Raw genomic sequence first — 72,089 nt, forward strand, 5'->3', positions numbered from 1 at the left:
TGCCGTAAAAAAAATCGTGTCCGTGAATTATAAAGTGTGCGTGCGTGAGAAATAAAATAGCAGCGTGTGTTGAGAAAAAAATCTCATCGTTCTTTTGTGTCTTTGTGTTCTTTGTGGTTGTTCGATCCTGGTGAAAAAACCAACAGCAATGGCCAACCGCCCTGCCGAGCGCGTCACATCCTGAAGTAGCCTGCCACCCGGTAGCACCAAGCCCGACGCCACCTTCCATGCCTTAATGAGCATTGTGTCGATGGGCAGTGCGGGCCTCAGCCGACTGCTCCAATGACCTCGTGGAGCATCCGACATACCGAGCAAACCAAGCACGAAGAACTCCTTTCTAGATCTAAAGGAAATTAGATCTATACTACTGCTATATAATAGATAGGTCTCTCATCCTGCACGTCGCCAGAAGCGAGCCGGAGACGGAGAGGAGGGGTCGAATCCGGCCCGCAACAGAATCTTGTAGAGAACTCTTTTGGGGAGCAAAACTCAACTTGGCTTCTCTTCTAGTATTTAGTTAGTTAGAAGAGGGGAAGGGGTTTCAATACATGCATTGTAGCTAGAATTAATGTCTTCGTTGACCAAAGCCCAACGTGTCAAATTAAACCTCGGATTCAGAGAAAATCTAATGTCCCGAATGGAGCCCGGCCCTAAATGGACAGGAAAAAGAGACGACGGACAGAACGATGATGGAAATTATAGGATCAACGATATGATGCCAGCTAGCTTTGCGCTGCTTCCAACATAATTTCCCCTTTCTTTATTCTTGCTGTATAATTTATTAAGCAACTCAATTTCAAATGCCCTACTTTGTCCGTACGATTGGAAGTTGCATTGACCTTTAGCGTATAGGAGTATTTCCTCATTCTAAAAATAGATAATATTTTATACTTAAATATAAGTATCAAGCTAAACGATAAAATGATCATGTTGCCTTCTTTTAATATCATTTATTGTGTGTGAAATAAGATTTGTATTGGGACAGAAATTACTTAATAAAGAGGATAAGATTAAAAAACTTAAACTAAAGTTACTTAAAATCATAAAATATTATATATTTTAAATATTATAAAGACGTTAAAACGGTATCTATTTTAAAATCCAGTGATATGAATGTACATACGTGCATACATGGAAGACAGTGATGGGACAGATGTGTCCAACTACTGATGTTTATGTCCCTTGCGTTACGTGTCAGTTACTCATGGGAGGACATGGTGCCTGTAGATGGATCCCTATGGTGCATCAACAAGCATTGGCAGGAGAACTAGCTTGTAGCTCGATGGTGCTCGTCCCACCCACCCGGTGATGCCCGGGTGTATCACTGTGATCATATGTAATAGCTCATATTTAAGATATTTAAAGAAATTATTTATATAAATAAAATCTATTATATATATATATATTAAAAAGGTTCTTAAATTGTTTTAAAATTGTTTGAATATATGCTTGTATGATTGTGGTGTATGATAAATAGTAATAAGTGTATATATACATATGTATATGGAAATCCAGGAAATAAATACAGGAAAGAAATAGAAAAGGGAAAAGAAAAGAAAACCTCTTTACCTCAGGCCAGAATTCCTCCCGCAGCCTAGCCCATCTTTCTCCTTTCCTCTTTTCCCGGCAAGCCGCCCACACTACTATAAAATTAGGCTTATATGCCAGCCCATCACTACTGATTCCTAATGAGTCGGTAGTAACGTAGCATCACTGCCGGTTCGTAAGTCGCACAATAAGAATCAGTCATCATAGCTCATGAACCAGCAGTTATAAGTGTCATCACTGCTGGTCGATGGATTGAGCCAGCAGTGATACTCTGCTCCCTCATCGTTGCCGGCTTAATCCACCAACCGGGAGTGATAGCATAACATTACTGCTAGCTGGTTAAATGAGTCGACAGTGATGCGTCTCTTCCCCACCTTTTCCAAGCTCGAGCTAACAGATAATTCAATCAGAACTTTCTCTCTCCCTCACAAACTCTCATATGACAACACCCACTTCATTCCTTCTCCCTTTTGATTTTCCCACCACTCAAGCTAATTTTTGGTAAAGAAGAAGGTCTAGATGAGCTCTCTCTAGCTATCCAAACAAAATCTCTTCCTTCCTCTCAAATTTCATTTCTTTATTTTTTTGGCAAGTGAACTTTGGATTTTTCCCAAACAGCAAGAAAACTTCTAGGAGCCTCTTGAGCTCAAGTAAGTTGAAATTCCTAAGTTAAATCCTATATTTAGCATTTTAACTCAAAATGTTGCCTTAAAAAACCAAAGTTGATCTGATCCCTTATTTTGATTTTTAATGAATTAGAAATATTCGCCATGATATTTAGGTATGTAGCAACATCCAACTGTATATTTGATATTTTATTTAATTAGCAAGCTTCAATATAGAAACTTTATGTATGAGCGTATTTATTTTTCATGTTTCCTTAATGAGTCATAGATAAGGGGTTGAATAATAAAGAAAATTTCTAGGGATGACACCAATAAATACTCATCGAAAGTGAACACAAAAGCATGCAAAAGGCGGCTCCTCCAACCCAAGCCAATTGCCGGTAGGAGATGATAAGGTAATTTATTTGTTGGTAGAGGACACTAAAACACCGTTGCTCTAGCATATGGTAGAGGAATCTAAAACACTGTTGTTCCCGAGCTACGAGAAGGAGCACAGAAAATTGCGTATCGTGCTTTCACTGCTACAATTGAAGGCAAGCAACGGGTGGTGTGATACAAGCTTCACAGATTTGTTACTGTTCTTGCAGCGATTACTTCCAAAGGGAAATGTGCTACCAAAAACACGTATCAGGCCAAGCAGGTTATGTGCCCATTAGGGTTAGAAGTGCAGAAAATACATGCATGTCCAAATGATTGCATATTGTACCGCTGAGAGCATGCAGACTTGGAAGTGTCTCGTCTATGGTGCATCACGGTACAAGTGTGACCGTGATGATATCGATGGTGAAGGAAAGGATAAAATGCCTCCCGTCAAGGTGATGTGGTATTTTCCTATAGTCTCCCGTTTGGAGCATTTATTTGTGAACAAAAGGTATGCTGAACTAATGTAATTGCATGCCGAGGAGTGCTAGGATGATGGAATGTTGAGACACCCTATTGATTCTATGCAGTGGAGAAACATCGATAGGAAATGCAATAGCTATTTGCAGAAGATGTGAGGAATATAAGATTTGAGTTGAGTATGGATGGGATGAATCCATTTGGTAACATGAGCAGTAGTCATAGCACTTAGCCTGTGACTATATGTATCTACAACCTTCCTCCTTTGTTGTGTATGAATTGAAAGTACATTATAATGTTGGTGTCGATACCAGGGCCGAGGCAACCTGTCAACGATATCGATGTCTACAGTCAGTGACACAGGAACCAGGGGTCCCTGAGTCCCAAGGCCAGATCAGCAGGTTGCCACGTGGCACCCTCCCGCAGGGATTATCTCCCCAAAGTGCGAGAGGACTAAGTCCCGGGAGAGGGTGCTCGGGGCCATGAACAATGGTCCCCGAGTACCCGAGTTCCCCGATGACCCGAGAAGACCAAGTCCCAGGAAGAGAGTGCTCGGGGCCGCGAACACTCAAGTCCCCCGATGACCAGAAAAGCCAAGTACCGGGAAGGGGTGCTCGGGGCTGCGAACAGTGGCCCCCGAGCACCTGAGTCCCCCGAGGACCCAAGGGAAGTCAGTTCCGGGAGAGAGTGCTCGGGGCCATGAACAGTGGCCCCCGAGCACTCGGTTCCCCCAGGACCTGAACAGCCAATTCCGGGAGAGAGTGCTCGGGGCCGTGAACAGTGGCCCCCGAGCACTCAGTTCCCCGAGGACCAAGAAAGGGCAAATCCGGGAGAGAGTGCTCGGGGCCGTGAACAGTGGCCCCCGAGCACTCGGTTCCCCGAAGGCCTAAGAAGTCCTTCACTGGTGGCCCCCACAGAGGTCCAACGGTGAGGTGTCAACCAGTGAAAGGCCCAATGCTGCATTTAAGAGAGCGCGTGGCCTGTCACCTCCAACTCCTCCTCCACGCTTGCTGTCAGTCCCTGCCACGGCCTGGCAGGGAGGCGTGGGGACATTTAATGCACAGGTCCCATCGCGGGACATTCGGCGCACCTCAGGATAACATCGCGAAGCCCAAGGCGCCCCGCCTACCGCCCTGCTGTGTCAGACTCGCTCTGACTGGGCGGGCACGCCGGGTTGCTCAGTCGCTGCCTGGTGGGCCCTCCCCGCGGCGGCCGTTGAAGAACGGCATGATGACCTACAAGACCGGACGGGGGCGCGTTTTCAACCCTCCCATTCACTTCGCGCAGCATCCCATGATGGTTGCTTTCCATTTATAGCGCCTTGGAACTCGCGCCATCCCTTTCTGGGCACGCTACCGCCCCGGTGGGTACTTAAGGTGGGGTGGGCTCCCAGGAGAGGACATGGAACAACAGCCAGGGCAAGTCGAAGACAGCAGCAAAGACAAGCACAGAAGCTCAGATCACCGAAGAACAAGGAGCACGAAGCTTTAGACTAGACAAATATTCTTGTAACCCAGCAACACCCAGAGAGACATTCTTAGAGCATTTATAGCATACACATAGGAGTAGGGTGTTGCGCTCAGTGTAGCTCGAACCTGTCTAAAAACCTCCTGAGCATTTACTACTTCTGCAGCCGACCATTCCATTCCACTTGCATCGCATTTACGTCCATTTATTTCACCCGCAAAACAGATTTAGAATCATCCCCCCGGCCGAATCTTAAAGGGGGTCCCTCTGGATCCCTGCTTGAGGAGTTCACCCTCCGGTAGCTGGCGCGCCAGGTAGGGGGTTGCATCCCTGAATTTGTTATGTTTTCCTGCAGAAAAAATGGCAGGTGGACATCGTCTTCGACGCACCCGCTCTAGCTCCAGTGAAGAAATGGAGCCCCTTGCGCAGGATGCCCCAGTCTCTGCTGCTCCTCAGCAGCAGCCTCGGTCTGCTTGCACGGCGCTCCCCTCTCCTGGGGACCATGGCGCTGGACCCAGCAGGGCCACCGCCGCCGTTGCAAACGCACCGTCTAACCCTCACCAAGTGGCAGAAACTCCTGCCACGAGGTCCACGTTTGGGCAGCGCCAGGCGCCGCCACGGTGCAGGCTCACCTTCGGCCACGCCAGTCCTGGGAGTGCGCTGCTTGCGGCGCAAGCTCTCCTCAGGCACCCGCTTGTCCAAGCGGCGGGGGGACCCCAGAAGGCCGCTGGCTCCAGGAGGTGGCCGCTTTGGTGGGCACAGCTCACCGTCAGGTGCTGGCCGAAAGCTCCCAGGCCACTTCCCACCGTGGCGCACCCAAGGACGGTCCATCCTCAGGTGGTGGCCGAACTGGCCGGGGGGCCTCCAAGCGGAGTGCCGCCCCCTGGCCACTACCGGATCTCAAGACCTCCGCTCGCATCTCAACGAGCGGAGAGCCGTCGAAGATGCGCGCATTACCCTCGAGCGCCAACGGGAGTCCCGGCACGAGGCCTAGGCAGAGGACGAAGCCTCCTCTATGCCGGCCCATGACCGCCGGGGTTCCCTGGCTCACTGGCGTTCACCGCCCAAGGACGCTGCCCGCGCAGCAGGGTACAGCACAGGCTACCGCGCCTTCACCAGCGAGCTCCACCGGGTCAACTGGCCCACGAAGTTTAGGCCAGAGCTACCGGAGAAGTACGACGGGTCCATCGACCCCGTCGAGTTTCTCCAGATCTACACCACCGCTGTCCAAGCGGTGGGCGGCAGTGAAAAGGTGATGGCCAATTATTTCCATGTAGCCTTGGGGGGCTCTGCCCATTCTTGACTTATGAACTTACCCCCAGGATCCATCGGCTCCTAGGATGACCTTTGCCACCAGTTTGTGGCTAACTTTCAGGGCACATTCACACGCCCTGGCCTGGAGTGCGACCTCCACGCCGTAAAACAACAGGAGGGGGAGACGCTGTAGCGCTTTATACAATGCTTCAGCCAGGTCCGCAACACCATCCCACAGATAACCCCCCACGCCATTATCGTCGCGTTCCGGCAGGGCGTCCGCGACGAGCGGATGCTCGAAAAGCTGGGCACGCACGAATTCGAGACCACAGCGAAACTCTTCGCGTTGGCCAATAAGTGCGCCAAGGCGGCGAAGGCTTAGGCGTGGCACGTTCCGCGCCCTGAACAACCCGCTGCCGATCAACCAGATCCTTCCCGCTTTGATAGGCGGGAAAAGAAAAAGAGAAGAAGGCACGAGATTGTCCCTGTCGTGCCGGCTCAGGGCCCTGCCCGTAGGCCGGTGTAAGAGCCTGACCGCCGGCTGGTGCGCCGGGCGGTCGCTGACAGAAGGCCCACTCTCGCAAGGGCTCCAGCTCCTGCGAGGGCTCCGGCTCCTGCGAGGGCTCCGGCTCCCACGAGAGCTCCTGCTCCCGCAAGGGCCCCTGCTCTTGCGACGCCCGAGCCGAGGAAGTGGTGCCAGATCCACTAGACTGAGTGGCATGACCTCACGGAGTGCCGCTCAGTCAAAGGCCTCATCGAGCGGTGCCAGAAGGACCGCGAAGAGCGTCGAAGGGACGACGGCGATAGAGCCACCCCCGACAACCAAGAGCTCATCTTTCAGGAGCCTGAGCACACCGTCGCGTTCATCGATGGAGGCGCATACACGCCCTCCTCCCGCTGCTGTGTCAAGACCATGCAGCGCGAGGTGTGCTCGGTCACCCCGAGCACGGAGGCCACAAGGCCCCTGAAGTGGTCGGACTCCCCGATCAAGTTCAGCCTGGCCGACCACCCCGCAAGTACTGCAGGCGTGGGGCGACTACCCCTGGTAGTGTCCCCCACCATCTGCAACATAAAGGTCAGCAGAGTGTTGATCAACGGGGGTGCCGGCATAAACCTCCTCTTCCGGGAGGACTTCGAGAAGCTGCATGTTCCTTCTAGGCGCCTAAAGCCATTGCTCCCATTCTATGGGGTAACACCCGGGCACACCCTGCCCCTCGGGCAGGTCGAGCTACTCATGACATTCGTGAGCCGGGACAACTTCCGGACGGAGAACGTCATCTTTGATGTCGCGGAAGTCCCCCTCCCCTACAACACCATCCTCAGGCGCCCGACGCTCGCTCAGTTCATGGTGGTCACACACTATGCATACCTCATGGTCAAGATGCCGGGCCCTACAGGCCCCATCTCCGTGCCCGCTGAGACTGGCAGCGCCGTCTCTTGCGCCGAGCAGCTTTACGTGGCCTTGGTCTCTGCTCGGGCCGAGGTCGAAGGACACCCAGGGGGCCTGGGACCCTCTTCATCCAAACCCCGACTCGTTGCCGACACCTCCGTTCCTACAAAGCAGGTCGTGGTGGGCGAAGACGCTTCCCAGGTCATCCGAATCGGCGGTGACCTAGGCAGCAAATAGGAAAGCGCGCTCGTCGCCTTCCTCCAGACTAACGTCGACGTGTTTGCATGGCAGCCGTCCAATATGCCCGGGATCCCTAGGGAGGTGATCGAGCACCACCTTGTTGTGCGCCTGGATGCACGGCCGGTGAGACAGAAAGTCCGGCGGCAGGCGCCCGAGCTCCAGGAGTTCATCCGGGAGCAAGTAAGCAAGCTCCTTGACGCCGGCTTCATCCGAGAAGTCCTCCACCCCGAGTGGCTGGCAAACCCAGTCATCGTCTCGAAGGCCAATGACAAGCTACACATGTGTGTCGACTACACCTACTTAAACAAGGCTTGCCCAAAAGATCCTTTTTCTTTACCCCGTATAGATCAAATTGTAGATGCCACCGCAGAATGCGATCTTTTATGTTTTTTAGATGCAAATTCTGGTTATCACCAAATCCGCATGGTCGTAGAGGACGAAGAAAAAACTTCTTTTACCACTCCGGTGTGGACTTATTGTTATGTGTCAATGCCATTTGGTTTGCGCAACGCTGGGTCATCTTTCCAGCGCGCCGTGCGCATTACCCTTGATTCGCAGGTTGGCAGCAACGTCGAGGCTTACATCGACGATCTCGTGGTCAAATCCCGAGACCGCGCCGCCTTGCTGGAAGATTTGGCTGAGACTTTTAACAGTCTCCGCACCACCCGCTTGAAGCTCAACCCCGAGAAGTGTGTCTTCGGGGTGCTTGCGGGCAAGCTCCTCGGTTTTTTGGTCTCTAGCCGAGGAATCGAGGCCAACCCAGAGAAGATCCAGGCCATCGAGCAGATGCGACCCCTGAGTCGACTCAAGGAAGTTCAGCGTCTCGCCGGCTGCATGGTGGCCCTCGGGCGCTTTATCTCCAAGCTTGGGGAGCGAGGACTCCTCCTCTTCAAACTCTTGAAGAAGACCGGTCACTTCGACTGGAGGCTGAGCAGGCCTTCCATGACTTGAAGAAATACCTCACCTCACCGCCCGTACTGGTGGCCCCCTCCGAGGCGAGCCTTTACTGCTCTACGTCACGGTCACTCCTCAGGTCGTGAGCATGGTACTGGTGGTGGAGCGTGATAAGTGCTCGGGGCAAGGTGCTGGGTCCCAGCTCCCGGCCATCCCCGAGTAATCTCCAGCACTCGCGACTCCTCCTGACCAGGGAGTCAAGCCCGAGCACTCGGTTCCTCCCGACCAGGGAGTCGAGCCCGAGCACTCGGCTAGCCCCGACCACGCCTTTGAGCTCGGGGGCTGTGACAAGCCCTCGGGTAAAGCCGCAGTCCGGGCCCGCCGTGCACAGCGATCGGTGTACTTCGTCAGTGAAGTCCTCCGAGACGCCAAGACAAGGTATCCCCAAGCTCAGAAGCTACTCTATGATGTGCTTGTTGCTTCTCGGAAACTGCGCCACTACTTCCAGGTGCACAAGGTCTCGGTGGTTACAACGTATCCACTAGGGCTGATCCTCCAAAACCGAGAAGGCATTGGGCGCATCGTCAAGTGGGCGGTGGAGCTGGCGGAGTTCAATTTGCACTTCGTCAGTCGCCAGGCAATCAAAAGCCAGGCACTCTCTGACTTTGTGGCGGAGTGGACGCCCGTCCCCGAGATCGACCATGAAGAAATTTCCGCATATCCCGGGCACGATGCGCCCGGGTACTGGGTTATGCACTTCGACGACTCCCTCACGCTGAAAGGCGTGGGGGCTGGAGTGGTTCTCACCTCCCCAATGGGTGAAGTACTCCGGTACATCGTGGAGATGCATTTTCGAGCAACTAACAACATGGCAAAATATGAGGGCCTCATCGCTGGCCTCCGAGCCACGGTGGGCCTTGGGATTCATCTCCTGCTGTTCAAGGGAGACTCCCAGCTAGTGGTCAACCAAGTGTCCAAGGAATACCAGTGCACGGATCCTTAGATGGTGACGTACATGGCGAAAGTCAGGAGGCTGGAGAGGCACTTCAATGGCCTGGAGCTGCGGTACATATCTCACCGCGACAACGCTTTGGCTGATGAACTCTCTCGCCTGGCCTCTTCCCATGCGTGCGTCCCTGCCGGAGCCTTTGAAGAAAGGCTCACACGACCTTCCGTCCTGCCAGCCGACCAGGACGATGGGGAACCCTTGAGCCTAGTTGAGGGAACCCAGGCGGCGCCCTTAGTGGGGAATCCCGTCAGGATGCCGTCACCCTGTGAATGCGCTGCACTTGCTGGCGGTTCTCAAGATGCCTCGAGGATCGACGAGATCCGAGGGTACTTGAAAGAAAATATCCTCCCCAGGGATGATGCCTCTGCCGAGAGGATTGCACGGCAGTCCAAACGCTATGCCATAGTAGACGGGGGTCTCTACTGGCGCGGCGCGGACGGTGTCCTCCTGAAATGCATCACCCGGGCAGAAGGCAGTGAGCTTCTCACTGAGATCCACGAGGAAAAGTGCGGTGGCCATGCATCGTTCCGCACGTTGGTAGGGAAGGCCTTCCGGTAAGGTTTCGACTGGCCTACAGCTCTCCTAGACGCTTTCGAGTTGGTTCGGCGCTCAGGGCGTGCCAGTTTCACGTAAAGCAGATTCACCAGCCAGCTCAGGCTCTTCATACCATCCCCCTGTCATGGCCCTTCGCGGTCTGGGGGCTGGACATCCTGGGTCCATTCCCCCGAGCGATCGAGGGCTATGAGTACCTCTACGTTGCCATCGACAAGTTCACCAAGTGGCTGGAGGCGGTTCCAGTCATCAAGGTTACCAAGAACACGACGCTTCAGTTCATCCGCGGTATCACAAGTCGCTTCGGCGTCCCGAACAGAATCATCACCGATAATGGCACTCAGTTCATGAGTGCCCTGTTCGGGGACTACTGAGAGGACCTCGGCATCAAGCTTTGCTTCGCCTCTGTCGCTCATCCTAGGAGCAATGGGCAGGTCGAGCGTGCAAATACTGAGATACTGAAGGGGCTCAAAACCTGGACCTACGACGTGCTCGCAAAGCACGAGAAAGGGTGGATCGACAAGCTACCTGTTGTGCCATGGGCCAACCGGACCACGCCAAGCCACGCCACCGGGGAGATGCCATTCTTCCTCGTGTACGACGCTCAGGCGGTCCTCCCCTTCGAGCTCACTCTTGGCTCCCCTCGGGTGTATGCCTACTCCGAAGGCGAACAGGAACAGCAAAGGCGCGACGACATCGACTACTTGGAGGAGCGCCTGTGACGTGCCGCCGTCCGAGCAGCCAGATACCAGCAGACCTTGCGGCGCTATCATAAGCGTCACATCCAGGCCCAGTCACTTGAGGTTGGGGATCTAGTTCTCGGACGCGTTCAGTCGCGTGAAGAAAGGAATAAACTGTCCCCTATGTGGGAAGGCCCCTTTACCGTGATCGGTGTCCCGCGGCAAGGCTTGGTCCGGCTGGCTGCGGAGGATGGGCAGCCGCTCCCAAATGTGTGGAATATCGAGCATCTACGCAAGTTCTATCCCTAGGTGGACATGTTTGTGCTCGGGCCAATCAGGCCGGGGGTTCCCCCCGCCCAAGTTGGCCGGGGGCTACCACCAACCATGTAAGTCACCCAATCTTGTACAAAATTGTCAATATATACTCTCATTTTCCAGTTTTTATTTCAAATTTTATTTTCTCTCTGGAATCCATATGTTTAATCTGTTCGGTGAGATGCTCGATTGTGCGAGAAAGACACGCTCTCTCATTTTTCCCGTTGATAAAAGAATCCTGATCGGTATGCGCGCATGCAGTTACCGCTGACCTAAGTCTGTTGTGGTAGGCTGTGGTGTCCGGTGCAATGGCAGTACCCCGAGCATCACCGAGCCTCTGGGGTTCTTGGGTAATCTTACCGCTTGAGCAAAGAGTGGTCGAGACCGCCTAGACCCCAGGAGCGGGCTGTCGGTGCTTGGTTTGGTCAGTCCTTCCCGGGCGCCACCGAACCATAGGACCTCTTGGTTATGCCTCTGTCTGTATACTTCGCCGGTCCGGGTATTCGAGAGGTCTGGGGTCAAAAACGAGCGCAGTCTATAATGAGTACCGCACTAACAGAGTGTACCAAACAAATAATCTTTTCCTATTTCCTAAAGCTTACAGATCAACAATCAAGAATAAAAGCAGCCCGACCGCAAGGGCCTCAGTGCCCAGGGCGCTGCTCGAGCCTATGGGGTCCTCGGGCAGTCCTACCGCTCAGGCATGAGTGGTCGGGACCACCTAGCCCGTGGCTCCCTCTCATTCTTCCCAGTGCTCGGGCGCTCCGAATGTGGGAACCAAGTTCCCGGGCATCCCAAGCTCAGAGCGCGTGCCCCTCCAGGATCAGTCGGCCGAAAGGCTGACAGCTGTCCGGTGAGTGGCTACAGTCATATGAATTTACATCTTTTACTTACTCATATTGTTCCCGAGTTATCCTCGGAACCCTCACATTCTAATCTGTTCGGCGAGATGGTCTCCTCGCACACAAAACCCTACCCACATGCTCGCTTTTTTCGGAACGACAGAACAGACAGTAGTCGGGTGTACCGTATGAACAGCGATGTTTGACCGAAGTTCTTCATGGTAGTCGTGGTGTTCGGCCAGCTTGGTAGTACCCCGGGCACTACCGAGCATCTGGGGTTCTCGGGTAATCCTACCGCTTGAGCAAAGAGTGGTCGGGACCATCTAGACCCCGGGGGCGGGCTGTCGGTGCTCTGTTTGGTCCGTCCTAGCCCGGACACCACCAAACTTTGGTGACTCTTGGTCACATTTTCGTCTGCACGTGTCTCCGGTCTGCTTGTTTGAGTGGTCGCAAAGTGGAAAAGTGTTCACTGATCGTGACGTGCTCCGTGCTGGATCGACCTATCTCTCGAGTAAGGAAGTTCGTGACTTAGTAGCGGCAGACTCGCGAGGGCTCGGGGGCTAAAACACGCTGATTGGTCTCACCACTTGGACGATGAGTGGTCGGGGCAACTTCGCTCTCGGGGAAGGAAGGTCGGGCTCGGTCCGGCTAAGTACTTCTTGGGACATCAAGTGAAAAGCGAAAAGACATCAACACAAGCATGAAGACAAACATTGGAGTTGCGATCCCAAAGAAAGGCTTCTATTATATTCAAAAAGAACCATTCGGAGGGGATCACTCCCATATTTACAACAAGTCAAAAAACAAAAGCCTAATCTAAGTCGATGGGCTCTGAAGGCGGCGAGGAGTCTTCGCGGCTGCTGCCGCTGCTCGGTTCCAGCGGTGGCTCCCGCGTGAAGCACGCCGCCACCTCGGTGGCGACGCCCCGGACAGCCTCCCGAGCAGCCCCTTCCTCGGCCTCGACCACCCCCTGCCGGACTGGCTCCAGCGAGAAGTTAGGGTCTCGGCTCCGGTAGCAGGCCAGGACGTGCTCAGCCACTGCTTGGGCCAGAGCGCGCCCCTCTCGGGATGCCAACTCCTACACAACCCGGGGAAGAGCCTTCAGGCGCCGGCTGATCTCCTCGAAGCCGAGGGCGATGTGGCCGATGGTCTCTTGGTCCATCCCCTTCTCGCCCACGTTGACTCGCCCGAGCCCGGCCACCCTCACGGACCTCCGTACCTGACAAAGGATATCCCGCATCATCAACTTCACGTTGGCCTGCTCGGCGATGACGGTCTCGAGCTCGTCCTTCGCGATCTGCAGCCGCTCCTCAAGGCTTATCCCCTCGGCCGCGCTGGTCGGGACACCACTGGTCGCCGGAGCTTCGGCTTGTCCCCGCTTCACCTGCTCGGCAAGGGCAGTAAGGGCCTGCTCCCGGGAGGCCAGCTCGGCCTCCCATTTGGTGGCCTGCTCCTCCCGAGCAGTTAGGGCCGCCGACGCCGAGGTAGCCTCCGCTTTGCGCCGAGTGATCTGTTCCTCCCGGGCGTCCTGAGCCATCGCCGTGATTTCGACGTCAGTCTCGTGGATCGCGACCTCTTCCTCCCGACGGTGGACTTTGGCGCGACCCCGCTCGAGTTCGTCGTTCCGGCGGGCTAAGTCTGCCTGGGCGGTCTCCAGAGACTTCTAGCGCTGACCGATGGCCTCCTCCCGAGCACGGACCAGCCTCTTCGGCGCAAGGAGCTCCGCGGCACGCCACCGCGATGACTGCTCCAAGCGGCTGGCCTCCTCCTGCACGGCGACAGCCTCGTTGCGCACCTCCTGCAGGGCCTCCCGCTCCTCGGCCACGGCGCGCATCGCCCTCTTGTGGGTTGCGCGGGCTGAGGCGATGCGGGCCTCCAAGAGCCGGCTGACCTCTTCTAGGCGCCCCCTCTCCTCAACGAGGGCGGCACTCCCATGAACATTTCGCAGAAGTGCGCGAATATCGTCAGAATTACCACTGAGTTCGGACTCAAATGGACCAAATGGATGCCGAACGTGTCCAAGATCTGGAGGAAGAACGTCGAGAACGGCGGCACAAGCCCGGCCGCAACAAAGGAGACGAAGACGACGATGCGCTCTGGCCGGTTCGTGATGGGCGCGTAGCTCGTCGGCCTCACTACTGAGGCCTCCCGCTGGCCTTCGGGCACCATAAGCTTGCGGACCTTCTCCGCCCCCTCCTCGTTGACGATCCGTTACTCCGGCAGCACGCTGTCGGGCCCCTTGTCACGGCGGCTGCTTCCTGCCTTAGGAATTTTGTCGGTGGTGGGGAGTGTGCTGGAACAGGTAGGGAAGGAGAGCGCTGAGGACCGGAGAAAGAGCGAGAGCTCTCGAGCGCAAGGAAGAAGAAGAAGGCAACAGTCTTGATCGCAAGGATGACGTAAAAGGGCAACGGTTCGCTCCCCTCTCCTTTTTATATCCAGGGGATTTCAAACGACGCCTGCCGTGGTGCAATCGGTGAGACGAATTTCCTTGTTCGGCGCGGGCACCAGGCGAATCTCCCTTGATCTATGCGGTTGCCAGGCACACTATCCTCGATCTACGCGGGCGTCACACGCGCCGCCCGCCTCGTTATCACGCGCCTCGGGAGTCGGTTGGACACGCGTCCGTTCGGCTTCCCGCTGGGCCGTACCAGAAGCCTGGGCCAGAGAGACCAGCGCCTAAGAACAGGCCACGTGGCATCAGTGCTAGGATCGGCCTCGATGAAGACGAGGGCCCATCCGCAGTCTCTAAGCCATCGCCTGCCCATGGGCCCGGGGGTTGATGTCGGTGACACAGGAACCAGGGGTCCCCGAGTCCCGAGGCCAGATCAGCAGGTTGCCACGTGGCGCCCTCCCGCGGGGATTATCTCCCCGAAATGCGAGAGGACTAAGTCCCAGGAGAGGGTGCTCGGGGCCATAAACAGTGGTCCCCGAGTACCCGAGTTCCCCGATGACCCGAGAAGACCAAGTGCCAGGAAGAGAGTGCTCGGGGCTGCGAACAGTGGCCCCTGAGCACCCGAGTCCCCCGAGGACCCAAGGGAAGTTAGTTCCGAGAGAGAGTGCTCGGGGCCATAAATAGTAGCCCTCGAGCACTCGGTTCCCCCAGGACCCAAACAGCCAATTCCGGGAGAGAGTGCTTGGGGCCGTGAATAGTGGCCCCCGAGCACTCGGTTCCCCGAGGACCAAGAAAGGGCATATCCGGGAGAGAGTGCTCGGGGCCGTGAACAGTGGCCCCCGAGCACTCGGTTCCCCGAAGGCCTAAGAAGTCCTTTGCCGGTGGCCCCCACAGAGGTCCAGCGGTGAGGTGTCAACCAGTGAAAGGCCCGATGCTGCATTTAAGAGGGCGTATGGCCTGTCACCTCCAACTGCTCCTCCACGATTGTTGTCAGTCCCTGCCACGGCCTGGCAGGGAGGCATGGGGACATTTAATGCACGGGTCCCATCGCGGGACATCCGACGCGCCTCGGGATAACATCGCGAAGCCCAAGGCACCCCACCTGCCGCCCTGCTATGTCAGACTCGCTCTAACCGGGCGGGCACGCTGGGCTGCTCAGTGGTTGCCTGGTGGGCCCTCCCCGCGGCGCCCGTTGAAGAATGGCATGATGACCTACAAGACCGGACGGGGGCGCATTTTCAACCCTCCCCGTCACTTCGCGCAGCAGCCCATGATGGTTGCTTTTCATTTATGGCGCCTTGGAACTCGCACCCTCCCTTTCTGGGCACACTACCGCCCCGGCGGGTACTTAAGGCGGGGCGGGCTTCCCGGAGAGGAAACGGAACAACAGCTAGGACAAGTCGAAGACAGCAGCAAAGACAAGCACAGAAGTTCAGATCACCGAAGAACAAGGAGCACGAAGCTTTAGACTAGACAAATATTCTTGTAACCCAGCAACACCCAGAGAGACATTCTCAGAGCATTTATAGCATACACACAGGAGTAGGGTGTTACGCTCAGTGCGGTCCGAATCTGTCTAAAAACCTTCTGAGCATTTACTACTTCTGCAGCCGATCATTCCATTCCACCTGCATCACATTTACGTCTATTTATTTCACCCGCAAAACAGATTCAGAATCATCCCCCGGCCGAATCTCAAAAGGGGTCCCTCCGGATCCCTGCTTGAGGAGTTCACCCTCTGACATCTACCTAAAACCATTAGCCAGCCATTGGCAACCTATTGGACCAGACTATCAAAGGCTACTATGCATGCGTGCATTGTTTGAATGAAATGGAGAGCTTCTAGCTAAAGAATAGCCAAAAATGATGTACTTAGGTCATTGTAAATTTCTTCATAAAGATCACCCGTACCGCAGCAAAAAGAGAGCTTTTGATGGGAAAGTTGAGAATCGATCATCTTCTAAGCATCGCACTGGGAGATAGATATATGAGATGGTAAAGGTACTTAGGGTTATCCTTAGAAAGGGATGTGGGAGTACACCTATTCTGAAATCTATCTTAGAGCTTCTATGTTCAAAAAGAAATCTATTTTTTATGACTTAACTTATTGGACGGATTTGGTGGTTCGACACGCAATCGATGTCATGCACATTGAGGAGAACGTGTGTGATAACTTGATTGGTACATTACTAGACATACGTGGGAAAATAAAAGATACACTCTACGCACAGAAGGACCTGAAATGTTTGAAACTCAGATATGATCTACATCCCAAAGATATGGAAGAAGGCAACAAATATCTTGATCCCACTAGCTACAGTCTGAGCAAGGTAGAAAATTTTTTCTTGTTTTTTGGCCCCAAAGAGTTTGAATCAAGGAAAACCATATCAATGCCGATTGGAGCCGGTTGGTGGCTCCAATCGGCATTGGTATGGTTTTCAGTGCCGATTCCAGACTCAGCACTGATAGTCACTAACTATTAGTGCTGAGTAATCAGTGGCAGTTCAAAACCTGTCACTGATGTCGTGTTCTGCTGTAGTGTGATGACCACCTTCACTGCCAGCCTCAGAGTTAACAGTGATAGTCTCCTGATAGTAAAGGACCGTCACTACCCATTGCGCATTGCCGGTTTCAAAACCAGTAATGATATAGGGTTTGGAACCGACAGTAAAATCCTATTCTATAATAGTGTTATTAGTTTCGGAGAACAATGGAAGCCTTGTCTTTAGAACTCAACCAAGGTCTTCTGCCTTGATTTCTTCTAATCTAATGTTAAAGTATTATCATTGCGGAGACGAATGCTAACCAAGGTCATTCATGCACGTTGAATCTAAAAAATTGCAGTGTTTCTTAAGGTACACTTTCAGAAACAACAAAAAGCAACTAGCATTAGGTATACCGTATACACTGGCATGATGTTTTTGTATGTAGTGCTGCTAGTACGAGACATGTAGTCAGTCATACTCACAGAGAAGAGAGAGCAGCCAGCAGGTTTGACAAGCTTACCAGCAACATGCATGCATGATTGTCCGGCTAGCCATTTTGGACCATCCTCCAAACCCATGTATCTGTTACCTATCTCAATCAAATCTGTAAGTGTTGGCAATTGAGGCCGAGAATGATCAGACGTGCGTGCGTGCGTACTCGATCACTTGTACAAACAGTACAGTTTCATAAAGAATAGAATAAGAACAAGGTACAGCAGGGCAGAGCTTGTCAAGGACCACCCTCACCCCCCGTTTTCCATATGATTTCTGAAGCATGTACATTATCTTACCACTAATTCACTAAGTTAAAGTTTCTCTAAAGAGAACTAGCTCTTAATACGGTAGTAGAAGCGTGAGGGTATGACTCTAAGAGTTCAAATTGTAGAGTTCCACTCGGTTATTAGCTGGCGCCCATAGACACGAGTGCTTCAATTGTTTGTGATTGCATGTTTGTAGTGGTGCGTGAGTGCCCGTCCGTTATCCTTATAATAAGAAAAAAATGTTTCTGTACAAAACACTAATATAAAGTGCCAAGTAAAGTTTAAACTAGCCCTTTCTTTGAAAACTCAGCACGTAAAATTTGTGACATTGATCCTCCCAACATTATATATATTTGCCTCGAAGCTTGACCATTATTGTACACTGAAAATTTGCATAATCTCTTATATATTATCATCGTGTCAGTGACACTTAAACCCACGTATCATATACATAGACAATAATAGCATACAAAAGTCTCGTCTCTCCATATTTAATTTATCCGTGGAATGCAAGGCATTGTCTCTTAGTGTCGATGGCATTATTGGCGTGCATGCATGTGCAGCTTTAGTACTAGACTTGGCCAAGCTAGAAGGGAGGCAAGTTTGACAAGTCTTGACCAGCTAGCAAACAGCATCCATGATTGGTGAAGCATTTTAGACCAAATTTGACTCATCTATCTACATCTCTCCATCCACCTTTTTTATCCATCCCAGTAAGGAAATAAAGGCAACTTGATCGAGATTGAGAATCATGCATGCATGCATGCGTACATGTTGATCCGTTAACTACCTCATCAAGATATATACAGTGCTTGGTCATTAGCCTATAAATTAAGGGCTCGCTCGTGCCTGCCTCGCCGTGCTCAGACGTGTGGATCAGTTGATAGCTACTTGAGGTTGAAATACATAGAGAGGATGGCTTCCTCAAGTCCTCGTGCTTCCGCCGCCGCCGTCGCCGGCGTGCTGGTGGTGGCCGCGCTGTGCCTCCACGGCGCCGTGGCGCAGCTGTGCGAGGACTACTACGACTGCACGTGCCCTGACGCCTACAACATCGTGAAGCGGGTCCTCATCGACGCGCACAAGTCGGACATTCGCATCTACGCCAGCCTCACCCGCCTCCATTTCCACGACTGCTTTGTCCAGGTACGTACGTACACACCTGCCTCTATCGGCGCCATGCATGCACGAATCGAATAAGCAACTGATTCGTGACGTATGCATGTCTGCAGGGCTGCGACGGGTCGCTGCTGCTGGACGGCGTGCCGGGGGTGATCAACTCGGAGAAGGGCGCGCCGCCCAACAACAATTCGGCGCGGGGGTTCCCGGTGGTGGACGCCGTCAAGACGGCGCTGGAGCAGGCCTGCCCCGGTGTCGTCTCCTGCGCCGACATCCTCGCCCTCGCCGCAGAGATCTCCGTCGAGCTGGTACGTACGGTCCTACTATAATTATTCATGTCGTGTGTGCTGGATGCTGGACGATGACTCGTACGTGCTCTGGTAGTTGCTCCGTCGTTTTCATGGGGCATACATGCATGCATGCTGATTTGTCGTTTCCCTGCTGCCGTGCATGCAGTCCGGAGGGCCTAGGTGGGGTGTGCTGCTGGGGAGACTGGACAGCAAGACTGCCGACTTCAACGGCGCCAGCAACCTGCCGTCACCCTTCGACAACCTCACCGTGCTCGAGGGCAAGTTCAAGGCTGTCGGCCTCAACAACGTCGACCTCGTCGCCCTCTCTGGTGCGCGCGCGCGTATATATATACCATCCTGTACATATCGATGCATATATGATCTCCACGTACGGCTTCTTTTACTAACTGTACGTACGTTGGTACATCTGAAATATGTGTGCACAGGGGCCCATACGTTTGGCCGTGTACAATGCCAATTCGTCACGGGCCGGCTCTACAACTTTAGCGGGACGAACCGGCCTGACCCGACCCTAGACTCGGCTTACCGGGCTTTCCTATCGCAAAGGTGCCCCATAAACGGCAACGGTTCTGCTCTGAACGACCTCGATCCAACGACACCAAACACCTTCGACAAGAACTACTATACAAATCTTGAGGCGAACCGGGGGTTCCTCAACTCCGACCAGGAGCTCAAGTCGTCGCCCCAAGCGCAGGGCGTCACGGCACCCATCGTCGACCGGTTTGCGAGCAGCCAGGATGCCTTCTTCAGCAACTTTGCACAGTCCATGATCAACATGGGGAACATTAAGCCGTTGACAGACCCCTCCAAAGGACAAATCCGGACCAACTGCAGAAAGGTCAATGCAAGCTAGGTAGGAATTGAAGGAGAAATATAATTAATTACGTGGCTGTGTTTAATACGAATTAAGCAGCCTGGCTTCTCTAATGTGCAGCTTGATCATTATTTCTTATTGCTGTCCAGTTTAGTCGTAATTGTTCGATCAATCCATCTCATATTCCATGTTGTTCTTCAATGTGAGACCATGAATTGTTGCCGCAAGAAAATAAACCGTTGCAATATCACTATCTGTTGCAGCAGTTACGTTGCCATAGACCAAAATTCAGAATTGTAGTGACTCAAGCTAGCCACATCACATCAGTTGGTGCAACAGTTTGGATCATCGCAACAGCTGGCCGTGTCTACTTGTTTAGTCCATCATGCCCCCCCCCCCCTCATGCTTCATGCACACCCTGTGTACACAAATGTTTGCAATCTAAAATAGTTATGAAGTTAATATTTGGCCCCGATGTTACCAGTTGCCCCCTGCTTGTATAGATTTTTCCTAGCTCCATCCCTGGTTTAATTTACTCATTAGTGCAAATCAAACAAAGTGTTTTATAGTGTCGTTACAAATTATTCCATGAAAAACTAACGGTTCTGCTAATTTTGAAGTGCTAAAAATTTCTTCTTTCTCAATCAACAAATACATTAGTTAAAGTTGTGTTTGTTAGATGTTGACCTTATAGTTAAAAAGAAGTGACTAAAAAGTAACAAAATTTCAATCGCCGTAAAAGTAGACAATTCGGCCTGCGTTCACCTAAGCGGAGATGACCTTCCTCACCGACAGCCACTGTAGCCCTGGCGGCCACCTCCCCAACCTTGCTCAGCCAAACTACCCACCTCTCCTCGCTACTCTCTCCTGAGGCGCGACCTTTCTTCCCAGGCGGATCATCCACGAGCCGCACCAAGGGGATGTGTTGGCAAGATGCTAGCCCCATCTCCAGCCTGTTAGGTAGTTCATCAGAGGGTTTGCTTGAATCAACATCTTCGCCCTCCTACCTAGTTGTGATGAAGGGCAAGTGTAACACCCCGAGAACCACACTACCCTGGAATGCTACTAAGATACATGGAGAACCACACTACCCAAAAATGCTATTAAGCTACACTTACGACCAACCGGATTAAAAAAAAATCCAGCAACACCTCCCTAGAAAAGTGCGGAAGCATAACCATACACCATATATAAGGAGATAATAAAACATCATAAATAAAAGAAGACTAACATCTTTTATCAACCTAGCTTTAACTTCTCAAACCTCAATAAAACCAACCACGATCTATCATCATTAAGTTATAGTCCTCAATAACAGAGAGATATAAACTTTTAAATTCCTCTAACTTATTACAACAAGACTCATAAAACATGTTGGTTAAGCACCAATTTAAAGCCTCATGGTACAAAGATAAAATATCCACAATTAATTCTCCTCATCCACACTATAACATCATTCGTATCCAAAACCTCAACTACTAAAACAGCAACCACAAATATAGCCCATGTCTCAAGTGACTCTCACAAGCCAAAACTTCTTTAAACCTAAGTATAAAGATTATCCTCATGAAATGCATATGTATATAAATGATCCACTCTAATCTTACCTGGCAACGTAAGAGTGTGCATCATACTACGACAATATATGATGTTGTACTGGTACAGTCCTGGCTAGATGCAGCGACATGCTATGATATGACGATATGGCCATGATTGATTCATTAGGAATATAACCACATGAACAATAGTATATAAATAAAGAATGTACCACAGTAGGACATCTTCATTTAATAAGTTAAATTGTAGCAACAACCGCTACGTTTACTTGCATCTACCGAAGGGAGAAAAGGGCTCAAGCAAGGTCAGGAGTGAAACCAACCTATTCACAAGCTACCACTCAGCACAAAAACCTCAATATAATATTCATAACTGAAAGGTAAAGAACCGCTACGCTCGAAACCCGACAAGTCCCTCAAACTACTAATCCGATGCTCAGCTCACTGCACTAGCGCTGCTGCCTGTCTTTTTCATATCTTTTTTATTTATTGAACATACCACAGTAAAATATAGCATGTTTAAAACCTACCGAATGAAAGCTATAACTTTTGAAAGCTACAACTTTTGTAAAGACACCATAATTTAATTTTGTCGTTAAAAGGGTGTAAATCACAATGGAAAACTGAGGATATAATATGCCTCTAAGTTCTGACCAGCGATTTCTACAGACCACCACCGATAGTAGACTACTCCAACAATTATAGAATTTTACCAGAAGCTAAATTACAACATTATCTACAACTTTTGTTACTATGAGAAAAATTATAAAATTCATTAAAGCCTCCAAATCTTCCCAAGAACAGAAACTGAAACCTAAACCCATCTTTGCTACACAGTAGAATTCCAACCACTATTGCGCCCAATCTACCTGGACAAAAATTTTGGAAAAATTACAAAAACTAGATCTGGTAGTCCTCTACAACTTTCTTCTTCATAGGTTGTACAGGAAAATTGGTCTTCATTATCTAAACCACCAAAACAGTAGCAATGCCCAATCGGATTATACACAGAACATCGATTACACACAAATTGACGGTTTCTCCCTAATTGATCCATCTCTAATGACGAGCCAAATACCTAAGATCATCCTAAAATAGAGGGGAAAGGTAAGGATTTAATACCTAGGTCATCCACACAAGAAATCCTTTCCTCCTTCCTTCCTTCCTTCATCTCCCCATTCTTGTTTCCTCACCTTCCTCCCCTTCTTGTTTCCAGCAAAGGGAAGCAGCAAGGGCGCCAAGGGGGAGGATGGCCAGGAGCAAGGAGGGGCGCAGGTTTGGCCAGCCTGGGCCCAATGTGGGAGGTGAAAGGGCTAGCCTCCCCCTCTAGACAACCCACCAAACCTCCTCTTTCTCTCTATCTCTTTTTTTCGACAATTCTGCAGTATGCCGCCTTCCGTGATTCAACAAAAAAAGAGAAATCTCCACAGAAGGTGCAGCTAGGGAAGCTCAAAAAATTGAAGACTTGTTATATAGTTTGGTGCTTGAATACCAAGGTTCCATGGAGGATGTTGCAACAATAGATGGTGGCAGCACTAGTACATGTGTTGTTTTCCAAAACCAAGGAGATGATGAATTTTTGAACATATGCGATGATTACATGGCTAAGCAACCATGTGTTTCGTATTATGTTCGAACTGAGTTGGATATGTACTTGGAGGAGCCAACACTGCCTAGAACACAAGATTTGGACATTATTCACTGGTGGCAGTATGCCTGGATCAAGTATCCTACCTTGAGAAAGATTGCTAGGGATGTGGTGGAAATTCCCGTGACAATAGTAGCATCCGAGTCAGTCTTTAGTACTAGGGGAGGATAATTAGTCGATATCGTAGTAGACTTGCACCAACTATGGTGGAAGCACTTATGTGTATGCAAGTTTGGTCTCGAGCTGACATGTTAGGTAAGTAGTTTACAAGTGTATGCAATGCAGGCTTGGTCTCTTATGTGTATGCACTAACTATTGATTCTTTAACATTGTGTTAATACGCTTGCAGTCCACCTTTGTTAACGCATTGACAACTTGTCTTGAAGACGAGGAGGAAGAGATGGTAATACCATCTAATCATTTTTGTAAATTGTGGTTCATACTTAACACTTGTGTTGATGTGGTCTTAGTTTGTAGGAGGATCCTGATTCAACTATTGTTGATTAATCATTGAAGACATTGATGCAACCATGCAGGTATATGCTTCTTTACTTGATGGTTTTGGAACTTACATGAGCTAGACATGAGCAGATGAGTTTTAGATGATCCTCTAGTAGAGATTAGCCACTAGAAAAAGTTATGTTGTTGTGACCTAATTTCAAATTGATTTGTTCTTTCTTGATAATATCAAATTTATTACCTTATGTAATCATAGTTTAAGTCATTGATTCTGATGGAATAGAAAACAAGGGTATGGAGTCTGATGTCTGAAAATGGATGAAGATCCATTTTCACTTTCTGAAATTGTTGACTATGTTTATGCTAGTGTAGTAGAAAGTAGCAGCATGCTACCACTTACAAGCAAACTGTTTCCATGCATGTTCTTTCACTTTTTTGTCATTTATGCAAACTGTTATTGATTATAGTGCATGTAACTCTTGATTTTTTAGGAACCGGTCGTGGCAAGCAGTTGAGAGTTGACACCAAGCAGATCAAAGTGCTAGTGTGTTACACTTACAAGCTGCAGTACAACCTGATGGATGCATCATGATTCATGCATGTGTTTCTTTTGTTTTGGAGTTTCTGGAAATCATATTTTTTATGGGTGTGAAAAAGGCAAACAAACTTGTGAACTGTTATCTACTTGTGAACTGTGACTGTGAGCTTATGAAAGAGTTAGTTGTGCTTGTGCAATGTGCATTCTGAATTCTGATTTGTGCTGCGAGCTTATGAAGTTGGTCGAGTTTCGGGTCTACCATAGGGTTTCGGGTCCCCCGTCGGGTTTTAGCGGGGCCGGAGGCGGGGGCGAATTTGCACCCGGTTTGACCTTCGGCTCTGGGTCGGGTTTCGGGTTTGGTGCGTTCTGGCTCCACCTGGCCCCGACCCGCCCTGTTGCAACCCTTAGTCAGAAATACTCTGATGAGTTCGACACATAGAACACCGGATCATTTGGTGAAGTCATCAGCCTTCACTTTGCCTCTGGATAAAATACTCTGGTGAGTTTAACCCCTGAACACCGTACCATCCGGTGAGGTCAATTCTTCTAGGACTTCTCAAATTCAGTCAATCTTTATCCCAGTTGTGATGGCTTCTTTATGTATTGCATCCATGAGATCTACTAACATATATTCTTTACAAACATATTAGTCTCAATGACTATGTTGTTATTAATAACTAAAATCACAATCATGACCTAATAGGACCATTTTTACTACAAGCAGATGTTGACGATAGAGCCATCCCCAAACTTGACCAAGCCAACGATGCCGGTGTCAAGCTCCGCGAATGCGTCACCATTGCCAGTCATGTGATTGCTACCACCTGTGTCCATATACCACACGCCACTCTGACCCTCGCCTTCGTAGCCAAGGTTCACCTGCACGCGCGTCTCATCGAGCTCGACACACCCGGGGTGTGCCAACTTCGTTGCGTCGATGAAGGCGCACACCTGCGCCATCAGCAATGCTGGCTCATTGTGTTCACCCTACGCAAGGTGAGCTTGCTCATTGCGCTTCGGCTGTCGGTAGCCCTTGGCCCAATGACCAAGTTTGTTGCAGTTGTGACACTTGTCATTGCTGACATCACGCTCGGACTCTTGCTTGCTGTCGTGGCCGTTGGAGTCACCCTTCTTCCGGCTCGACTTGCCACGGCGGTGTCTATGGCCACCACCCTTGCCGGAGTAGTAGGATCCCTCCCCCGGCTGCTGATCCTTTAGCCGTGCCATCCACTTCGCCTCGGTAAACAGGAGTTGTCCGCTTGTATTTGTCGGAGTAGCTGCCGTGCAACAATCCTTGATGGCCTTCAGACGACTGATCACCTCCTCGATGGACAATGTGGACAGATCAAGAAGGGTCTCAATGGACAAGGCGATCTTTGCAAACTTGGGAGGCACCAGACACAGGTACTCCTCGATCACCGTTGTGTCTCCGATGATGTCCCGAGAGTCACAAGCTGGTTTACTAGGCCAGTCAGCCATAGAGCGAAGTTCTCCACTGCCTTGCTATCACAGAATTTGATCACCTCATACTCCTTGAGGAGCTGCCGGGCCTTCACCTTCCGTACATGATTGGTGCCGACACACATTGCCTTGAGGTTGTCCCAAGCCTCCTTGGTAGTGCGCTTTGTCGCCAATGTGGAGATCATCTCCGGTGGGACCGCCTGGAGAATGGCCTCGAGCACCATCTGGTCTTCTTGCTCCTTGATGGCACCGATGTCGATGGCGCCCTAGAGCCCATGAGCTTGGAGCATTACCATCATCATCAGCGACCAATCGCTATAGTTCGTTCAAGTGAGTGTTGGATACACTACCGAGCCTCCAACCTCTCGTACTATCCGCTGCACCATGAGCGCATGGCCACCGTCGTCACGGTTTCATCCTCGGTGCGGAGGAGGAGAGGGAGACCCGCGATGTACCCGTTGCGGCGGAGTCTGAGAAAGCCTCAATCCTTCTGGAGCCAATGATTCTGACATGGCGTGGGAACGGTTTAACCCTGGCTTTGATACTACTTGTTGGCCTCCAATCCTTGCCGAGCACACACGAGCACTGCTCGGACAACACACGACCACTCCACGCACTCACGACCACACATGACTACTCCACGAGCACTCACGACCACAAACAAGCACTCCACGAGCACTCATGGCTACACACGAGGACATTGGAAGAACACGGGATTACTTAGATGCGAGAGAGAGATTTGCGCTGCTCAAACCATTGTGACTTTTCTATTTTCTTCATCGTTTATCTATAATACAAGAGCTCCTAAACGTTCCTTCTTTGACTCCTAAACGCGCAGCACGACCTGCAGTTCATGCGCATAAACGCGTGAGATTAGCCTGACCATTTGTTGCGCGTGACCTGGCTGAAACTAACTATGACACAACCACGACTCTAACTGAAAATCGAGAAACCAGCAAACTACAAGCTTGAGCAACATATTAAACTAACAATGGTTCGATGCTTTCTTGGGATTTAGGGCCTGTTTGTTTCAGCTAAAGATTCTGAAAAGCAGCTTATAAAAGCTGGATTGTGAAAAGCTGGATTGTAAAAAGCTGGATTGTGAAAAGCTTTTAGGTTGTAAATTCTAAAAAACTTTGATGGACAGTTTAGTAAAATGGACTTTCACAATCTATCAAAAGCTGAGAAAAACCAGCTTCTCAGATTCCCACAATCCAACCAGCAGATTTTAAAAAGCTATAACCAAAAGCTGTCTGTTTGTTTCAGCTTCGAATTGTAAAAGCTGAAAGCCACAATCCGAAGCTGAAACAAACAGGGCCTTAGTTTGATGCTCCAATGCATACTGGAAACAAAAATATAATTGAAATCAGTGAATGGAATGCAGACTCGTGAATGAAAAAAAAAGCAGCAACAAGTAAAAATGGAATTGCATTATTATTGACTGTGAATGGAGTTCCATCGTACCAACATTTGGTAGTTGCTGGTCTACTTATTGAAGTGTCTGCTTCACCACTAATACAAGAAATTCATATTCTTACCCTACAGCTATGAATACGTGTTTGTGCACAAGGGCGTCCTCATTTTATAGGTAACTCAATTCTAGTACTAATTTGCTATGGTGACATATTCTGCAGTTTTCATTGGATCCAAAGAGATCAGACGACTTACCAACACCTCATCTACATGCTAAACAGATTAACTCGATCATTTAATCTTCTTGACGATTGTATCTAAGTTTAATTGGTATTCATATTCACGTATAGGGTGTACACAAGATACCGCAAGAAAAGTGTTATCCACTTTCCATTCAGGAAGGAGTACGCTGTAAAAACTGACTTTCTGGTACATAATACATATTCATGTCTTGCATTTTTTACTGAATAAAAGGGTCAATTCATTCCACTGATGAATCTTTCCTCTTGAAGTGTATGAGGCTGCCACCTGACAACAATCTCTGCGTGTTTTATGTTCTTACTTTCATGCACGCATTTAGCCCGAACGGAGACGCTGTTAGGTTCAATGACCTTGAGGTATGAAATAACATATCGATGCCTACTTTTCAATTTCTACACGTGTTCAAGGACTAATTCTTTCGATTCTTCAAACGCAGCGCTTCAAACTACGCACAAGTGTGTTACAACCTGCTGAAATATATGCCCTTCAAGAACAGATGGCCGGGTTCTTATTGGAACATGTTATAAACCCAAATGGCGAGTTTCATGAACCGATCAGGCCGTCCACGCGTGCGAGACCTTCAGAGGACACCATACCTTCAATCAGAGAGTATGCGACAAGGAGGAAGGCTAGCAAGGGACTTGACAATGTATTCTATTTCCGCAATTCACACAATATTAATGAATGATATTACCTATTCTACGATATGCCACTGGTGTGTCAATGACATGTGGGACCAGGTCCCACTTGTCATCCTCACAATGGATGGCATATCGTAGAACCAGCACTTATTCAGTTGTAAATCATAGATTTTTTCATTTATTAATGAATGATATGAATTACTATGTATGATGCGAAGTTGGTATCCTCGGACGACTCTTGGACACAATGGCCTTCCAACGATGATGCGAAGGAGGAGCAAGAAGCGGCGTCTCGCAAACGTGCCCAAGAGGAGGAGGATGAGAGGCTAGCCTGTGAGTTGTGCACTACGGAGGAGCAAGAAGCAGTATCCCATAAACGCGCACAGGAGGAGGAGGACGAGAGGGTGGCCCGTCAGTGTGCTGCGGAGGAGGCCGAAGGCTCAAAACCTAGAGGCGTTAAGGTGTCAGACTTCAATGTCTTTGACACGTCGGCGAGTCTGTAGCATAGGCGATGCTGCGGTCGATCAGGCGTTGCCGGGTCCTCCGCTACACCACCATCGGCCCCCCAGCGTCCTCGGACGTACTCACGCCATCAATCATCAGTGCGGGGACGCTGTCCTCGTTGCGGGAGAGGTAGAGGGATACTGGACTAGCTCAACTCAACTGACTTTTCAGGGGGTGACTTGTAATATTGTGTGTTTGTCGATGCCTGACTTGTAATATGTGTTAATTGCTATGTATTAATGAATGTGTTTTTATTATTGATTTACAGTAAATATATGTATCATTGTATACATGTATTGAGAGAGAGACGGAAAAATTGATGAGAGAGAGAGAGATAGGACAGAGAGGAGGACCGTGGAGGGGGAGGGGGAAAACATTACCGGCTCAAATCTTCGGCCGGCAGTGATTCCAAAGAATCACTGCCGGCCGAAGGATACAGCCGGCAGTGATGCCAAAGAATCACTGCCTGCTGAATCCTTCAGCCGGCAGTGATAATCCCCTTCACTGCCGGTCCACCGAGCCGACAGTGATAGTCCTCGACTATCACTATCCGTTGCCCACTGTCGGCTCCAAAACCAACAGTGAAAGGGGTTTTGGAGCCAGCAGTGAAGGAATTTTCTGTAGTAGTAAAGCTTGAGCAACATATTAAACTAACAATGGTTCGGTGTTTTCTTGGGATTTAGTTTGATGCTCCAATTTATACCAGACACAGAAATATAGTTGAAATCAGTGAATGGAATGCAGACTCATGAATGATACAAAATAGCGACAAGTAAAAATGGAATTGCATTATTATTGACTGTGAATGGAGTTCCATCGTACCAGCATTTGATAGCTGCTGGCCTACATGAGACATTTCTCTATAATTGAATGGATGGATTTATTTAATTGATCAGCTCCTCAACCAAGCATGCAATCAACTGATCTATGCGCTAGCTAGATTGTTGAGATTCACTAGGAAAATGGAATGCACAAAACTGCCCTGACATGACATCATTACTACTTATCAGGTCTACCTGATGACCAACATCTCCGATGCCGCTATGCGCCATTAGTAACCACACCAAGGTGAGGAGCTCACCTCCTCTGCCCAGCTGCTGGGCGTGCAGCTCCGCTTGGCACTTGCCGGCCGCAAAAACAAGCAGCCTCATCCACATGTCTCTGATCTCCATCAGTGTCTCGCGCCATGGTCCGGGTTCTTCCTGCTCTTTCAAGCATTCCTCATCGCCAAACTCTAGCAAATCCTCCACCAGCTGATAAGCCGTGTCCAGAACATCTTGCTCGGAATTGCTGCTGTCATTCTTCTTGCTGCTCATCTTCTCATAAAAATTTGCTAGTGTGTCCTCTGCTGTGCCACTGAGTGGCAACATGGAAGGCTGCGCAACCAAGAGGTACACCATGTAGTTTGATATCTTTCTGCATGTATCCATTATAATTGATATTGTCTCAGTATCCATGCCAATAATGGCCTCGTCGTTGGGGCGTTTCCGCAAGTGCAACTCTGTGTATGTATGCAAGAGGATGATGTTATCCCCGAAAGAATTAGCGGCAGAGTTCAGCGTAGCTTTGATAATCGGGCGAAGATGTACCCAGTGTTGTTGTTCAGTGATCCTTGTAAACTCCTCGCGAGCAACACGTCCAACCCATGTTACAACATTGTCCATGATGTCCTTGCTTACCTTGACATGCTTGGTGTGGCGTAGCTTTCTGACAAAAAGCTTCTTCTCAATTGCTCTTAACATCTTTCTGATGGTGATAAGTGATTTGGATGATGTTCTTGACCGATCATGGCCCATACACGAGCTAAGGAAGTTGTACTGCCCCATGGAGTTCGACCACAATGTCCTATTCTCCGGCCAACCGATGCTACTGGAGAGAAGAAGCCAAGCAACATGGGAAAGCCTTTCACACTGTCGAGCTTTTAAGAATGCCCAGGTCCATGGTGACACGGCCATCAGAACGATAGCACAGACATCAAGAACAAAGCCGCCAATGAATAACACGTAGGTGATTGCAACATCAGCTCTACTGTAAAATTGTTTGTTGCTGGCAAATAGGAAGAGTGCAAAGGCTGATATCATGGAGACCTGGCTGACGCACCGGAGTATGATTCCGCTCCTTGCTCGAAGCACCATGGCCTTGGTGTACAGATCATCGTACATCATGGCAAGCTCAACCTCCAGCAGCTTGAGCAGTTGGTCCAGGGGCCTGTCTGATTGGAACTTGAATACCTCACGCACTTTCATCTGAGAGACAGTGCGTCCAGAGAAGAGATCTCGGACACCAAGCATTGATCTTAGAACATACAAGATTGTACCGGGATAGCTGCCTTTATCAACTTCGACATTCAGTTCCGGCAATTGCCAACTTGTTTCCCTAAGGCCATTTTGGCTACCGCACTTGAGAGCCCATGTCCTCTCCCCATACCTGATGATTCCAGCAAGAAACACAAGGATGGCTGGAGCTAAAATCTTCAAGTTGTGCCGACTTGTCGACTTCCAAAAGGCGTATAAGGCCAGGGAGACTTGGATGGACAGGTTCAGTAGATGCCTCAGCCATAGGTTGTTGTCTTCCATGGAGAAAGCAGTCATGGTGTCCTGCCCGCCAAGATGGACGAGTAGGAATGGCGCCCAAAAGAAAGCTAGATGGTGGCGATTCATATCGAATTGGTTCGAATCCTTAGTTCCATTGAATCCAGCTGATGTTGTGGCGCTCTGATCGTTTCGGGATATGAGGCCAAGCGCATATACTGCAACCATGTCTGCCCCCACATAGGCTAACCAGATGGAAAGCCTGAGAAGGGTGTTTGTGTTGTACCGCCTGATGCCACCGCTAAAGAAGAGGAAGATTTGCATGGTGAAGCTGAGCGATACGACTACTTGGATTTCCCACCTGGTCCATAGCAGCACCAAGCCCTACATAGTCAACATCATGCTTAAGTTCATAGCTGCTACCAAGATTTCTACATTGTTAACGCCCGATGCATGCTGATGCTTCTATGGTAAAATGTAATTAATAGCTGTTATATTCTATTATAATGAACCCATTTGTATTTGCTCTCGAGTTAGAAATTACCATGTTAGTCCAAGAAGAAAAGAAAGATCCTAACGGTCAACTATGGTGAGTCCTGATTATGACGGTTTAAATTAATCAAATATAGAAACAACTAAGGACTCTCCCAATATTCTAATATGATTGGGTTTCAGGCATTAATTAGGTATCCACGTAAGCAAAAAGCTAATGTGGCAAGCTATATAAAGAGAGAGATGAATCTTGTTTCTATTGGTATTAGGGCCCTGCAATTTCTTCCTTATGCTCTCTCCCCCCTCCCCCCCCACACATTTGATCCTCTACGCCCTTCATGACACAAGCACTGCTCACCCCTCCTCTTCGTGTAAAGCAACACAGTTGACCACATGAACAAAATAATAGTTTTGATCATGCTACATGTAACTATTAATTATCTTGGGAGACCTAAAGAAGCAACATATAGGTACCATATATCATAAGCTTATTTTTTAATTCCAATTTCTTACACTCTCTTCTTTAAGATATCACCTAATAAACAAAGTATTGGAAGTGGCTTAAGAGAGTTATTATAGCTGTTCAAAGAAAACAATTACATCTGTTGGAGTTTGAGGGATTTTCCCGTAAGATTCAGATTTCAGTTTGAAGTCAAAATTGAGTTCAAAGAACTTAAAAAAAAAAGGAAAGAGAGAGAGAGGAAGAGGAGACCTGTGACCAGTGGCCCGCTTCAAGGCCTATTTGGCCGAGCAGCCGACTGGCCCGGCCTCCATATGCCTTATCCTCTCGTCAGCTTCATAGAGAGCAGGAGGCGGCGGCACAGCTCTGCACGCTGTCGGTCGGTGGCTGGGCTGCTCCCAGTGTGGTTCTGTGTACGCATCTTCATGCGCGTGTTCTTGCAGGTGGTGGAAGGAGAGCACTTCCTGGCCCTTCGGGTGCGCGCTGTGCTGCTGGTGACCAAGCTCGCCTCGCTCTGTCGTCGTGCTGGACCTGGTCGCGTCCATTCTGTCGTGGTCCTGGCCGTGTGCGCCTTGTCGCCGCGCTAGATGCGGTCCTGCACGTTCTGGTGGTCTCGATTGTGTCGTGCTCCTGTGTTTTGTTGGGCGGTGACTGTGCGTGTGCGTGTGTTGTCATGTTCTGTTCTGTGATGTCCTCTTTTGCCTGGAGTCTTGGCTCCTCTCTGTTGCAGTGTCCGACTGCTCCTCGCGTGCCAACTGTGGTGTACCCTATAGTTGGCATAGTAATATTGTATCTCTGAAAACAACACCCTCATGACCTCTGTATAAAGAGGGTGTCTCTGTTTTGGGGACAATACTGTTGTGTGTCTTGCCTGTGGTGTCAACTTCGACTACAACGGAAAGTAAAACCGTTCTTGTTGACTTTACATAAAAGCGTGCAATTTTGCTATATTGTGTGCTTGTTTATTTGTGTGTTAATATTGGGAGGAATTACGTGCCATACTTGTGGGTTTGCTCAATGATGATAGCTAATTTCATGTGCTTAGCATATAGTCTTGTTTATTAGAGTGAAATTCATATTGGTATATTGTTTTATTGATCCGAATTGAATAACATATATGCTGTTAGTTTAATTGCTAAATAAACAAAAACTTGACTGATTTGAACTATAGTCTAGACATCTAGTTTTTACGTGATATGTGATCTAGATAGCTTGTTGGATGGCCGTTAATTCGGTAAACCATCCGGAGAGCCAATTACTTAATAAAACACTTGCTGATATGTTTCAAGTGTTTTTCCACTTATGTTGCTTTTTGTCATATGCGATATCCCGTTGAATATGAGTAGCATCATTTATGCTTTTCTTTATCTTAAAATACTCATGTTCATGTATGTTATGATATATCATGACAATCAAGTTACATTTATTATGTTTAAATTCAGAATCAGTTTAATTGAAATATTGCTAAAATGCACTATGAAACAACAACATCTACCATGGACATTAGAGTTGTATATATAACAAGTAGAACTCTAACTACGCAATTGGGCAGAATAGTCAGCAAGCTCTACTGCTAAGACCATTTGCACTATTTTGCACATGTTCACGGGAAACCTACTTGATGATGGGTTGTATAAAACTACTGTATCTAGATCCCCTAGTGTTTCCTGTATTCTCAGGGCATACGTCCGTTCCTGGGAAGGGAATCCCTAAACGTATGGAAACTACCCGCATGTATCCAGAATATCTCATGAACAGAGAAGTTTATCTCTAAGGATGATAAGAAATGAGTCCAGAGGTCGTACGATGAACCTATTTATATATGGAGCCAGGGGACAATACGGAGGACAAGCCATTCAAGTAAATTGAGATCCATTCAGGCCTATAGAAGCCTTAAGCCCTTAAGCCTTCTGTACTCATGATCTACATCAGTAATCCTTCAAGACCAAGTGCAAGGAGCTCCTCTACTAGGTTTAGATCTATCTAGGCTAACAAAGACCCCCCTTGTAAACTGTCTCAAAGATCAATACAAGACAAACAAGACGTAGGGATATTATCCTAAGGGAGGCCAGAACCTATATAAATCTCTCTGTGTGATGTGTGATTCGACTATAGGAAGTATCCCCTACTTCATTCACAAGTTCGTAAGATTAGTGATTCACAAATCATCGTCAACTGTCGCCGTCCGTGGGGAATATGACAAAAGACATCGAACCTTGGACACACAAGATGCTGTCAACTTCACCCAAGTCTGTACCGAGGACCAGCTTCTCGGACGAAGGGTTCTACGACAACTTTACCCCCTCGACCTACAAGGAACCAGCGGTCGACCGGGTGGATCTCAATGATGACTCCAACGACGAGCTAAATCATTTTATTGATCAATGCGACAAAGATTATGGCATCGAGTTTGACCTGCTCGATAACCAATACGATCATGCAAGCGATGTTCGCCGCAAGTCAGGATCCTCCCCTGCGGCTTCCAACAAGATGGATTGTTGAAGTACTTACCCAGAGATTTTCTCCAATGATAAATCCATGATGGGTCTGGACTCGCCCTCCACTAGAGATTACCCATGAGAAGTCTTCACCATCGAAGACAGGGGTCCTGGTCCATCCGTTCATGATGATGATTCCGCAAATTCACAAGACCACATTGCCCCGACTATGGGAAATGGCAACCAGCCCCCGTTGATGACAACTACTCTGATCCAAAGCCCCATCGGGATCTAGGATCTCGCGTATCCTGACCATCAATTTGGAACTCAGTGCCTCATATCTGCAGTGTTTTAGATGGTCCTCCTTCTATAAGAGGCCCTTCGACAACCCCCACTACAAATATGACTTACCCCTAGCGGTAAGGACTGAATCAACTTAATGACCAACATGACCAAAGAAGCTATGCTTCAGGCCGAGAACTCTCATCAAGCTGCAACAGTGAATAGCTAACTGGGGAAAATCACACACTGATCCTTCCCGTGATGGCTCAGATCCAGAAAGACATTAAACCCAAGAACAAGACGTCTAGGAAGACAATTGAACGCCTAGCCACCACAAGATCTCGCTGATCAAGAACCACCCCATAAATGATCTGCACAAAGTCATCAAGCAGCAGAGACGCTCGTAGACCCCCAAGGAATATCTAACTGCTCCCCAGTGTCCTAACCAGAGGACATCCCACGTCGTTTAAGTAGAAGCCATGGCCGATGTCCGACCCCAGTAGGCAGAACAACTGCGACTACCCGGACCGATGAGGGCACCATCAACAGATGACAATCTTTCTCTTTGGATCTACGGAGGGTTAACTGGTTGTCTTAGTTCTAGCCTGGGTAAATCAAGAAGTACAACAAAACACTAATCCTATCGAGTTCCTCCAGATCTACACTACGTCCATCCAAGTGGCTGGTGGGGACAATAATGTTATGGCAAACTACCTCTCCACAACCCTTGAAGGACCGGCCAAGACCGGGCTGACTAATCTACCACAAGAAATGATCTACTCGTGGGAGCAACTCTGTGATTTGTTTCGAGCCAACTTTCAAGGTACTTACGTTCGCCCCGACAAGAAAAACGGCCTCTTCCATGCCAAACAAACGGAAAAAGAAACCTTGCGCGAGTTTTTCCACCGCTTCAGCAACACCCGAAACACCAACCCAAAGATAAACAACTATGACATCATCCAAGCATTTACCCAAAGGGTCAGGAGCTGACGATGCATTGAAGACGTCACCAGGAAGGAGCCCGAGACAGTCAAGGAGCTTATGAATGAGGATTATCGACAAGGCGGTTAACACTGAAGAGGCACTCCTATACATCAAGGAAAGGGATCAGGGATCAAGTGCCCCTAGCTAGGACTAGATGATGACGCGGTGAAGAGCAAGTGCAAGAAGAACTCTGAAGAAGGTAAGGGCAAGGAAACTAAAACTGACAAAGTTTTTGTAGATCTTCTCGATGCGCGTCTCGACAAGTGTCCCAGCTCATCCCGAGGCAAAGGCCACTAGCCAGGCATTGGCAAGTACCCTGGCAAGCCCTGGTGCGACTTCCATCAGATCAAGGACCATAGCCTCTAGCAATGCTGCATTTGGTAGAAGCTGATCAAGGTTGAGGTTGACAAGGATAGGGGGAAGAAGACCCAAGTCACGACCCAGAGTAGGACTCCAGCTCCAGCAGCAGCGATGATGACTTGGACTTGATGTCCTATCAGTTGGGGAAGAGGACTGTCAACCACATGATCGACGGCTCCATGTCCTACGAGTCCAAACAAAAGTATAAGATGGTGTCCTAAGAAGTAGCTGTTGTCCCTATGAGTTGCCAGGCCATCAAGTGGTCAAATGTTGAAATCTCTTTCATCCAAGACAACTACCCAGAGAACTTTGTACATCCAGGCCACTTCGTGGTAGTGGTCGAGCCTATGATAAACAATTGCAAGGTTTCCCAAGTGCTTATCAATGGAGGAAGTTCTTTGAACATTCTCTTCTCTGGTGCACTTGATGCGATGCAAACCTCCTGATCTACCATCAAGTCGGTTGCTCGAGCCTTCAATGGTATAGTACCTGGATCTTTGGCCATGCCTATTGGCCAAATATCACTTCTCGTCACCTTTGGGAAGCATGATAATTTTCAGACGCAGAAGATTCTATTCGATGTGGTCGATTTTGAGATGGCGTACAACGCCATCTCAGGACGACCAACCGTAGACAAGTTCATAGCTACTGTGCACTACGCCTACCAGTGCGTAAAGATCCCAGGACCCGAGAGAGTCATCACCATCCAGGGTATCCCCAAGGCAGGCCTTTAGTGTGACAAGCTAAGTCTCGACATGGTAGCTCAACACTAACACGACAAGGAGACCAAGAGCTCAAGGATCAAGGTGAACGAGAAGCCTTCATCGTAACCATGACCAGAGCGTCCAAGAAGTAAACCCGATAACCTGGGGATCTGATTCCACGATTAGTTCAGAACTAATGTAACATAAATGCGCTATCCCGAAGTAGAAGGGTCCTTGTGTATCAACTGAATCTAGTCTGTATCATTTAGGTTAATGGTATAAGGTGTTAGGTCCTCAATATTTTATGGAACATCGATTAGCTCTGTAAGTCCCAATGTAAGTACTAAGAGTACATTCATAGTAATAAAGATCATAAAGTTGTCTGAATACCCTTTTTGACCTTATCTGTCATCCGTTGCATCTTAATGCCCAACAACATGGTAAGTCGCCATTCGGGTTCCTCTAGACACGTGCGCACCCAAGGTTGTGAAAAGCTTTTCTGCAACTAAGGGGCAATATGAGTTTCTTTTACTTTATTGCATCACTTGATTCCTAGCTTTTAGACTGTATATCCGAGAATTCTTCACAGATAGACAGTCAGGGGCTTAACGGGTGGTTGGCACTGGAAACTAAAAATGACGTATTATGTACGCTCTAAAAAGCAAATTCCAACGAGAATGGATGGAGTGCTGGGTTGCGAAAAGGTTCCTTATCGCATTCTATAATGCCTAAAGGGTAACACATTTTCCGCTCAAGTTGGACCTAAGGGTGACAATAATAAGCACCTCAACTAGCAGCTAGTGGCTCCTGAACTAATTAGTGGGAGAAGCAAATATGACTACCATAACAAGTCATCGAACGCGTTCAGCACCAAGCACCCATGATACTCCCATCTCAAGCGCATAACACCTAAGATAAATATCTTAAAGTACTAACAAACTACCAAGTTCTTATTACAGATTGCAGGAAATAAGAGTCCTAAGGCGATGATGTGTATGTCATCATGTCCACATATCCCTTGGTTAGCCTAAGCATCTCCTCCACTTTCTAGCTCATCTCCTCCATCTCCCCAGGGAAGTCTGCTTGAAGGATGTCGATGTCGATATCCCGGTAGCGCACCTTTAGAATGGGCAGAATCTGAGCAATTGCCTCCTTTGAGCCCCGCTGGGCCTGGCTTGAGACGTGGTGAGCCACCTTCAGCTGGAAGCCTCTGAAGGACTCGGCAAGCTTGGTCGCACAATGTGTCTAGTCTGGCGGCATTTGTGTCCTCCACAGGCTGCACTTGGATTTTGACTCAGGAAAGGGCATCCTGGAATGTATCCAGGGCCACAACGAGTTGTTGTCAAATGGAGTTCATCTGGGCCCCCCTCTTGGTCTAGGGCATCATTAGTCTTGGATATCTCTAAAAAAAGAGGACATTGAGATCAGAACAAAAAGACAGGGCACAACATGTCCAAGATATCGGAGGCTTACCCTTGGATTTTCTCTCCAGCTCGGAGTGCATCCCCTCCTTCTCGAAGACCTCCTAGGATTGTTAGAGGCCCATTTCATCAAACCGGCAGTCCTTCTCAGCAAGCTCCCCCTCGAGTTCGGCTACCCGGGCTATCGCATGCCGAACTTTGTTGCGGAGCGTGTGCATCCGCAACATGGCCATCTGCAGAGCATCATGTCAGTACCTATAATTCCATTAATTAAGCGAATGTCTTGTAGGGAAGCATTCACCATGAAGAAGGTGCCTAAGAATTCTTCCGGGTCACGGCTTGATAGATCTTGGGACACCATGATGACATCCCTCCAGAGAATCTCACTGGGCACCCCATGAATGAGGCTGTCATCCGCCTCGGGTGATGAAACCTCTACCTTCCATCGGTAGGAGCTAGGAGCTCGATGGTCTCGTCTCGTCACCCCTCAGAAGGTTTGACTTCTTGGATCCGAGATTGTTGGGACTTGGGGCTGGTGTCGGTGCTCCAAGCAACCCGCGAGAAGCAAACTAAACATCACATTTATGAGAATGTAAGTAAGACATCAACATTAACAACCACACCTGGGCCTTTTCAAGCGTTTGGACAGTATCAACAGGACAAGGAGGGGGGACACTTTCTTGGACATCTTTTGAGGGGTGCCCACCTCGACTCTTGGCACGGGCAAGGTCGCAATGGCACCAACAATCGCCTTTCTGCCATCTTGGTCTGGCACCTATCCGCACGTTAGGTGGATCGACTAGCATGGCTGCAAGGGTTTAGTGAGAAGTCTGAACTTTCCAGAGGTGTGGGTTGTGGAGCCAGAAGCATGGGAGCCAGAGTCATAGTCTAAACCTCAGGAGCTGTAGCCTGTGCCGGAGGCTTGGGGGCTAGCATTGGAGCTGGCGACACCACAGGATCATCGACCGGTGAGCTGCTGCCTGCCAAAACCTCATACTCATCTGGCATGCCACCATTGATAGAGGACGAGGCTATCAATATGGTTTCACCACCTCCGCTTCTGCCTAGACCCGTAGTTCCCATGAATTCGACCTCATTTGACTCCTTGCCCCGAGCGCCAGCGTTCTCAGCCTCCGGGTCAGGCCACCCACGAACCAGTCACTTTATGATTTGTGCTAGCAACCACCCTGGATCAGGACCACTCAGAAAGAAGAAGAAAAGAAGTAAAAAGGCTAATGAGGCTTATCAACAAGATCCTAGCCCGAGCATCAGCCTCCATCTCTACGATAGGGATTGGGACATTCTCAAGGTTGGGCTTGGGAACTATGTCGAAGAGGAACTTGGTCCTTTACTCCACCTCATACGGGGAGAGATCTGTGGACAAGAATGACTCGTGAAAGATATGCCCATAGTACCCTCGATAACTATTCGGGATAGGTTGGCACTTGTCTCACCTTCTCGGACTGGGTCCTCTCCAGCTGTAAACATCCAAGCGCCAAAAATCCTCGACATTAGTGGACACATCCGACTCTTGATGAAGTCCGTGGGGATGTCCCATGACATCAACCCCCGCTCCTTTAGATCTAGGATCTCAGCAATGAGGGCCCGAGTGATAGCGGTGGACTTCGGCACCTCCATCCACACCGGCCCTACAAATGGTGCAAGACCTCAATACATGATTTTGGGTAAACCTGGCTGGCAGTTGAACCACCTTCTATGACACCCCAACTAAGAACTCATGGAAGAGAAGCCGATGTACTCTACTAACTTCCCTTCCTGGAGGTGGAATCCGACGCAGCTAGCGACCCTGCCCGAAAACCCTTTCAAGAGGTAGAAGTGCTAGAAGAGATCAACCGAGGGGCGCACTCCCAGGTAGGCCTCACACAGGTGTGTGAAGATGCCGAGCATGATGATGGAGTTTGGGTTGAGATGGATGAGCTCAATTCCATAAAAGTTGAGCACACGGAGGAAGAAGCTAGAAAGGGGCAAACGGTAGCCGCAGTAGAAGAAATCAAGAAATGTGACATTCTAGGTGGTGTCTGGACTGGGGATCGTTTGACCCACCACTGGTGTGCAGGCGATCAAGGCACATGAAGGAATGATCTTGCCATGCTCCGCCTAGACCAGGACCTCCTCCGAAATCTCAGACTCCGCCCATTGCGAAATCACGGCTTTGGTGATGCTGGCAGCGTAACTCTCCACACTATCTATCTTCTTGCGGCCCATGACACCTGGAGGAGGTAGATAGTGAACCTAGGGTTTTTCGTGGTGGTTGCAGGCGCAAAGCAAGAGGCAGAAGAAAAGATGGCTCGAGGAAAACAATGACGGAGGAAGTAAACACCGTATGGATTGCCTCAATCTCATTTTATACAAGGGCAGAAAGGATCTAAATGGCTCTTTGACTAACACGGTTACGGTTCCGAATACAACTCAAGGCCACGTTCTCCTACTCTAATGTCTCATCGTATTTAATGCTTAGAATATCTTTCGACACATGCAAGAGCAGTTGGAGCAGTATCCCAGAGAGACTAGCGTACTACTCCATCGTACATGCACAATTTCCAAACGTCATCATGATCCTTTGCCAGTGAAAGATTCTTTTCACCACAATGAAAAATCTCCGCTGTGACAATTCAAATTTCAAACCAAGTCACCGATAAGTCTTTTCTCTCCGTCCTTTCAAAAAGTTGGGATGATATTTCTAGGATGACTCGGAATTCCTATTCGGATGGAATACCTCTTGAGGGCTCTCATGAGTACTCAGAGGTATTTGAAACCCTTACTAGATGACCCGAGAACTCCAAGATCCTGGCTAGATGTACCATCCTATCCAGGAATCCAAGTTATAACTCGAATATATAGTTGGTCAAAACATTTATCTTTGTTGACTAAGCTCTTGATTCGTCGAAGCCTCATGTCATGTATTGATGAGGCCTTGATGATGGGTAGTATAAAACTACCATATCCAGATTCCCTAGGGTTTCCTGTATTCTCAGGGCATACGTCCGTGCTTGGGAAGGGAATCCTTAAATGTATGAAAATTATCCGTAGGTATCCAGGACATCTCATCAACATGAAAGTTTATCTCTAAGGATAACAAGAAAGGAGTCCAAAGGCCATACGACGACTCTACATATATATGGAGCCAAGGACCCTGCGGGGGACAAGCCATTCAAGTCAATTGAGATCTATTCAAGCCTACAAAAGCTTTAAGCCCTCAAGGCCTTCTGTACTCCCAATCTACATCAGCAATCCTCCGAGACCATACGCAAGGAGCTCCTCGACTAGATTTAGATCTATCTAGACTAGCCAAGACCCCTTTGTAAACAGTCTTGAAGATCAATACAAGACATACATGACGTAGAGCTATTATCTTAAGGGAGGCCTAAAGCTGTATAAATCTCTGTGTGTGACATGTGATCCGACTACAAAAAGTATCCCCTAGTTCATTCACAAGTTTATAATATCTACGATTTACAAATCGCCGACAGTACTGTACCTTATGCTCCAAGAATGTTTAATTGGATCGACTCACATACCATGTGGATCATAATGGGATGAGCCGTGGGGCGACAAAAGCAAAGATGTGGGGGAGACAAGGACAAAGGCATTAAGGCGCCTCAATGATAGCAAGCCTAGCGACACAGCCCTGACCACATCCATCTTGAAACACTAATAACCATTGTATGCCATGTGCAACATCTTGACTACAATGATGATATCCACCATTCACTTGCCAGACTAACGGTAAAAGTTGGGAAATATATTTCTCGAATAGAAGTCCAAGTCACATAGTTGAAAATTAAATTTTAGGAGTTGAATACATGTTTGCTTGAAGTTAGAATTTTCTGATGTAAAAGAGGTTATAGTCTTGTGTTGAATGGTCTTCAACTGTTGTATTGAAAGCTTTGCGGTGGTGGTGGTTCTTTAGGCGGGACATTGTGAAAAACAAAAATATTACATATCAATTTGGATTGCTTAACAGAAAAGATGTACATATTTCTTGGTTTTTCTCCTACAAGTAAAACCGAAACAAATTTCGAGCTGAAATGCTTGACTAGCACTTCACTTAGTTAGCCCCAGTATTTCATACACACCATGATAAATCGCAGCACCTAAACCTTCAGTTGTAGCACTGACAATTGACAGGATAACATTGGCATGCATGTGATAGTGGGAAACAAAACGATATGCAGAACTAAATAAAAAATGTACAAATCATGCAAAAAATGAAAATAAATAAGTAAAAGCGCATTTTGACCTGATTAAATGTTTGGAATTTTACCACACCAGCATTTCATGAAGAGCAAGTCCGTACTATTAGATGGTGGAACGTGTTCCTTAAATTTCTTTCGCCATGGTTCGATTTTTTCTTTTGCACTTCTCCATAATATTTTGTTCATATTAGAAATTTTGTAATAAAAAGGTGAGCAGTGTTACTTTTAAAACTTCCACTCGACCAATTTTAGCTTCCATATAGATTAAGGACAGAATCATTTGTCGAAATAAAGATTAATCCTAACCTCGGTTCCTCTATCAAACCAAATAAAGACAATAAGCTGTTTAGATTGCACAGATCTGCCGTACGTATATTTATTGGTAACATTGTGGTTATTTGCATGAAAGTCGACTTGACCGTAAATTATTCCTAAAAACTTTCCTTTTTCCATTCTACATATAACATAGAAGTCAAGGAAACCAACAGTTGGAACAAAGTTTTCTTAAAAAGAAAAAAAAGGAGGGAGAGGAAGAAAGAAAAAAGAAAAAGAGAGAAACTAGACCGTACCAATTGTGAGGCAGCCACAAGAATGCAAGAGAGAAGGGCCAGAAGAGCAAGGCAGCTGAGTTTTATACCTGAGAAAGAGAAACAGGGACAGAGCTAATCGAAGGTGATGTATCAACCATCGCACCGGCCGGCGTCTTTCACGTACGCCGGGATACTCGCCGGCGCCGGCGCTGCACGCGGGGCGGCGTGTTGAGACAGTGAGATAGTAGCAAGTCTAGATGGACTGGGAGACATGCAGTGAGGAGCAGATCGATTTCGTCTGGGAAATATGACAGAGAGAGAAACCAGGTCATCAAAGAAAGAGAGAAAAGAGAGACCACTCTTGCTTCTTAGGTAGGTCAGTTAGCAAAGCTCAAGAGTAGAGCGAGCTGGCCAGGGATGATCCCCTTGTCCCTGCAGGCCTTCAAAGAAGGCCGGGATGCTTACCCCTTTTTTTTAAAAAAAACCACTCTTGCTTCTCCCTTGCATGTCCTGGATTCTCCTCTCGGTCAAAAAGGGCGCAAAAGGGGAAAAAGGTTTGGACAGCTAGCAGGGGTGCTTTGCATGAGGTGCACAATAGCGGTTGGCATTCTTTCCAGCCATTGTTGCCTATACCATGCAGAGACGTATTTTTTTTAAAAATAAGGAATAAATGTTATCCCAGCCTCTGCATCTGCAGATGCACACAATTGTTTATCATTATATAGTCTGTTTCAAAACCCGACAAGCCGGGTAGATAAGGTAAAATTCTCAAATGCATAATCATGTCTAAGATATCTCAAGCACAAATTGTATTACTGAATCGCCACCCATGACTTGCAAAGATCTCCGTCGTTATGGTCTCCAAATGACGACATGCCACACTTATATAGTGGTTCTCTTCCTTCTTCTGTAGCAATGACCAGTAGTGAATCCAATATGTAACTTTGAAATATACCTGTATAGAGGAATAAGCTTGGATCTTATCAAACACCGTATCATTCCAACATAACCATAGCACCCAACAAAGAGCACTTGCTCCTACTAGAATTTGGTACTTAAGTTCCCTTTTAATCCCATTAAGCCAGTGCCCAACATAACCATAGCACCCAACTAAGTGCATTCGTCGGAGACGTGAGATGCTCTTCTGGGATTTCGAGCATTAAACGCAACAGGACCTTGGCACAAAACATCATAATTTTGAGTAGTACTCGAAACCACTACGGGCTAGTCAGAGAGTTGCCAAGTGCCTCTTCGCCCTTTATAAAAGGGACTTGGGGTGGCTCGGGCAATACTTCTGCTTCCTTGATTGTCCTTTTCCTTGAGCCCTAGCCTTCTTATCCTCTTCCTTGTGTCTGCATCTCTTGTTGAGTTCTTTGGAGCTCCTTTCCCTCACATTCCTTGGACCTCTGCCATTGGCCACAAGAAGATGGGAGAACAAACCGCCTCTTCCTCCTCTATTGACGATGCCACGATCCCGGCATGGGCGATGTCGCTACCCGGAGGTGGAGGAGATTGAGGAGGAGTCCAACTAGCTGGTGGAGGCAATGATGGAGGCGACCAAGGACTACGTAGACGGGATGACCTTCTCTGCATCCCTTTAGGCTTTCTTTTGTAACTTATGCTTAGGAACATAAACTTACTCTTTTGTTCATAAACAAGCGTTATCTGAAATACTAGTATGTAAATGGAATGGTGGGACTTCTCATGGATTTGATACCGAGCAAATCCCAATAACCTATTGCGCTTAGTACTACTCGCCTCTCCCTCTAGCTAGGTTAGGAGGACTTCGTTACTACTCGAGGAGCTTAGTCTCGATCAACCTTAGGTCCGACGTGAGTGGGAGGCTCCGTGGCCCAGGCACTACTGGACGTGATAAGGAACCTTCCTTAGGTCCAACGTGAGTGGGAGGATCCGTGGCCCCCGGGCACTCATGGATGTGATAAGAAACCTTTTTAAGTCCCACAAAGTTATAACTTAGAACACCATTCCTATACGAAGGAAGCCTCATAATTTGTTCTGAAATTAGTTTTTTCTTACTAGTTATTGACTGAAAGTACGGGCGAGGAGTAGACTTGTGAAAGTTTACAAATGCTATATATGCAACCAAAAGGTTGAAGGTGTTGGACTTATATGTCGTTTTCAACATTTTGTAGATATGTATATATTATGTTCATTGTCTATATTGGCTCATTGTGGAAATATTCATGTAGTTTTTCCTTGAATCCGTTATTTTTTCCCCATGGTAGCAGTATAGTAGTACAATTGCTTCTCAGGCAGGGAGCCCGCTCTGAGCTGGATTATAAGTCCATTCGCGAGGGACTGTTTCATCCTCGTGCACACATAGGGATATCAATGCGAGAGGAAAACTGCTGGTGGAGCCTCCTCGCCTTGGAATACTTGCGCCGACAATTGCGACGCGAGTGAGGGCTTCCTGACTGGCGAGCAAGGACCATGCTTTGACGCAGGTTAACACAAATCGCGTCTAGAGCCACTATCATTTCAGCTTTCTCGGACTCTTCAGACTTCAAAACTTTGGCGGCCTTAATGAATAGGCCCCAGCATTCGCTCTTGACTTTTGGGAAGCCTCTCTTCTGAGCTCTCCTAGACTCCTTAGCCTACATCTTGGCCACGTCTTGTGTTTGGTGGGTATAAACCTTGCCCTCATGTTCAAAGACGGCCATAGGCGGAAGAGTTCCAAATTGAAACATCATCAGTGCGGAGTTGCTAGCAGAGATGACTCCACCTGTAGGGGAAACATTTTAATCAATCTCAACCCACAATTTCAACACATAATATACTTGCAGAGCTCTTTTGGAGACCATCACAACGCAGTAAAGATAGGAGGAGAACGAAGTCCCATTGGACGTGCCAATCTATTTTGCGGGAGGGAAACATTCCCTCAATGACGTTTCTCTTAGAATATAATAAAGCGCAGATGTGCCAACATACACAACGTATACAAATAAAAAAGACAAAGATGTGAAGGAAACACTACTTCTTTCGAGCTTTGAAGAATGCCTAGGTCCATGGTGACATGGTCATCAGAACAATAGCACAAACTTGAAGACCAAATCCGCCGATGAATAACACATAGGTTTATGTGATTGCGACATTAGCTCTACTCAGTGGCGGGGCCAACATTTTCAAACGGGGTGTACATAGCTAAAAAATTGTTCGATAACTCTAAATATTAAATAATGATAAGATCAAAAGTACAAATTGTTTATAACAATAACAACATCTAAGACATTATAAAGGAACCACAAAATAAAAAACTGAAATTACAATACAACTTCACGGTTCTTCATCTTTTAAAATTTAGCATTCAACTTTACAGTTTTTTCAAATCAGTAGTCTTTCTCTCGAATTTTGAGTTGTCCACAATTTGCGTACTTAGTAGATAGTTACCAATTAGCATTCTTAGCAATCAAACTACTGAGTCCATGCCAGTCCAGCCCAGTCTATTAGAAACAAATTTAATATGCTATTGTTGCATTTTACTGTCTTTATAAAACAAGGCCAAAGCTATCAAAGCTAATTTGATGAACCATTGCAAAAATGCACCTTTTCATGACAAAATAGAACGACTGCACCATACATCTAACTATCTAAGTTTGTTTGCATCACTTATTAGTCATCAAACATTCAGACTCTGAACGAGTTCAACTGAACAATTGCAACATTCACAATCCAACAATTACCATTTACCAAAGAAACTAAGAAATAAGATGATGCTCATTGCTCAGTTGACAGTCGCAAACGCCGCATGACCCTTAATGGGCCCACCCTGGCTCTACAGTAATATTTTCCCAGAACATGCATCCATCAAAACTGAAACTTAGATGGGATGAAACTGACAGAGGTTATGCCGTTCTCATATAGAAGGTCCTCAAGGCTGTTTAGCACAGGATCATCCTCCGGACCAACCAAATCCGAGCAAACAATTTCAACTATCTTAAGATGCTCACACGTGAACAATCTTTCTTCTAGGTCGCCAATGAAATTTCAATCTGCATACGCATACTGCTACAACATGAAAAACATATAAGTTTAATTTACCTTGATGGCACATGCATCAACTTTAATACAAGGATCAACAAGCATCTGGAGAGAAGCATGTACCGGTTTGTGTTCTATAGTTAGCTTCTCCAGATTAGGTGAGTTATGAAGGAAGACTATCAATGGATAGAAGTCATCATACAGACACCATTCACCAAGTTTCAGGGCTGTAAGATTGTTGAATTATGGACACCATTGGAAATTCTGTTCAATCTCCAGCTGCACAAGGTTTATAGGATTAAGGCGGGATATAGGATTCATGCCACATTGCAGAAAACATTCATAACTTTGCCAATGTTGACAAAAGAATTAAGAGCAAGCTAAAATTATGTGGCAAGTACTATCGAGTAAGAACTATAGTTTCAAGGAAACAAAATCTGACAAAAAACCACGTCATAAGCAGAATCATGTTTGACAAAAATGGTCAAGATTACACAATACTCTGCCTATTTTCTGAAGAGAGAGTCAACAGTCTAGAGGACATGTAGTTGGTAATCATCAATCATCATATGTGATTGCAGATACGCCGGTGAAAGGACAATAGGATTAGGGAATCTATCTGCTGGATTGTAGTGATCTGGTTGTTGTTAGTATTGGGATGCACTTGCTGTTTGTAAGTATTAAGACCGAAGTTAAACAGTCAACCTCCTATAGACTAGATGTATTTTTAGCTCTTTCCACCTATATATCATATCCACGATAGAATAGATAGATGTTACTGAATGTGAAATTTCTCAGTTCCATTTCTGTGTCAAACCACTGATTAAGGCAATGATCAGTTAACTATTTAGTAATTGCACAAATGAACTGAGTGCGAGAACTAGACTGTAAGGTTGGCACTGGAGAGCGTTAATAATCCTCCACAACCATCTTGACATCAGAATAAATAAAATATCAAACACTTGGTTTTGCAACAAAAAGACTAAATGCCATGCTTAGGTCTCAGACTTCAAGTTATAAATATCAGCTGGGTGTTCAATTTAAAATCAAAAAGCATACAGTTCTTCCTGTATAGTAGAATTCCAAATTTGTAACACCACAAAGGCTCCTAAGAAACTGACAGATATCATCAACCTGAGTATCAGCAGTACCAACTGAAACCGATGCTTTCACTAGCGATTCCATGTTCTTCAGTAAAGGTACACTTCCGGGGGCAGAGAACCGAAGATCAATGAGGCTTGGAATAGAAACAGGGGCCCGTCCCTCATATGTGCAGTGACATTCACCATCAATGGTCAAAACCTTCAGTGTCTGGGAGGAAATCTCAGGGTCATAAATGGTGCAGCAACGTAAGATGAGACACGCCCCAATACTGTGCAACCCGTTTGGAGGTTTCTGAAGAACCCAGGGATCAGAAAAAGACCGGAAAGCAGCAGGCTTGTCAAGAGGCACTTTGAAGCAAACACCGCATTATCGAGATGCAATTCATTGATCCAATCGATAACCTCGACAGAACGAGCATTGTACTGTAAAGCATGGCGGATCCATAGGTTAGCATCTTCCGAGTCGGCGTGGAAGTCCTCTGATTCATTAGATATGTGGTACCAGAGGCGGAACTCATCGAATGCAAGGGGGCTACGGAACATGATGAAACGGTTGACAAACTTCTTGAACAACACGTCGCACTCCTCGTCGGTGTCAGCCAAGCCGTCAAACTCGTGTCGCGAGGCATTGATGCGGTGCACGGAGCGCTAGAGGTCGCACCAGTGCCCATGTCTGCACGACCTGGCGGGCGTTCAAGTGGGAGATGGCGCGGAGGAGGACGTCGTTGGGGAGGGCGTCGATCCTGCACACCGCGCCGGGAACTCGCGCCGCGGCCATGCACTAGTTGCCAGACGCCTCTGCCATGGGGTCGGGTTCACTGGGGCATTTCGTCGAACAGGTGGTGCTCCGGCAACCTGCAGAGTGGAAAAGCTAATAATTATGGAGCCATGAATCCGCCGATCGGGACAGGCATGGAGATTATTCTTTACTACTTTTTAGATATCACACCCTACAAGCCACGCACCTGAGTTCCCAATTTGAATTGCCCCAATGCCGCTTTCGGCGATGGGCCAACGTCACTACGATGTACCGCCGGCGTCGTCGAGACCGTCGTGTTCTTCAAGGATGGATTCGTCGCTTCACGGTCATCCTTGCCCCCCTTTGCACCGTCGGCCCGAGCTTCAGAGCTCGACCATGGCGTGCGGCACAGTAGCCTTGGGCAAGACGAGGTCCCGTTCTTCTTTCTGTCTCTCTGAGTCCCTTCCTGTTCAGTCTTTTCTTTCTCTCATCTCAGCCCTCACATGCTATTTTTTCACTTTGCACAGTATATTAGTGTATTTGGTGCCTTTTGAACCATGTTAAAAATAAGTGCCACTTTGAACTATAGACTTTATGTAAAAAATTTTAACTCGAGGCCAAAGATGAAAAAGCCAATGAAGAATGCAACCCGAGGGGAAGAAAGCTTGATCACGAAACAACAGTCTACTCTCCAAAATGAATACTTAGAGTTTAAGATGGATGGAACTGTTAGTCATGTGAGTATGATCAAAGGTTGATTCTTTAGATACAGTGTAAATTAAAATATTAGTATTAGATATATGATGTTGATGATAAAATTTGCTCGACAACAGAAATACCTCGCGGAAGGTCACAAGTAAACATATTTGTTTCTTCTACGGAGGAACGTGACGATTTATGAGTAAATCGACGAAGAAGATGAAGTAGCTACACTAAACCTAAAGAATGATCCTGACGATTGAAATTGATTGTGTTTTTTATTGTGTCCTCTGAATCGGCCTCCCTACATATTTATATATGCAACATCTGATCTTTGCTTGTAATTGGCTAGGATTCCTTGCCAAAATCCAACTTGAGTAGAACTCCTACCAAACCTATCTTTGCACACCTCAATTATAGAAAGTTTGACTGGTATCTCAAAATTTCTAAGCCGAGCTGATTTCCAAATAAAATACGAGAAAATTCCTTATTTGCTATCGGAAGATAAGGTAAATCCTTATTTGTCATCTCTCAAAATAAACTTCCTTATTTACTACAGCTTTTAATTCTCATTCTTTTCTCACCATTGCTATCCATTTGACTCATATAAAAGACATATTTTCTCTTGGGAGGAGGACGGTGGCCTCGTACATAGCCATCAGCAACTAATCGAAGTTTAAGGCTCTTTAGAGATCGACTCTTAGAATGTGATATAGTAGAGAGTTATAGATAATTTTTTACTCTTCTATATAGTTTTTGAACACTAAATTTAGATGAATAGATCAGGAGATAGGAATTTAGATATATAGATCAGCAGATAGGAACCACATTAGCAGCGGGAATAAGGCTAACTGCAATGGGCTAATACAAATCCATCGCTACCAATACATTCCAAAGCCGGTCAACTTTCAGATTTTAGCTAAGTGAAACTAAAGCAATCATATATTATTTAATTAGCACTAATACCCAGAATCATGCTAACTACAATCGGCCAATGAAAACTGAATTCCACACTACAAATTCTATAGTCCGGCTAACTTTCAATTTTGAACTACCGTGACAACGAAGCAATATAATATTACCAGCCAGTGCAAATATCCCGAATCAAGCTAATTTCAATCGGCTAATACCTGATTAATGATTGTTTTTATTTTCATAGCCGCATACACATAATACTTATAGCCTGCAATTTTTTGCTATCAACCCACGCCCCTGTTTTTGGTAAACAAAAAGATGTTTGCTAAAATAATAATTAATACACTGAGTCACTTTTTAAGACAATAATAAACAAACATCGGTCATATCACATACTCTTCTTAGGATGATGGTAATCAAACATTGGCCATATTGGTTGTATAACTTTGTTCACATGGCTCTTCTAAGCATTCTGCCACGTACTTGGGTAATATCTTTTAAAGCATTTCCCATTAATAGCCCTAGATAAATCATCCCCTTGTAAGTTTTGTAAAAAAAAATTATCAGGGCCAATTTTACATATCTTGTATGACCCTTCCTAACTTGGAGACCATTTTCCAAATTTATTATCATTTGACCCGATGGTTAAATCATTTTCCATACTAAGTCTCCAATTAGAAACAATTTCTCCTTGACTTTTCTATTGTATGCTTTGGCTACTCTCAGCTTATCCTTCTCAATTTTGTTCAAAGCCTTCAACCTTTCTTCTGTTACTTTGTCTATTCTATCCATCATCAAATTATGGTAATCACTCGCAAGGTCAGCCCTGGGCAAGTCCAGCAAAGGCGACGGCCTAGGGCTTGCAAAAGTTAGGGGCCCCCATCCAGCTATGTATTTAGTACATAGCTATGTATATGTATAGGTCAAAAGGAAACTACGTAAAAAGACATAATGACTTAACCCAAGCCTCTAACAAAATGAGTCGATCCCATTTGCGTTTTTCGCTTGTCACGCCGCCACAACCAAGGAATGAGATGACAGGTAGCCCATGCGGCCGTGCCCCAATCCGCTCTAAATTCCTCTTCTCTCTTTCCCAAAATCGAATGCCGCAACAATCACCTTGCATTCTCCACCTTATGTCACCACAATTAATGGAGGAGACGATTTCAATTTCATGGATTCACAACCTACCTGGCTTCAATTACTTCGTCGCAATTAATGGAGGAGAATTAGATTGTTATCCTAATGTTTATATTGCCTATCGAATCTCATTTATTATGCTGAGTGTAGCATCATCTGAAAGAAGCTTTTCAAAGCTAAAATTATTGAAAAACTATTTGAGGTCAGCAATGTCACAAGAAAAGTTAAACTGTTTGGCTACATTATGCATTGATAATAATTTCATGAATTTGCATCTAAAAATGTTAGAACAATTTGTTTTAAATGATCATTGTGCACTCAAATTCACAAATGGTTTCTTTGTTTTGTAGGTAATGGATGAGTAGATGACGAGCTCCTTCCATGTTTTAGCTACTGCAATATTCTCTAAGAAGTGTTATCATTAGTAGTCAAATGCTATAATTTTTACTTCTTAATGTATTACCGTTGTTACCAAATAACGTTGTCTTTGTGGTAAACTTTTAAATGTACCATATATTTGATTTTCAATTAAAATATAAATATTATTTTAATTATAGAGGCCTTCAATTTTATTTTTGCTCCAAGGCCACCAAGATGTCAGGGCTGGCCCTAATTAGCCTTTCTTCGGTGAGGGTTTCGGAGCTCCTCACCGAGGGCAGTCACACACATAAAGAGAGAGAGGGAGTGGCTCGGGTGCTAACAGAAATGTTGGGCTGCGCCATTTGGACTTGGCTCAGAATGCAAAGGATGGCATCGGCCCAGCTGAGAAAAGGGACGCACGAGCTTCAGCTGAGGAAAGGGCCATGGCCTAGGCGGGAGAGAGCACATGCGTGGGGCAGTGATGGGTTGTGACCAGGGTCTAGCAGAGGTGAGGCACGCTCAGGGCGGGAGAGGTGAGGAGGGATGAACCAGAGCAGAGGGAAGGCGGCATGAGCGAGACGAGTGGTTTCAGACTTTTTTATTTTATATTTTCTACATAAGTATTAACAAAAATATACCCTAGCTAAAAATATTTGCAGGAATAGGCACCTACCATCCTCTGAAACGGTTGCAGCACTTTTAGAGGATAGTAAGAGTGCTACGGTGGCACGGCCAGCACCACCTGATCCTTACCGCACTCTCATGAGGCGGTTAGACCTTACCGCCCCCGTGTAGCCCCCCAGGTTAGCCCCTATGAAAGGGCTGAAATTTATCCAAAATTACCATTTTATTCTAGAAAAAAAGAAAGAGAGGGGAGGGGAGGAGAGGAGAGGGTGGTAGCATGGCAAAGCCCCACTATTTTTTATCTATGGACGTCTTGGATCTCGGTTTTCGGTAAATTTTTCTAGACTTTTGTTTTTATTAGTAATTAAAATACCACTAGATCTAAGGTTTAGCGACATAATTATAGTTAAATTAGATGAGACCTAGGGTTTAGAACGGTAATCACGAAATGAGGCTTTTCTGTCTTTTGTAGTTTATTGTAAATATCTAGTTGAACATGGTAGGATAGGCATAAGATGTATAGTTGTATTTAGAGTACGGTAATTTTGATTATGTAGACTTTACAAAATAGTGATTTAGGTATTAATTAGGGATTTTATTAAGTATGTGGGGGTTTAATTAGTTTAAATTGGTTAGTTTGCTTAGGAGCGATATTGATTGTAGTAAACTAAACGTATTGTTAGATGATCATCGGTTGCGGTAATTTTGTACGAGTTTTAATAATCAAAAGTATAGGGTTTTGGTATTAATGTTGGACATATTTTTGAATGTTTCCAGGTATGTCAGATAAGCTATATTTTTAGATATATTATGGTGAAAATCAGATTAGTTATGACCCTAGCAATATAGATCTCTCTGGATTTCAGTATGTCATGAAGGGACTTAGTAGAGCCAATGAGAGGACAATAGTCGGCGTGTGCAAGTGGCTGATGTGCCATTTTCAACTGGATCCCTAGCACAATGAGCTTAAGCTGAGAGTGTGCTTAGCCATGCTACTGAGGGGTACATTGGGGAGCTCATCCCAATTAATGTGACAACGACTTGGAGGCAGTACATAGATATAGCATGTGAATATGGTCTCCCTCTTGTGCTGCTAGCTGAGGAAGCATTAGCAGGAACAAGTCAAGTAGTGGTGGATGAAGCAGACAAGACAACTGTGGGGGACGAGAAGGATGTTGGGGATGTGCAGGCGATGCAACCGAGAGGTGTGGCTGATGAGGGGGAGGACATCTCTAGCATAATTGAAGAGATGGAGAGGGAGGATCAGGAGCTCGAGGAAGCTATTGCCAATGAGGATTCATCCGACAAGGAGGAAAGTGCTCCTATTCCTGCAGAGTGGAGGAATCAGAATTTTTCATAGCTAATGGCCAGTGAGGGTCATCAGACACCGTGGGTATATCATGAGAATGAGGTGTCTCATGGTGCTATGTACCATAGTAAGGAGGTTGATATTGATGCAGTGAAATACTAGTCGTTGTCGCTTCGGAAGCAGTTCAAGGTTGTGAAGTCAAGAAAAAGGGAGTACGATGTCAAGTGTTTAGTGCTTGATTGTCCGTGACGAGTGCACGCATTCAAGAGGAAGTGGGTGACGACTGGGAAGCTCAATGGTTAGAGAGCATAACAGTCACATTGAGGAAATAGTGTTCCCCCACGGGAACCTGTCATCTGTTTTTGTTGCTAATGTGATGTACAGAGAGATTATGAACAACCTAAAGTGTGAGCCATGATCAATAATCCGTGCTATTGAGGAAAGGTTCCAGTACACAATAAGCTACGCCAAGGCATGGAGGGCGAAATAGAAGGCTATTGAGATAAGGTTTGGGACATACGAAGCATCATATGATAACTTACCACGTTAACTAGCCACAATTTGTGTGAGAAACCCTGGAAGTTACTTTGACATCAAGTATTACCCCTAGAGTAATGCGAGGAACCCTGCCCCTCGAGTATTGCAACGTGCTTTCTTTGCATTTGCGACAACCATCAAGGCATTTAGGCACTGTTGACCCATCATTTGCTTGGACATAATGTTCCTTACTGGGAAATATAAAGGACAAATATTGTTTGAAATTGGGGTAGACGGGAATAACCAAGTCATGCCACTAGGGTTTTCCTTTGTGGAGAATGAGAATGGGGATAGCTGCTATTAGTTCCTTGAGCTGGTGAAGCATGCTATTGTTTTGGACCGGTCTGATGTATGTTAGATTCATGATAGACATTTAGGGTTGTTGCAGGCTTTGCTAGATATGCAATACGGTAGTGTTCGACGGTGTGTAACAACAAAGTGGCCAGACTTGAAGAGTAGGTTGTGCATGAGGCATATGGGTGCAAACTTTTATAAACAATTAAAAAACAAGCAGTTTATGAATATTTTCAAGAAATTGTGTAGCCAAAACTAAAAAAAAAAGTTCAATGCACTATGGGAAAAGCTAGATGAACTAACCATGAAGCAATCAGCTGAGGTAGCAGACACCAAAGATGAGTCAGTTGCTCTTGGACCCATCCCAACAGATAATCTTTAGATAGTAAGGAGGTTAGGATCATCTGTTAGGAACTTCTCATAGTGGATACAAAATTAGCCAAGAGAGAAGTGGGCCGTGATGTACGACACTAGAGGGGCAAGGTATGGGATAATGACAACTAATCTTGCTGAGGTCTACAATTGGGTTATGCGAGGTATGAGGTCCCTCCCTCTTGTTAGAATTGTTGAAGGTATTATGATGGAATTTGAAGATATTTCATTGATCGCTACGCAGCTGCTTCGAAGGCAATTACAGATAACTGTATGTTGTATGGATTGATTCTATGTCACTACATGGAGAATATCACAAAGAAGGCACATATGCACCGTGCAAATCAGGAGGAAACTGCAGAGCACACATTCACTGTCTTGTGCTGAGATAAGAGTCGTAGGGGTGGCAGATGTGAGTGCCATATGCAAGAGTGCATGCTTAGGAATGGAACATGCAGTTGTTCCTACCAGAAGCCACAATTGCTACACAAGCCATGCACACACGTCATAGCTACAAATGGGGAGTCCAATATGCTACCCCGACAATATGTTTCTCGCTACTTTATGAAGGATCAGATATTGAACACATGAAACCATGAGCTTTATGGCTACGACATTGTTGATACGTTTACAAGTGAGCCAGGTCCCTCGCGAATGTACGTGCTAGACTTTGAGAAGATGAAGTACACACCAGGACATCAACAAACATGGCAGATTCAAAATGATATGGATGAATCCAAGGCGGGTCAAAGTAAGTGTGATGAAACTGGTCATACATACAAGAAATGTCCAAAAAATACACCTGATATATAGATGGGGTCACGACGGCCGTTAAGTGTGAATGTGTTTATCGTATCTAGATGTTCTATTTGTGAGGTTTTGGCCTAACCTATGTTCGAGGGAGTTGGACCTCACATTTGTATTTGATTTGGGGTTCTTATATGTTGTAATATGTTCATGTATCTGTGTGTACATGTATGGCATACTCCGTTCACATAACTGTGTGTATATGTAATATGTTCATATAGCTATGTGTAGCTATATATTATATGATGTTCATGTAATTATGTGTATATCTATAGTACAAACTATTTAATTTTGTTTTGAATGTAGATATGGCGCATCCACCCTGAGCTTCTTGATCCTACAGTGGACAAGAAGCACTGTAGCTTCTCATTTGTTGTTCACTAGACTGAGTTAGGAGTTTTACGGCCTCGTGGCCCCAGGGAGCTACTTACGATCGATGATCGTTGGAAGCACCTGTATGTTAAGAGTTATCTACGTATAATCCTGATTATTTATTTGTTGCATGTTCTAAATTCACTTAATATTCCAAATGATACAAATTGACAGCAATTGGATTCCTACCATTGTGTCATTTGGTGGAGGCCCGAGCGATAGAGAATCCTGAGGTAGCCGCGAGATGATTCTATTTTGACTGATTAATAATCGCTATACTGGTCGACCGTTGGAGGCCTGAGACCCACACTTTACACCTTCCCTACGGCGAAATGTCTCCGACATTGTAGGACATAGCCTACCTGTTAGACTTACCTTGCGTCGGAGCCATCATTGGCGACATGGATACAGACTGGATCAACACCATGCTCGAGTGGTTTGGTGATGTTCAGCGGAAGGATGATGCACCCCCCGACTTACCTAAGTTCCTGTTGGATCTGCACGGGTCCACGAAAAAGTGGATCCTCCAGTTCCAGGTACCTTACAATTTAACTTCACATTTGCTGTACACTTTCCAAGACATTTTACTCATCATGATTTACATTACTTCAAGCATACATACATCCACCTGTACGTCGGTCCATACTCGGTCGCGAGGCACTTGGAGGCTTACCTGCTTTGGTTGTTCAGTTGGGTTATGTTCACCAGCAATCAAGGCCACCTAGTGTTGAGGACCCTTCTTCCATACGCCAGGTGGATCATAGATACAGAGCCCGATGATGTCCCCCAGTTCAGCTAGATCTCCGCTATCCTAACGGCAACATATTAGGCCTTGTGTGATGTATGCACGAAGAAGGAGCCACTAGCCACATTTGATGGGTGCCCACTCTTGCTATAGTTGTGGTCATACGAGAGGTTTACCATCGGTTGGCCCATTGTGGACCAGTCCCCGTACTCTGAGGAATGGTACAGGGAATTCGAGGAGGACAGGCCCACTATGGGCTCAATGTGGTGTCACTGTCAGGTACGTAGGAAGCATAGTTCTACTTTACTTGTCTATTGTTTTTAATCAGGCTTAATACTATTTTTCTCCATAGCCGCACTAGGAGCATGAGTAGGCCCACATCACGTACAAGCTTTTTGGGGCACAATTCGACCACCTGCATCCAGAGGACATGGTCTAGACCCCCTACAACAATCTTTCTCCTTTGTGCGGCCACGACGAGGACTACTGACTTATGAAGAAGTCTCTTGTCTTTGATATCTACATCGAGGAGTACTCACCCCACCACATGATGAGGCAATTCGAAGGCTTCCAGGCATTCCCCCTCATCAACTTTCGCAACGTTCTGCCCCACATTCACATGTAAGTAAACTTAAATATATAATTCATATCATTCGTATCATTTATAGTCTATCTAATATGGTTGACATGCAGGTATTCACGTAAGGTCCAACCAGGTGGCAACCTCTGTGCATATCACTTAGCGCCATATGTCTTGGCGTGGGTCCATGCCCTTGAGGATGTCATCGAGGAGCCTCATCCTTTCACCAACCCGGCCTATTAGGAGTACCTGAGGTGATACATCCCGCGTACACATACACAGATCACCTACACCCCATATACTGTTCGGATGCATGTCGCTTCGACTATGAAGGCCTTCCCGGGCCATTGGGATGAGGACGTTGCTTTAGCGGTATGTTTAAGTAACTTATCATTTTTTTGTTAACATATAATCTCATATGAACCACTATATACTGAAAACCCCATTTTACGTTTATCATACATGATGTCCATAGGGACGCAGCTGGAGCCATGGGACGCCTCAAGGAAGGGATGTAGCTTAGTGCGGCGGATGTAGCGGGTTTTCGATAAGACCGTGTGGGCCCTGAAACTTACCTCATGCTGATCCACCGCAGACGTCGTTGGTGCCCTTTCCAGGTCTAGTGGGGTCAACGCATAGTCGTCTAGAAGGTCTGATGTGCAACGACCTCCACCAAGGCTGGCATCCACACCGCTACCTGGACCTAGACCACAACCTCTAGGGCATGTAACAATAGGTACGCCTTATTCATGCGTACGTCGGTTAGAGATATTCTTTTCTTACCGATGCATTTCTTTTAAAAAAATGTTAGGTGCACCTACACACTTAACGGCGCAAACACCTACACCTTGGCCATCACCGACACCTTCACTGTTCATAGGCCTCTCAGGTAAGGAACGTCAACATACAACCGCATTTAATTTATTCAATAATATATCTAATATAATCATCCGTCCGCAGGTTACTACGGTAATGAAGCATGGATGTCTGCATCTGAACCTCCACCGTTCGCACCCTGGCCGTCTATAGCTACCCCTACATACCATACAAGTACAACATTGTATTTTTACTAATACATTCATTTTCACATTTACTGTATCTAATAAATTCATCTATTCATAGGCCCCTCGAGTGATTATGCAAGGATGCCGGTGACAGCATCGCAGTCGTCATATCCAAGTCAGGATGATGACCCTAGTCAGACCTAGCGTACAACATCATTAGGGACTTCTTTGGTGCTCCACTACCAACGCAGGAGACCCAGGTGGAGGCCTCAACACCCGTGATCGCTACGAGACCTACCAAGCAGATTGTTCCACCAGACAACCTAACCTACTCTAGGGGCCACATGAGGGCAAACCAACGACAGCGGCGGACCTTGATGGTGGGAACACCCATTGGTAGCAGGGGAGAGAGCAGTAGGATTGTATGTTGGCTTTTGTAACTTATACGTTTGATTCATGATGCATCTTCGATTCGCAAACTAGTCATCTGTTCTATTTTCCTATCTCCCTCCGATGCTATGCATTCTTAGCTACGTGACGAAGAGCATGTACGACATGTCTAGTACTATATAATCGTACATGTCTACTTTTTATGTATTACATGTTCAGACATTACTACTTGCCATGTCATTAATGCATTTCTTAATCTCATGTGACCCACGCTACTAGCTTTTTAGAGTGACTTCACCTCTCACTGCTACCTTTGCAGGGAGGTGTGACCCCTCGCTGACACATTTTTAGAGCGATATGACTGCATGCTGCCACCTTTTCAGAGTTATGTGACCGCATGCTGCCACCTTTTCAGAGCGATGTAATCGCATGCTGCCAACTGCTTCGAGTCCAGTGACCGCTCGCTGTAGAATGGCATCCAATGCATGCACTATCATAACATCTCTCTTTTCGAAAACACCACTACCATAGTGTCTTATATTAACGTACTATGTTGTTTTTCCTTACTGGTGCACGATCAAAAATAAGCTTTAGAACATTGTCAACCATTACACACCGTCTAAACACAATTCTTTCCAACATGTGAAAAGTATTACTCCTACGGTACATATGGAAAGCATTACATGATAGTCAAATCCCAGGGACTCCTATGTACATAATGGGATTCGCACATTTTGGGAATGAAAAATAGTACATGTCAAATACCAAATAAAATCCTTGGCTAACGGCTAGAACACATCGATATTACTCCTAGTTATTCCTCTGACATGCCATGTGAGGCGGGATATAGTATCTTCTGATGTTCTTGACTCTCTCTTGGCCTAATTGTTCCTGTAGTTTCTCGATGATGACGTGCAGGTGACAGATGTATTCTTGAATGTGTGGTTCTATCAGTGGGTCAATATAGTACTGGAAACCACAATCATCTATCTGGAAAAAGTGATGGATGAGATAAGTAAATGGTGTTGATAAAATCACAAAAAAAGTGAGTATTATTTGTTCGTACTCTGAAATGTGTACAACAGAAGAATCGATGGTCTGTATCACCAAAATGCTCATAATCTTGGACTATAGCATCATCTCCATATCGACATGGCGGTCAAAACGAGTAAGGAAGAGCATTGTAGTTTACGTAAAAATCTCTACCATAGACATCTAAATGGGGGTGTGGAGGTTATGGATCGATGAGACCATCAAGAGGATGACGATACGCCATTATCTCATTTCAATTCAAGGTCAGGAGATGTGTGAAAAGAGAATCTATTGGGTTTTGTTTATATACAAGAAGTCCAGATGGTAGCGGTTACATGTGGTAGCACTGAAAAGTCTACTCGCTAGACTGCACCGGCCTATTATGAAAAGCAATAAAAGTCTATTTGCTTGAGTGCACCAGCCTATTAGGGGTACCACTGCAAAATTGTGCGACATGATTTCCTAAGACCCACCCTGACATCACAATAAATATCCCTTGAACATAGTGAAAAAATTATGGTAGTATTCCCCCTTATGCATATAAGGGTAACCCATCCATGGCTATTTCATCTCCAACACAGTCCAACACAATCCCTTCCATGGCTACCGGGTCCGGGTCCAACAAGGGTAAGGACAAGATAGACCCTTACGAGCTATGACGTGACATCCTTGATAGACTCAAGTGTGAGGAAGAAGAGCGAAAGAGAAGTGAAGACCCAGTGCAGAAGAAGAGGGAGATCAAGCTGTAGATAGAAGTGCACGAGGCACGCATGCCACGGTGCAACTGCGGTAAAATAGCAAGCTAGAAACCATTTATGCTTCCTATGGTTGCTTGGTACCATTGTGGGGTAAGTTTGCACGACATCCTACCGTGCTATGAATTTCATCTAATTCACCTGCTTCCCTCCAACAGTACGACAAACCCAAGTGCAAGTATGAATGGTACGTGAACAAAGAAAACTACGCGAACATCAACTATGGCTACGATAATGCTAAGCCAATGAGGCACGTGGATGTTGAACGACTGAAGATTGGGCTATAGGAGCTCAACAAAGAGTGGTGGGATAAGTACGTCACTACATGCGGTAACATGGAGGTTCCCCCGCAATGTGTGTGCGGCCTACAGGCTATGCCAGGGCCTGTGGCATATGTACTGGCATAAGGGTATGTATGCAGCAAGCCCTACCCCTATTGATGCAATTTCCAAGAGATTCACCGAGAATATCTAGATGAGAAGCCTCCATCTTTTTCACCCACCCAGTACATGTTTTCTTGCACCCGACAGTCTATCTTTTCTTAAGGCATGCTTCATTTAGCGATGGAGTACCGCATGCTATTATAACTTGTTATATATTCTGTACGAATAGGGTACGAGTCGATGCATATTGCCTTGTGTATTGTAGCCACAGACATGCAATGAATGCTTACGATGACCCTTATATGTGATGCACTTTACTTTCATCAATGAAATGGCCATGATTTATCATTCTATTAATTCATTTTTTCCTAAACCCAATGCTTTTATAGGACTCCATGCCTTTCATGCAGAGGCAAAAATTACTCATTGCTAAACTTTTACATAATGAAATGATCACACTAAGCAACAACTTTCACAGGGAATCTCTGCCAAGCATCAATGCTATAATGTTCCTAGCTTTCACAGGGAATCCCTGCTCATTTGTCATTATGCATAATATTCCTTTGCTCCAGCCCCCAACCATGCCCATGCACTTAGTCCATGCACCAGCCCCCAGCCACCATAAATAACCCCACCCTGAACCATGTATAGACCACTCCTTCCCCATCTCTCTCAGCCGCAGTATCTTCCCCAGCTCCACCAAGCTCACCTAAGAAACATTGGAGGATTTTCATCCCCCAAGGGGTCGAACCGCCGATGTGCTTCTGTGGTGACCCTTGTAGGCTTCGCGAGTCCCAGGATATCTCCTACACATATGGCAAATGCTTCTTCATGTGTACCAACTACCAGCACGACCCGTCTTGACATGGGCTAGATGAGTACCCACCGGTATAGCAACATTGATCACTCATATGGCACTTTTCATACGATTTCATACACTGTCTTACTAATCTCCCTTATTATTTCATTTGTCTAGTCCCCTCCACCTATCTGTGACTTCATGGAATGGTTGGACACAGAGCTAAATGAGCACCAGAAGCGATGAGTTGACATGGAGATGTTGTGGAAGAGGGAAGCTTATGAACATCAGGAGTACGAGCAGAAGTAGGAGGAACTACGCTTGAAGCGTCAGGAGGAGGAGCGCATGGGGAAGGTAGCGAAGAAGTGTGCCACGGCTATAGCACGCGAAGCAGGGAGGGAAAGTAAGCTGGAAAGGGCCGTCACGCTAAGGCAGAGGGCCCCGGTGCCCTGTGAAAGGGCAAATATCCTAGATGCACTCAGTAAATAGTATCTATTGTAACCCGGTCTATTTTCATTCCCTAAGACAAGTTAGGTTTAGCAGCGACACACTATTAGATTAGTCTTTCGGCATACCGTACATGCCAATATTTGTTGTTGTCATATTTTTATGATTAGGGTCCATTTGCGCAGTGAAAAAAAAAACCCCATGGCCTATATAATGTGTATTAGCGTATGTAACCTCCGTGTCGGGTATACGATAATTGTGCTTTATAACTACTATTGTTCGACAAATTAGATTTTCTATCCTCCCAATGTTACTTCACTGAGAAAATAACTCACACAATTTTACATCAACCAAATAAATAAATATCGACAAAATTACATTGAACCAAAACTAAGGATAAAATGAACCACTCCGTGAAGCATATACGGCAATTTGAATCTGAGAGGGCGATTAGTCCCTGATATTTTTTGCTGGATGAATGTGCAATATTTTTCAAATTACCGTATACAAAAGTTATATTAAAAAAAATTCTAACCATCCCTTTTAGATGATGGTAAGGGGCTAACTGCCCTCTGAGAGTGCAGTAAGGGGCGGTACACCAGAGGGTGGACCCTAACCGCACTCTCAAGGGGCGGTAAGATCTAACTGCCCCATGAGAGGGCAGTAAGGGCCAGGTGGCACTGGTCATACCACCGTGGCACTCTTACCACCCTCTGAAAGGGTTGCAACCCTTCCAGAGGGTGGTAGACACCTATTCCTGCAAATATTTTTGATTAGGATATATTTTTGTTAGAAAATATAAAAATAAAAAGTAGTGGTATCAGGGGAGAATGTGGGCTGAGCCCATGAAGAGAGAGGAGGTCGGACTAGGAAGAGAAATAGAGAGATTGGGTTGAGAGGGGAGGTTTTGGCCCGGGGAAACGTTTCAAGGTTTCTCCTTTATTCTTTTCCTTTTATTTTCAGCTGGTAAATAATTTAGGAACACCAAATAAAACAAGGAAAAAGAAAAACACTACAACCAGCAGAACAGCCAGGGCACTAGAAAAACTATTAAAATTATTTCTTAATGTATTGCATATTTTCTAGATTTTATTTCTAAGCTATTTTAATTATTTGATTATTTAATTAATTACACAATTAATCTAGAAACTCAAAAATGGTCTATTACAAAATCTACCCCTCAAAATGAACCTTGTCCTCGAGATTCGCGCTTTGGTGGCAAACATTTATGGAAACTTTAACTTCGGGTCTTCTTCATGTTCCCACATGGCTTCTGCCTCTAAGTGATTGCTCAACTGCACTTGTACATCTGTATGACCCTACTCCAGAATCTCGACTAGATATTCAACGTAGGTGAGGTCTTCTTGTTGCTCCACTTCTTATAGTGCCAATTTTTTTCTGGTATTCGTGTCACCTCTTACTTTTTAATTGAGATACGTGAAGGACATCTTGTACATTGCCGAGATAGTTTAATTAATTGTTAATTTAATCAAATTTTCAATTAATAAAGAAAATTAAAAAATGGGCTGTTACAAATGACTATTAATATCAATACTCACAATTATTTGTGTGTGAAATGGGTGCTTCCCCGTTTCGTTATCTTGGTATTCCTTATACATCGATTTAATATCAATAGAGTAGCATGGTTCAGCTAACTGATCAACCATATGTATTCCTTTGTTCTTTCCATACATCTGAACAATTTTATGTTAAATCGATGTATAAGGCCATGATTGATATTAATTTTTCATGCACCAAATCACTATGTGTGGAATCTTAAACTCACTCTTAAAATTAATTTTCTTGTGGTACTTGCATAGAGGTGTCATTCTCACCAAAGACAACATAGTAAACAGGAACCGGAAATGTAGTGAAAAATGTTGCTTATATACTAACATTGAAACAATTCAACACCTTTTGTACTGCCATTTTGCTAGGTTTATTTGGAGAACTATTCAAATGGCATTTCACTTACAACCCCCAACTAATGTTACCAATATGTTTGGATCATGGTTATATGGGATCGGTATGGAGCTTAAGAAACAAATTATGGTTGGGGCTAGTGCTCTTTGTTGGCAATCTAGCTCAATGAATGATGTGGTTTGTAAGAAAGAAAAGTTGAATCTTATATGCAAGTGATCTATAGGGAAATACATTGGATCCGCTTTGGCACTTTGCTACAAAAGTTGGAGAAAAGGGACACCATGAGAGTTGCATGTAGGCTATTGGAGACTACAGCCATGGAGATCTTGCCAAAGATGGATAGAAATTTAGCAATAGAATTTTTGCATAATGTTTTTGTTCCTATGTTTTGTCACACTTTTTTTTTAACCTCAACACAGTAGAGGAGCCCCCTGGGTTATATTAAGTTAGGCAACAGCTGTACAAGGTTAAGTGGAACAGAAGTTGCAAGGGACAGAAACAAAAGCTATACTGTTGATTCGATCCATAAAAGAATCTATTGTTTGAGACTATCAGTTATTCTGAAACCTAGTAGAATGATGTCATTCTTAAAGTTGTATTTCCATTGTGCGAATGATGGAGCCTTTGCTTCAAAAATTAGGGCGTTTCTTTGCTTCCAAATCTGCCAGGCTGCCCAAATGACGATTTCCAAGAAGAATTGCAGATTGGATGATTGCCTAACATGCTGAATCATGTGAAATAAGTTCACATGGAACTTCCAACGAATGCCACGGTGATGCCAGCATTGTTGGCTGAAAGGACAAGCAAATAATAGGTGCAATGCTATTTCTTCAGTGCTAGTAGCACAGAGAGGGGCAGCTGAAGTCTGAAGTTACATAGCAATTTTTTCTGTTCAGTATATTCCTTGTGTTCAGCTTGTCCATGAAGAGCAACCACACAAAGAATTTGAGTTCCTTGGTGGATTCTGATGCTGAAACGCCAATGTAATATCTCTTCGATGAGTATTGCGCTTTTCCCCAAAGGTAAGTCCATTGATCAATCCTAGCATCATCCAACTGTAGTGTTTGTAGCAAATGTTGTACTTGTATGTACTCTTCATGTGCTTGTTGGGTCATGGGCAGATGGAAAAACTCTCAATGCTTGCTTAATTCTGGAAATCTGAGACTGACAGTATCAGGTTTTTAGCGAAGGAGAGCAATTTCCACCATAGTAGCTCTGTGATATATAAACTATCCATGATTTAATGAGCTCCAATGACTCTGTAATGATCAGAGTGCCTTAGGATATGTTTCCACCAGAACGACCCAACCTCTTTAGTAGCATGGGGGATTTCCCCTGAGGAATATTATGCATTCACTACTACAGAAGGGGTCAAAAGTAAAACCCTATCAGTACCGGTTCAACAAAAACCATGACTGAAGAAGTATCTTTGCCGGTTCTTAAACCGTGAACTATGGTGTAATAGCTAAAAACCAGCACTAATACCTAACTATCAGTGCCGGTTTGTAACACGAACCAGCACTGATAGTCTGGTATCAGTGTCGGTTCGAGCCACAACCGCATTGATACGAACGGATCCGAATTTTTGTTTCATTTCACTATTGGCTTGCGTCCGTCACCGGCTGATATTTTCTAGCCGCTCCTCTCTCCCGTCCGCTCATCTCTTATCCGCTCCCCCTCTCTCCCTTATCTCTCTCCACAGGCACCATGGGAAGTGCCGAGTCCCCTCATCCCCGCCTCAAGAGAGAAAGCGCAAGCGCAAGCGCCATGGGCAGCGGCTGAATTACGAGGAGCGAAAGCACAAGTGTGAGGCGTGCAAGGTGCACAAGCGCTCACAGCAGGCCCGGAAGGTGGGTAGTGGGTGGCCCCCAATTGGAGAAATTGTGCCCCCTCCTTTGTCATTCTTGTGGTGTTCTATATGGTACTAGGATAGTGAGGTTGATGCTTGCGAGTGTGTTTGTTTGATTTTGTGGCGGTGCAGCTGCTCGATGCCAAGGGCAAGAAGACATAAGTGATTCTCCTCGTCGAAGGCATCTACGCCTACGAGTCCTTCTCCTCTAGGACATAGCAGCGGCGCGTCGCCAGTGGGATTAGCACCATTGAGCAGGTGGTGTCCTCCTACGGGGTCGAGCAGTACTAAAATGTTCAAAATAACATGAAACTGATTTGTTCTTGAGTTGATTTGTTCATATGGATGAGATAAGAAGATTTGAGGCTGAGACAGAGTCGATTTGAGCCTGATATGTGTACTAAAATGTTCAAAATAATATGAAATTGATTTGTTCTTGTGTTATGTTCTTGAGTTGATTTGTTCATATGGATGAGATGAGAAGATTTGAGCATGAGTCGATTTGATTGTAAGATGTATTTGTATGGATGAGATGAGTCGATTTGAGCATACGGCGGTGGCAATGGTAGGAGGACGGTAGCCAAGCTGGCTCTCGAGCTGACTCATTTATTTTTGTTGGCTCACGAACCTTTTCACTGCCAGGTGGAGGCACGAACCGGCACTGAAAAGAACTTTCAGTGCCGGGTTCAGACGTGACACTAATAGCGTGTGACTATCAGTGCCGACTAAAGAGTGCCAGTTGAAAAACCGACAGTGAAGTCGTTTTTTAACAGGCACTGATATGCCATTCTGCTATAGTGATTATGAATCATGTAAACCCAAAATTCAAGAATTGTGCCTGATGGCAGTTTACGGATCCTCTCAACAAGAATTCAAGGCTGAGTTCCTCATAGAACTCGCTAATACATGTCACAATGATCCATACCCAATGTTGTTGGGTGGTGGCGACTTCAACATAATGAGGTTCAACCATGAAAAGAACAGTGATAGATTCCATAATAGAAGGCATTATGTCATGTTTAATATTGTTATCGATAGCTTAGACTTGAGGAAAATCTGCCTATCTGACCGCCAATTCACCTGGACAAACAATCTTCAAAATCCAACCTTTGAAAAAATTGATTGGGTAATAATGACCACGGAATGGGGAACCAAATTTCCACTAGTCTTAGTTCATGCCCTCGAGAGATCGGAGATATCAGACCATGTCCCCCTCCTTATTGATTTAGCAGTGTGTGCGGACGAAGAAGCATTAAACCCTTCTGCTTTGAATTGGGGTGGCTTATTCGAGAAGAATTCCGCAACCGTGTATTGGAGGTGTGGAACAAAACAAACAGAGGACAAATATCAATCCAAAGGTGGAACATCAAAATCAGCTCCCTGAGACATCACCTTAGAGGTTGGGCATCAAGTACTAAACGGAGCTTACAAATAACAAAAGAAAAATCTTCTAAAATAATAGATGATCTTGACAAAATTGTCGAGACAAGAGGACTATCTGACTTTGAGATTAGCTTAAAGAATCAATCAAATGATCAGTTAGTTAAACTCCTCAGAGGGGAGGAATTAAATGGTACCTAAGAGCCAAAACAAAACATGTCCAACTAGGAGGTAATAATACAAAATACTTCCGTATGTGGGCCAATGGCAAGAATCGAAAGCATCATATCTTCAGCCTTGACCAAGATGAAGTCTTAATTGAGGGTGATGAAGCTATAAAAACATTTATAACCAAGTATTATAATGACTTGTTCAGCTCACCAGAGGTTAATCACATCACGATGCTGGAATTACATAGAGATTTCATACCCCATGTGTCAGATGCTGAAAATGATATCCTCACAGCTCCTTTTATAGAAAAGGAAGCATGTGATGTGGTGTTCCAAATGAAAAGAAAAAAACAAAGTGCCAGGGACCAACGGGTTCCCGACTGAATTCTACCAAGTCTTCTGGAATATCATGAAAGATGACCTTATGATGCTTTTCCATGATTTACATCCTGGTAAACTACCCTGATGATGGGTAGTCACTATGTGAAAAACAGACATGGGTGACGGGTGATGACAGTTATGGGTGATGGGTACCGTACCCGTCACCCCAAACGCGTCACTGATGACTAGTTATTGGTGACGGATACGGACCCGTCACCAATAATGAACAAAGGTGACGGGTAATAACTGTTACCCGTCACCTATGAATATCTCCTATGTGCTGGGGAGAAATTTATAGGTGACGGGTGACCTCTTAACCTGTCACTTATATTGTGTAATAAGTGACGGGTAACTAGGTTACTCATCACTTATAGTTTTCACCTATGTACTGGAGAGAAATTTATAGGTGATGAGTGACCTCTTCACCCGTCACTTATGGCTTTCACCCATGAACTGAAGAAATACATAAGTGACGGGTAACCTAGTTACTCGTCACTTATAAATAACATAAGTGACGGGTAGGCAGTTTACCCGTCACTTATGTTTCTCTTGACCCGTAGGAATGAGCTGTTTCCTAGCTGCATCATGGAACGTAGCTAGGATTTGACAGCCGTCTTCTCCCTACAAACAATAGCAACGCATCCAAATACATATCGACAAACACACTTGTATAAGAACTCGCTTCATCACAGAATTGCAAATATTACAAAGTTCAAATGAATTCATTACAGAATCACAGATGTTACAAAGTTTTGATCAACTCATAATTACATAAGACTTCACAACCTAGGGCTTCTATAGTGGAACTCGCCCTGTGGGCTGATGACTTCAGACACCATGAACTCAGCGATCTGTCGTCGAATATCCGGGGGTGCACCCGCATCGAGAAACATACACTTGTATTTCTGCATAATTTAACTCGTAACCAACGTCATGTTCTTCTTCTCACTCTCCTTCTTGAACTGCTCTGAGCTCTTCATCTGCACAAAAGCATCCCAATCTTTCGGTTTCAAGTGCTTATAGCTCTCGAAGGGTGCCACCCCTTTTGCTAAGTACCAATTCACAAGCTTGCTCATAAAGCTTCGGTGAAGTTTCGCTATCGCTTTCATTGCTGCATCAACTGCGGCGTTCTTTTGACGCTCGCTCATGTTTCCAAGGTACTCCATATACTCCATGATGATATTATTGAACAATTCCCTCTTCGCTTCATCACTAAGGTCATCGAACTTAGTTGTTATCGGCACCCTCTCCTGAGCAATGAGCCCTGCGACCCTCCGGAATCTATTCAGGGCCTTTTCATTTGTAGGCAGCTCGTCAGCATCGATTCCCGTGACGATAACCTTGTTCGTCGGCCACTGTGTTTGTGTCCTTGGCTTTTGGGCTTGTGCAACACTACCAGTTGTCTAGCTTGGAGACTGCGCTGCCGCCATCTAGAGAGAAAAAAGTGAAGTTGACATAAACAAAGAATATCCCTCCATTCAACAAGTATAAAATGTATTGACTCGCTCGCATCAATACCTCTTCGGCAGGATTGTATTCTTCGTCACTTGCCCAACGTCGGCTCTCCCGATTCGGTGATGGGTCAGGGCTCGGGCTGGGATACTGGCTTTCGTTGCTGCCAGAGGAGGACGCCGGGTGTGGGCTTGGGCTCCTATCCACCCCATCTTGTGCCGGGGGCCCTCTAGTGCTAGCGTCCTCTGTGCTTTTGGTTTCTCAGGGGTGACAGTCTTCTTCTGCCCCCATGGAAATCAACTATAGTATATTCTGTTATCAATAGAGGAAAGAAAACGAATCAAGGCTAATGTCTAAAACAATGATTGAGTAGCAGGTTGATATTGCAAATGAATTTCTCTCATAACACTACAGCTGGCCCCAGGACTCAGAGTTCCTGCTCCCTAGCTGTTACATAGACATATCATCGACTAGGCATGCATCTAAGTTCTTAACTAGTTTCCAAAACCTGAACATAGCTCTCTAGAGATAAAACATCATGGAAGCTCACGGGAGAATGAACTCAACAGGATTTCCAGGTGCATAGACACACAACAAATGAACACTACCAGTTCATCTCCAGGAGCTACCAAAGCCAACTAAAACCTAGAGAGTAATCAGGCCGAAACTATTGTATTTAGCATGACATGTCCAATCTTAGATCAATAATTCATCATCGAGTAATATAGTGCTCGCAACCATACTGCTCAGATCGGAAATACAGTTTATTATATTCTGTTCTCAATTCATCATCGAATAATATAGTGGATTGTTGTAAAAAATGCTATAATAAGTGCATATATATCCATATTCCATAAAAACAATAATGACAGGAGCATACCATATGGATATCTTTACACATGACATGGAAACAAAATATAAAAAATATATGAAATTGCTCAAAGATCTGACAGTAGGTATGAAACATATACGAAATTGCTCTCAGATTATGTATAACAATTGGCCCCAAGACATTAAATGTCCTGCTCCCTAATTGTTCTGTTGAACTCATCATCAATTGAGCTATTACCTAAGTTCTCAACTAGCAAACAGAGCCTAGACAAAAATCAAAAGAGTGTTTGGACAGTGCTACTGTGATCAAACAAAAGGGCCCAGAACTGAACATACTTAGCCAAGACAAAATTGACAGTAGCATATATCAAAAACAAAACTAACAGTAGCATCATCACAAGCCTATATTTGAGCCCAATTTCAGTTCAACAACATCATAGAGCAATCCTCCAAAAACAACTCAGAATGTATCACCAACACACATGTCCAGAGCAACCACTCAGGCCTAAATGCTATTGTGCTTAGATAATGAGCTCAATTGTAGTTCAACTACATCATCACAGAGCAATACTCCAAAAACAACTCACAGAAGAGAGCATCATTACAGAAGAGAGCAATACTCGAGAGCATCATCACAGAGCATCACTGTCAAGAGTATCATCACAGAAGAGGAAAACTCACTGAACGGGGAGGAGGAGGTCGGGGAGGAGGAGGCCGGCACGGAGGAGAGCTCAGAGACTAGGGAAGAGGTGGTCGGGGAGGAGGAGGCTGGCGCATCAGGGAGGAGGTGGCCGGGGAGGAGAGCTCAGAGATCGGGGAGGAGGAGGCCGGCGCATCGGGGAGTCGGAGACCGGGGAGGAGGTGGCCGGGGAGGAGGAGGCCAGTGCGGAGGAGAGCTTGGAGTCGGGGAGGCGTGGAGAGGAGAAGATCGGGGACGGCGATGGCACAGCGGCGGCGAACCCTAGTGCGCGAAACAAAAAAACTTAGCCAAAATGAGAGTGCGCACGCGCGGGGAAGAGCTAGGGTATATTTACATATAAGTCATAGGTGACGCGTGATAAATGTCACCCGTCACCTATGAGTATTACCCGTCACTTATTTGAAGTAAAAAGGTGACAGGTGATAAATGTCACCCGTCATCTTTTACTAGGTCATAGGTGACGGGTGACCTCACGCGTCACCTTTTACTTCGACTCGGCCACATAAGTCATAGGTGAGGAGTGACGAATGTTACCCGTCACCTATGAGTATGACCCATCACATTTTGATATTAATATTACAAATTCAAATTTGATATTAATATTACAAATTTAAATTTGACATTAATATTACAAATTAAAATAACTTGAGACTTAAAATTCAAATTTGACATTAACATTAACAATTCAAATAACTTAAAAGTCAAATTTGATATTAATATTACAAATGTGACATTAATATTACAAATTTGACATTGAAATTCAAATTCACCGTTTTCGTGCTTTCTTGACATGGATCCCTTCTTTATGGTCGGGGCGGATGTATGGAGTTTCCTCGATCGGTAAAAGGCGTGGCACGACTGCAGTCGCAAAAGGTAGAATTTCATCGAATTGATTGAAGTTCTCCTCATCAACGACATTTGCAACTCCGATGAAGCGTCTTTTCCCAGCAAGAACCACATGGCGTTTCTTCTTGGTTGTGTCAGTCACATAAAAGACTTGGTGAACATCTTTAGCGAGTACGAAGGGTTCAGATTTGTATCCGACATGCTTGAGATCAATGCTAGTGAACCCATACTTGTCACTAGTGACGCCCTTTGCCCCATGTACCCAACGGCACTGAAACAGGGCTACCTTGAATCCCAAGTAGTTCAGCTCCCAGATCTCCTCTATTTGACCGTAGTATATGCCCCTTTGCATGTCGTTGTCATAAGCATCTATACGGACACCACTGTTCTAGTATATGCTCTTCTCATCTTGGGCAACCGTGTAAAATATGTATCCGTTTATATCGTACCCTTGATATGTCATAATTGTGTATACAGGGCCCGATGCTAGTTCTTTTATCACAGCACTTGTAGGAGTACTCGATTGTCTGATTCGATCTCGGAACCAAGTCATGAACCTTCGCAAATGTTGCCTCGCAACCCAAGCTTCAGTCTACCCTGGATTCTCTTCAAGCAGCATTTGTTTGTGCTCATCGACATATGGGCACACTTCGCTCATTTGTTGCACGAGGAAATGAGCTTGGTCGTAAGCCTTCAGACCAAGAGTTATTGTCAT

The 72,089-nt window shown here is 46.1% G+C and overlaps 2 protein-coding genes and 1 long non-coding RNA gene across 6 annotated transcripts; 1 reads left to right on the top strand and 2 right to left on the bottom strand.

Moving 5' to 3' along the window:
- Positions 1 to 18,134: 18,134 nt before the first annotated feature.
- LOC133906943 (peroxidase A2-like) lies at positions 18,135 to 19,787 on the top strand. 2 transcript variants are annotated; one of them, XM_062348911.1, is made up of 4 exons: positions 18,140 to 18,439; positions 18,526 to 18,720; positions 18,869 to 19,031; positions 19,149 to 19,787. In XM_062348911.1, the coding sequence occupies exons 1-4, from the start codon at positions 18,212 to 18,214 to the stop codon at positions 19,574 to 19,576; spliced, it is 1,014 nt and encodes a 337-aa protein (XP_062204895.1). In that variant the 5' UTR covers positions 18,140 to 18,211; the 3' UTR covers positions 19,577 to 19,787. The 2 variants fall into 2 exon arrangements, with proteins under 2 accessions (XP_062204894.1, XP_062204895.1); XM_062348910.1 differs by having other exon boundaries at positions 18,135 to 18,439; positions 18,869 to 19,787.
- A 9,038-nt stretch (positions 19,788 to 28,825) lies between these two features.
- LOC133907610 (uncharacterized) lies at positions 28,826 to 32,241 on the bottom strand. The gene is made up of 2 exons (XM_062349682.1): positions 31,754 to 32,241; positions 28,826 to 30,933 (listed from the first exon to the last, which is right to left on the bottom strand). Exon 2 carries the CDS (start codon positions 30,871 to 30,873, stop codon positions 28,951 to 28,953), a length of 1,923 nt encoding a protein of 640 aa, XP_062205666.1. The 5' UTR covers positions 30,874 to 30,933; positions 31,754 to 32,241; the 3' UTR covers positions 28,826 to 28,950.
- Positions 32,242 to 45,924: 13,683 nt separating this feature from the next.
- On the bottom strand, positions 45,925 to 48,757 carry LOC133907589 (uncharacterized). 3 transcript variants are annotated; one of them, XR_009907985.1, is made up of 4 exons: positions 48,505 to 48,757; positions 47,571 to 48,394; positions 46,560 to 46,715; positions 45,925 to 46,460 (listed from the first exon to the last, which is right to left on the bottom strand). It is a non-coding gene; the product is annotated as an uncharacterized LOC133907589 (long non-coding RNA). The 3 variants fall into 3 exon arrangements; XR_009907983.1 differs by having other exon boundaries at positions 47,496 to 48,394; XR_009907984.1 differs by having other exon boundaries at positions 45,925 to 46,463; positions 47,496 to 48,394.
- Between the last annotated feature and the right edge of the window lie 23,332 nt (positions 48,758 to 72,089).

Source organism: Phragmites australis, chromosome 24 (genome assembly GCF_958298935.1).
Source record: "Phragmites australis chromosome 24, lpPhrAust1.1, whole genome shotgun sequence".
In the NCBI taxonomy this organism is placed as follows: domain Eukaryota; kingdom Viridiplantae; phylum Streptophyta; class Magnoliopsida; order Poales; family Poaceae; genus Phragmites; species Phragmites australis.

Coding starts and splice junctions, on each gene's coding strand:
- LOC133907610 (XM_062349682.1), bottom strand. CDS start 30,873: ATGCAAATCTTCCTCTTCTTTAGCGGTGGCATCAGGCGGTACAACACA.
- LOC133906943 (XM_062348910.1), top strand. CDS start 18,212: ATGGCTTCCTCAAGTCCTCGTGCTTCCGCCGCCGCCGTCGCCGGCGTG. Junction 18,440..18,525: donor TCCACGACTGCTTTGTCCAG/GTACGTACGTAC, acceptor GCATGTCTGCAG/GGCTGCGACGGGTCGCTGCT. Junction 18,721..18,868: donor CAGAGATCTCCGTCGAGCTG/GTACGTACGGTC, acceptor CCGTGCATGCAG/TCCGGAGGGCCTAGGTGGGG.